This window comes from Sparus aurata, chromosome 9 (assembly GCF_900880675.1).
Source record: "Sparus aurata chromosome 9, fSpaAur1.1, whole genome shotgun sequence".
Classification (NCBI taxonomy): Eukaryota; Metazoa; Chordata; class Actinopteri; order Spariformes; family Sparidae; genus Sparus; species Sparus aurata.
The window spans coordinates 25,463,586-25,535,010 of record NC_044195.1 but is presented as its reverse complement, the minus strand read 5'-3'; the positions used below and the strand labels follow the sequence as shown (position 1 = coordinate 25,535,010).

Genomic DNA, 71,425 nt, shown 5'->3' with positions numbered 1-71,425 from the left:
TATACGCAAATCCCGCTTGTCGCTCTCCTGTCCTAGTGTCTGAATAATGAATGAAGCCTGTCTTCTTTGGTTGAGTGGTGCTATAAATCAGCACTAAAAGGAAAACTGCTACAGGCGACAGGTTTTACGCACGGAGCCTCCCTGGAAAGGTTAAAAATGTTTGGCTTTGTTGGATAATGTGATACTGGGAGGTGATAATTAGGTGTTGTGTTTATTTAACAGAATAATATGAGATTCTCTTCCCACGTCTGCTCCCGAAAGGGTCTCTGGTATCATAGCACGGTTTCACAAAAATATAGTCCATGTTATTCAGCCCCATGTTCTTCCCAGCCGCCAGAATAAAATGTTATATTACATTGGTACCTTTCATATTTATCATATCAACATTTCTCCAATACCTTTCATATCAACTTCAGATTGCATGTGCATTGGCGAGAGACCACTATTTCGGTACACCCTGTCAACATTTCAAAGTTTGAAACCGCTGGAGACCATTTGAAAAATGTGCAGCATTTCAAAACTTGCTAGGGTGGAACCACTGGATGACTTTGACGAGACGCCAGGACAATTTGTGGCAAGGCAAGGTGGCTGACAAACGAGAGACCACTGCTCTAGAAAGCATTTCAGCCCTTGTAAGCATGAAACCACTGGATATCTTTAACGAGAGACCACTGATCGAGTTACCGTTTAAACACTTGCAAGTGTGAAACCACTGGATATATTTAAAAAGACATCACAACAATTTGTAGCTACGCGAGTCAGCTGCAAAGCAAGAGACCACTGTTTGAGAAAACACTTGAAAAGGGTGAAACCAGTGGATAGTTTTAAGGAAAGACCCCCGCTCAAGACAACATTTTTACACTTGTGAGTGTGAAACCGATGGATGTCTTTAACAAGACGTTGAGACAATGTGCAGTTAGGCGAGATGGCTGCAAAATGAGAGACCACTGTTTGGGAAACCATCCAATGGATATCTTTAAGAAGACAAGACTTCAGCCGTGTTTGTATATTATGCCAAAATAGGAGCTTTTCCTAACCCTTACCAGAAGTTTTTGTGCCTCAAGCTAACCAGACCACCAGCTCTGTGTTGACACTACATGAAATAGAGAAATAAACATAAAGAAATACAAAGTTGCAACGTAAAGAATCCATAAGTTTCAACGTATCCATGGTTTGCAGGAATGTACATTGCCAACACATATTCTGGCAGTCGGGCTCCACATATCATAACAAAATGGATCCTTTGCAGATTGAAATGCAACCAGTCGATCGAACATGTGCTTGATTTCAAATAATGTCTATGATGATCAATACAGCTGTAAATAAAGCAGCATTGGTGCCAGTGTTTATTGGAAAAACTGCGCTGACATGTAATTCAAAAAGACAGAGGACTTCAAGACTCCTGACGGTGGAAGTAATGAGGCAGTCTGGCTCGGCAGCAGGTTTATTCCCTCCGTCCCTCCCCTGGTCACTTGACTCTGGAAAGCTTATCTGCTGTCATCTGGCCCATTGTCCCCCTGTTATCTGGGGTGATCAGGGCTGAGCTGAGCCTCTGTTCGCATTCAAGTCCCCTCCACCGTCCACATGGGACAGATGGAGGACCTCCACCTGCAGAGAGCCTGAAAGAACGCTCACTGTGATCTGTCGTATACAAATGCAGCGGAGTGTTCTCCCAGTGTCTCCAGGAAAGAGTGAGAGGACCTCACTCAGAATGGGGCTGAAATACTACGACAGATCTCTGATCTACTGAGGCGCTGACAGAAAAGTTGAAAGGAACCGGTTCTCGAGTGATCACTATCATCCCTAATGCAAATAAATACATTCAAATAATCTTTAGCAGACACTTTGCATCAATTGTGTTTAAACTACAGCCATGACAGATAAACCTCCATATTATAGCAGACCGTTTTATGCCAGTGTCTAAGTACTGTTGCAAGGCAAAACCACAGTGGAGACGTTGGTGAAAAAGGAAAGGGAACCCCGGTTGCATTTATCATGGACTCATAGCAAACACCCTTCCTATGCAACAGCAGGCCACATTTCTCAACCGGCCTGGTGGCTGGCTTTGGATCGGTGCCACATGTGGACATATATTTCTCCCCTAACTGCTCCAGGGCAGTGTCACCCATTTCAGCTTTTATTGGTTCATGCCCGCTCGTATAATTCTGCAGAAGCTTCCATGTCAGGACAGGCAGCAGCAGGATTCAGGCTAATCAGCGTGAAAATGTGCTGCAGTACAAAAAAAAAAAAAAAAACTCTCCACTCTTCCACTCTGTGCCCACCAACGTTGTCAGACGGATGGCTGAGGAGTCAGCCTGCTGGTGTGCCAGTGAGAGAAAAAACAAAAATAAATCACTTATGTGGTGCTGTCCTGCTGTGATCCTGAAATAAACTTTAACACTGCAGTATGTCAGAATGATGAATATTGGACCCTCAGAAACACATATTTACTCTATAATCTTTATTTGATTGAGTGGCAAGCGTTCAAATGGGTAGTCGGTGTCGGTACTTGAGTAAAAGTGAACATAGTGTGTTAAAATATTACTCTGTTATAAGTGGAAGTCACACACACGAGTAGTACTTGAGTAAAAGTCTCTGATATTAAATGTGCTGAAGCATTAAAAGTATATTGGTAAAAGTAAATGATACATACAGTATATTTACATGCCTGCATATACTGTATAATTTGGGTCGACTGCCTTTTGGCTCAGATGTTCGGCACTTTCTGATCCGCAGCTTTGGCTCTGATGCAGCAACTTCCAAAGTAAAAAGTAGCTGAAGTTATCAGATACATTTAGTAAAAAGTGCTACATTTGCCCCATGTACCTCTAAATTAACATTTTAGTAGTTGATAAAATGTAATGCCACATTCCATCACTGAGTTTAGCTGTCATTCTTCAGTACAATGGCTCTCAAAGTGAGGTCTAGGGACCCCCTTGGGTCTCTGAGGGGCTTTCAGGGCCCAACATTTTATTAATTTCTTAAGGAATAAATGAATATTGTTGCAAAGAATGAGGCGTATTAAGTGGGCAGACTGGAGGTACGAATTCTACTGATTGTCAATCTAGTTCTAGTAATATTGTTCATACACTAGAAATAAAACATATTCAAGCAACCCCTTTTCTTGACATGGAAAAGTCAAGAGAGCCACTGCTGTAGTGCACACATCAGTTGGTAAGACCCTTTGTTTTGTTTGCTGTGACAGGTTGGGACTTTTCAAAGACAAAATCACAAGTCAAATCCTCTTCATCATGCCTCCATCCACCTTCCAAATAAAGCCGTGAACCTGTTTTGGAAATCTTGATGATTGCTGCTTCAGACTTTACTGAAAGCAAATTAAGAAAGTTGTCGGTCATTTTTTGCATTCCATATTGGATTCCCTGGGGTGGTGTGACCTCGATCTAGGTCAGGGAAAAAGAGTTTTTAAAAAGGGCGAACAACACATGCAGCAGCACAGCCAAGTAGGAAGTTTAAGAGGGTGCCGTCCAAAGATAAGGGTGCAGGCTTTGTCTTTAAAGTGGCTCTATTGTTCGAATCCAAGCTCTTTCTCCAAACACAAACATTTAAGCAAGCAGGCGGATGCTTTTGCAAACATTTTTTTTTCTTCTTCTTCTCTGCGTGGAAATATAATCATTAATGTTTGCCTTGCGCCAACAAAAGTTTTCCACTCGCACCGACAGACCCCACGCGAAGACACCATGGGAGATGCTGGCCGCTTCTCCGCAACCCTCTACATTTAAGTCTGGTGATAAGTGTCGCGTAGCATCTCGCCTTGACAGAAGACAAAACCCAGACAAAGGAATAGGAGAGAACGAAGGATGAATCTTGGCTGAGGACTGCCGACGACCCCCCCCCCCCACCACCACCACCACCACCACCACCACCACCACCACCACTACCACCAACAGCACAGACTTCACACTCCAACACACATGCAGAGATGGAAAAAACACAAACACCCTGACGGAGCCTTGACTGATAGATAGATAAAGAAGTTATGCGTTCCAGTGTGAATAATGAACATAGCCCGACGCACAAAAGAAAAACATGCAGGGACATTCAGATCATCTGAAGTCATTTCGAAAACAACAAAATCAACACTTCAGACCCCCTCTTCTCACATTCCACAGATTGCCATAGCTCGTCATGAAGATGCAAAAACGCACTTCATGCGCCGCAAAAATAAATTCAATACTCACTACGGATTGTTTTTGTGACTCTCACAGCGTGAATTATGGCGTGTGGGCTGTAATGTGAGACCGAACAGCACTTTAATAAGTAGAGGATGTTTTTGGTGCACTAAATCAGACTGCCAGTGAAGAGGGAGCACTACAAATATCGCAACCACGCACACACAAAAAGACACAACTCTCGTCTCCCACAAGTATGTGAGTCTACATGCACCGGCAAGCATGTGCACACTTCTCGGACACGTGCACGTACGGAGTTGAAATACATGAGCCACTTTTCAGGGCTCAGACGAGAGATTAAAGGTATTTGAGTTACCCAAAAACCTTTGGTGCATTTATGGGCGACACCCAGAGTCGGCCTTCGACAACAAAGGCTGGATGTTGTTTTCAATGTGGTGATTTTAGAAGGAAAAAAAAAGAGAGAGAGAGAGAGAGAAGGTGATATTTGAACACAGGTATCATTATGAAAAATGATCCCGTGTCGACTTGCTTAAAGGGGGGAGCCGGGATGAGTTGGAACTGGAGGGCTGGTGTTGACTGAACAGCGCTGCTCATTCTTCTCTTTATCTCACTGGCATTCTTCTGCCTCATTTCAATAGGCATTCTTCACTGAAGAGCCCCCTTCGCTGCCGTTCACACTTCTTGTGATTTGTATTCTAAGTAGCTCACAGATCTTTTGTATTCCGGGCCGATAGCGATCTGAATCCTCTCGCTGACAGTGGAGGCTGCAGATATCCCGCTGAAGGCCCCCCCCCCTCTGAAAAAAAAAAAATAGTCTTATTTATTATGAGGAGTGAAATCTCTTTTGTTTGGAATGCTGCGAAATGATAAGCTGCATGTACACACAGACTCCACAGACGGTGAAAGGTAAATCGCTAAAGGAGATTGATTGCCGCGCACTGATTATGCCTGAAAAGCTACGAGGCGAGGCCACAAATGTTGCGCTGAACTGTTGAGAATGATGTTCTCCTTTTCCTTTTTTTTCAATTGAAATGAATTAAATTATGAAAGATCACCCGGTTTAATGGCAAGAAAAGGAGATTAATCCTTAACTTTTAGCATCCAGTCATCACAATGTCTGTGCCGAAGTTACATTAGTTCACAGAATCTAGGATTTCTATTAAGATTCCACCTAAACGACCCATTTTACTTCATCCTGTCAGCGTTTTCTTAGCGTTTCCAAACATGCACTGAGAATTGTTCCACGCACTCGCAGGACCCTCTTCTTTGTGGGACTGTGTAGGCTTTGGAGAACAATGTTAATCAGAAGAGAAAGCTCTTCATCTAAACAAACGTAATAAACAAACTCTCTTCCTTTTCATGACTCAATAAACTGAGTAAACAAACTGACCTTAACAGACAAAACAATTTCATACTGTTTTACTTTGTTTATGTGTGGCGGACCCTGCCACCTTTCTAGCCACAAGCAGTGTTCTGGGGACCTTATTTTCCTCAGAGAGCAGCTTGTTTATCCAGTTAAGGAAAAGATAAATACACTTGAGTTGGTATTTTAATCTCGTTAATATTGTAGAAATCAAAACTGTGAGTTTGAATTTCGTCTACAAAACTACGTGCTGCCCCTTTAAGAACTGGGACTAACCGCTCCATTGTTGCTGGGGATCGCGTTTGACTGAATTCTGTTGAAATTTCATGAAACATTTTGCACACAGATGGATCTTTCATGTGAAAGCACGGGCAAAGTGATCCAATACCACACAACCGGATCTCTTCAAAAGACCCCCACAATTCAAAACAGAGAGAACGTTACATTCAGAAACCCGCCGCTGTGGAAATTTAAGCAAAATGTTGCCGCTATTAAAAAACACATATGAGCAGCGCTTCAGACGGAAAAAAAACTTTAAATCATCAAAATAACTACAGTGGAACTCCCCACTGTAGTGAAAGTGAATTTGGGGCATGTTAGAGAGAAAAAATTAAATACTCGATGTTATTCAGCACGCAGATGAAATCCTTGAGTTCCTCCTGCAGACAGATAAAAGAGCAACCGTCTGCGTCTGAATGACTTTGATAAGGGCATCATACCAATACAGTGGCCTCTCTCCGAGCTGCAGATTCCCCCCTGTTCCTCCCCTCAGGAGTCCAAACTTGCAGGATTAGTCTACAGCCACTTTGATAAGCCCCCAACATTTGCTTATTCCTTTTCATTCAAACCCAGGGAGTTGTTATTATTTTGTGTGTGTGTGTGAAGGTGGAATTTATTGCTGATTTGGTATCATATTAAAGCGACAGACGCTAAGCTACCATAAGCTACTGTTTGTTTTCCCACATTTCTCAACAGATTACTTGCAAATCAAACTGTCTTTTTTAGTTGTTTTCTGCAGATGCTTTTATTTGCTTATGATTCTTATTCCAAAAGAAATTGGGGGGGAAGAAAAAAAAAAAAAAAGTACAAGATACCAGGAATCCTTCATGAAGTGTCCGCAGTCTCAGACTCTTTCAGAGTCATTGGAGGTTACACGCGATCGTGTAGCACAGACACAACACAAACGGCAGTTGTCTCGATCACATCTTTTAATAGAAGCAGGCTTTTTATGCTCCGGCTGTGACGGTGATCCTTTACGCAAGTTCCTCATTTATATACGCACGCGATTGTGTTAATTTATCCCTGTTGAGCTCGGCTGTGGTGAGTTTTGGGGGGTTTTCAGGCCGAGGTTTTGAAAACGAGCTCAACCTCGATCAGAGCGGTTTGAGTTGCTAGACCTCACTCTTACCTCGACTAACCCTCTGATATTGTAAGACTAGCTGTGTTTGCCTGGCTGCTGCCTCTCGAATCATGGCTTCTGCAGTTTTTGTTTCCCTGAAAATGTGCGTGATGATGCTGATGCTTTCCAAATGTTACGTTGTCATGGAGCTCTTAAAAAAATCCCTCCCTAACTCAAGGGGGGGGAAGGGGAGACATCAATAGAATCAATGATGCAGACTGACTCACTGAATCGATCACTGCTCTCATATATCAAAGACATGAAGCAGTATTTGCATGCCACATGGAGGATATTCGGTTTCAGACAGCGGCCCCCGTCTGAGAAGAAGGGCGGGGAGTTTCGCGTGGCATGAACCTGTCGTCACCGAAATCAGAGAGGTTTGAGAGAACCAGCATTCGAAAACACTGAAGGGCTCGACCGCCGTTTGATCGAAATCCAACATTATAGGGCGTGTGGTTCTTTTTTTTTTTTTTTCGGATCTGCTGGGGGTCATTTAGCAGCAGCGCAGACATAACAGCAGTTGAGGATGTGACAGGGTGTGTAAAGGTGAGGGCAGATTCAGAACTCGGCTGATGGAAACTGTCATCAGAGGCAGTTATAAAGTGATTTGCGGGGAGAAATATGAGGTTGGGAGAAGACGCTGAACGGCCAATTTAAATGTCAGAGCGCCGCCGCTTCATGCAGAGTGAGGAGGGGAAGTGCAAGTGCACTGATGATATGTTGGCTGAGAAGCTTGTGTAATCCAAAGGAGAAGCTCTAATTTTCCAATAACTTTCCTTGACAGACACCTGCCAGGACTCAGTGACTGTAGAGAACTTATTGGACTTCACAGAAACATTGCGACATTCATTTTTTTTTTAGGTTTTTAACCTAACACACTGTAGAATTCATTGAGGACGTTTAAAGGTGCGAAACGATAAGAGTTTGCATGGAAAACACTTAAACATGGGGATAATTATCATTAATAAAGCTATCTATCTATCTATCTATCTATCTATCTATCTGTCTGTCTGTCTGTCTGTCTGTCTGTTGCATGAATTTGACAGGAGGCCAATTCTTACATATTGCACCTTTTAATTCGTCATTGTAATGAATTAAGATTCTGTTTAAATCTCCCTATTTAAGGGTTTGTCGTCATTTGAAACACTGTAGAATTAATGAAGAACGTTTATCACATCTTTCATCCTGAGATGGTGTTTTTAAGCCCTATATTTAAATATGTATATTTCTATCTGTATAAAATAAACACATATGGTCTCTGTTTATCAGTTTTATGATAGAAAGTTGAGTAAGAATAAGATAAGCCTGATTTGATCGCTAGAAGAGGAAAAAAAAACACCAGCGATCACTTTTATCATAATGAATGATGATGAAAAATAAGCCTTATGTAACTAAGTTCAGAGTCAAAGTGGTCAACTGAAGATGACACACTTTCTCCCTAAAGACTGTTTTTATTTGTTCAGCCCTGCCTCTTGTAACAGACGCGGTTGTTTCTTTGGTTGTTTTGGGGCACAACTGTTGAGCTGTCCGTTGGTCTTATAGGCAGGCCGTTTTTGGAGTCGAGCGCGTCCTGCTGCTCCTCCGCCCCCCCGGGGGGAGGGGTCAGGAGCGCCGCCGTACTTATGCCTTGTCTCTTGGCTTCTCGTTCAGAGAGAGAAGCATCTGTGGTCGCGCTGCTCCACACGCAAACGCACACTTACACACCGCGTCCTGACCTTACATAACCGACGAGCGTTCATCATGGCGGTGAGTTTGTTTCAGAGCGCTTTTTTTTTTCTTAACTCGTGTGTGACACTTTGCTGTGCTTTTGCCTGACGCTGCTGAAGGGCAATTACTGGAGATCAGTTTTTTTTGTTTTCCACCTAGTTGTTCAACTCACTGCAGTCTTACTTGTTTTTCTACCTACAATGCATTCCACTGTAAACATGAGCAACTTGGGAGAAAAGTGGCATTTTAAAACTTTAACAGTTCAAGTCAGTAATAGAACTTGCACCTTTTTTAAGGAGAAATTCATATAGATCAACTTTTTTCTAACTTTTCGTCCCTCTTTTCTTGCAGTTTGATATTTCCTTCGACATGTATGACATGAACGGCACTGAGCACTTCTCAGAGGAGTCCGGAGACTTCGATATAGACGTGGAGGAGCCATGTGGCAGCGCGCTCAGCAACAACTTCAACAAGATCTTCCTCCCGACCGTTTACGGAATAATATTTGTCCTGGGGATCATTGGCAATGGATTAGTCATCGCTGTCATGGGCTACCAGAAGAAAGTCAAAACCATGACGGACAAGTACCGGCTCCATCTCTCCGTGGCCGACCTCCTGTTCGTCCTCACGCTGCCCTTCTGGGCCGTGGATGCGGCCAGCAGCTGGTACGTCGGAAATTTCCTCTGTGTGTCTGTGCACATGATCTACACCCTCAACCTTTACAGCAGCGTGTTGATCCTCGCCTTCATCAGCCTGGACAGGTACTTGGCAGTCGTGCATGCCACCAACAGCCAGGCCAAGAGGAAGCTCCTTGCGAGCAGGGTGATCTATCTGGGCGTGTGGCTGCCTGCTGCTGTGCTGACCGTGCCGGACTTGGTGTTTGCCAGGGTGCACAACACGGGCTCCTCGAACCTCAACCTCTTCACAGACGAATCCACTGAGATCGCGGACCCCAAGACCATCTGCCAGCGCATCTACCCGCAGGAAACCAGTCTCATATGGACGGTCGTTTTCCGCTTCCAGCACATCCTGGTGGGCTTCATCCTACCCGGTTTGGTGATCCTCATCTGCTACTGCATCATCATCGCCAGGCTGTCGCAGGGCTCCAAGGGCCAGGCGCTGAAGAAGAAAGCTCTGAAGACCACTGTCATCCTCATCCTCTGTTTCTTCTCCTGCTGGCTGCCCTACTGCATCGGCATCTTTCTGGACACCCTCATGATGCTGAACGTGGTCCCGTCCTCTTGCGCGCTGCAGCAGGCGGTGGAAAAGTGGATTTCCGTCACAGAGGCTCTGGCTTATTTCCACTGCTGCCTGAACCCCATCCTCTACGCCTTCCTGGGAGTTAAGTTCAAGAAGTCAGCCAGGAGTGCACTGACAGTCACCAGCAGGTCGAGTCAGAAGTCGTCTCTCGTGGCGAAAAAGCGAGGGCCGATTTCATCCGTGTCGACCGAGTCCGAATCCTCAAGCGTTTTGTCAAGTTAACGAACAGTCGAACTCAACCCGTGACTTGAAACTCTCAGGACAGAAGACTAAGCTTTAATTCCAAAAGAACTACATTTTGTACAAATGTAAAAAACAAAAAAAGAAAAAACAAAGAGAAAGAGTGTTTATACAGTTTGATTTGTTGGCCTTGTTTACTGCAATTGTGTGTCTTGTAAGCTTTTTTTTTTACTGCGATTTTTCTATGCAAGTTTTATGTTCCTCAAACCGGATTGTGTCCTCAGGCAGTGCCTCATTTCCATTCATTCAGCTGTGCAAACAAAATCCCTTCTTCCCTGTTTTCATCTTTACAATTTGCGATGCTGTATCAAAGCTCAGGCGAACAATGCCCCTCTTTATTCTCTTTCTTTCTATTATCAGGGACGGTAGCTGCTCTTGGAAAACCTGTACATAGTTTGTAGCATTTTTTTTGTGTGTGTTTCGCACTTAAGTCGTGTGATTATCTGAAAGCTGTTATTTATTGTCGTCACTCACACTGGAAGTTTTGTAAAAAAAAAAAAAAAGAAAGAAAGAAACTGCATGCTGCTTTTTTTACCTTCTTTTTTTAAACGTGTGTGTGTGTTGTTTTAATGTAAAAATAAAAAAAAAACTTCAATGCCTCTCATGATGACTGTGTGGTGTGCATTTTCACCTAACAAACAGCTCCTCCTTGCCTCGGGGGGTGGGGGATGAGGTGTGTGTGTGTGTGTGTGTGTGTGTGTGTGTGGGTGTGTGTGTGTTTTAAAGGGGGGGGGGGGTCCGAACACAAATGTCTCCACCTGATCTGGCTCAAAAGCAGAAGGGGGACCGAGCAGGTCGGCCCTGTAATTGCAAGAACATCTGTGCACTTTTTTTTTACATCTTGAGCAGCCATGACACAAAAGCTCCCACCTTTGGTTTATAATTAGCGCCCATATGGCTCCTTAACAAAGAAAATAGCATGTTAACCTCTCCTTTGACTTTTCTTCTCTTTTCTTTTCGGTTTTGTAAGATATACTGCCTCCATTGTGCTCGGCTTGTAAACAAGTGCTAACTTGGTTCTTTTCAACAAAGGCGGTCACCGGGTCAACTCTGCTATCGCCCGACTCACAGAACAATACAAAAAATAATAATGATGGCATTCAGAACGCAGGTTATATATTCTGAAGATGCAAATAGGGAGCCTTTGTTGAGCACTCATGCAATACATCACCGGCAACATATATCTCCCAGAAATATGTGACGGGATGAGACATGAAAATGACAATTGAACACACATACGCATCAATCTTTTTTTTTTGGGAGGGGGGCTCTTACGTACGAGAGATCTAATCTGGGTGGACTGGTGACAGAGTGATGTTCAAGTTGGAGACCAAAGGAAGCCGGCAAACAATAGACGTCAAGAAGAATGAGGTCGTCAGATGGCCCCTGCGCCATGCAGCGCCGGCATCCATTCAAGGCTCCAGTGGGACAGCATTTCCATTTCTTTACATGTAAAAAAAAAAAGAAAGGTGTAAAGTGCCCTCACCAAGGCACAGGGTTAATGGAGATTTCTTTGGGGGGGGGGGGGGGGGGGGGGGCACTGGTCTCTCGCAGTGCAACAGGATAAAACAAAAGGTGCTTTTTCAGTTGGAAATGCTCCCAGATGATTCGGGATTAGCATACGAGCTCCACTGCGTCAGCCCCGCGCAGGGATCCATCCACGATTAACACTTCAATGTGCTCGGATAAATCTGCCTCACCTGCTTCTTACACCGTCGGGAAGTTGTTGTTGTTATTGTTGTTCTCATATCAACCACCACGCGTGCAGAGTTGACCTTGGATAATACTGACCTAAATCACATGTCAGTTATCTTCAATGTAGCTTTTACATTCAGAGTGATCACACTTAAACACTTAAACAATGGCTGTGAGAACAAACTGGTTGGTTACACAACGTGATGAACATGCTTGTTGTCCCACGTGACAGCTCCTGAGATTTCATCACGCTTTAATGTCATTTCTTTCATCGATTTACTGATTATCTTTTTCCCGTGGGTTGCCCTTTATATTATTGTATAAATATTTGATCGCCATAAGAACCATTAATGGACAGCGCATTTGTGCAGATTTCCCACTTGAGTGCACAAAAAGTTCTCATGGCCCCTTCGAGAATTAAGCCTTGGGTGCAAGCAGGAGCCTCTCCGTTAATAATTAAAGCTTTTTCTTCTCTTTGTGTTTTGAGAAAATATTCACGGCTCAACAAAAACACTTCATATACGGCCCGTTCTGTAACATCAACATCAGGAAGTGCTTATTTTTGAAAAGATTTCACCTCCCTAATATGATAATAATCTCGTGATAGTGTAGCCATCCTCACTTGCAAAACATCCATATCATCTTTCCTGTGCAGAGTTGCAAAAGTCCAACCTTTTCTGACATCTAATATATTAGTGAAAACAAACTCATGTGTGCACTAGTGGAGCGTCGCATGTTTAGTTTTATGGGTTAAAGGCCAAAGCTGTTGAAATGGACAGGAAATAGTCTCTACTGGTGATTCATTACCAGCGTGCATACAAGCGTCACACCACATCTCGAGACCATTGTAGGGACTCGTTTAAGGTTCACCGCTGAGATGCATTAAACTTATAAATGCCAGTATGAGTGCAGAGACTATTTTACAAGACTATTGCAAAGTGAGGATGAAAGGAGCACAAATACCACAGGTTAGTTTCGGGCAGTGACCTGCTCCACTAATGGCTGCATTGTTTTGGTTGGAAAGTGAGCAGCAGGAAGGCTGTTTCCTGCTCCAGGAGCTCCTGTGGCCAACAGCCTGAGAAAAGCTTTGATGACCCCCCACTGTATTCAAACTACCATTACTCACTGTGCATGGCCATTCCTGCAAAGGTCACCAAATACCTGGCTGCACTAAGTGCACTCGACCACAGGCGTGAAAGCAATTTCATGGACAGTCACTTTAAGTGTTCGTGTGGATGCGTTAAAGAAAAAGGCCCACACATGGTGGTCATGTTGTTGTACCGGTGTTATTACCATGTGTTTGTGTGCATTGTATAAACACAGTCACAGTATATTTTCAGGTGTACAGCACAAGAGCTTCAGGGTTATTCAGCATTTAGACTTCTAGCTGCACGACATGGTTGTGTACAAATTATTCTCTATTCTTTTTGCCATGCATCTCTGTGTTTTGTTGTCAGAGAAACAGAAACACCCACAAAATACTGTACTCAATTACTGTCATTACAGTTTTCTACTGTTATTATATTCACACGCAGACCGGAGACAAATGATTTTCTATTTTCTGGAAGCTAAGTACATTTTTTCATGTTGTTAGAACTTCCCTTGCCAAAGTCATCATCTTAATTCCAGAGTTTATGTCAAAATCAATTTTTTAGCAGGGAGGTATTGTAACAAGGTGCATTTACTCAAATACTGGACCTCCAGCTACAGTTTTCAGGTACTTGTACATTGTAATTCCATAACTCTAGTTATCAGTTACTTATTTATATATATATGTATATGTATATATATATATATATATATATATATATATATATATATATATATATATATATAGAGTTGTGTATTATAGTTGTGTATTTTATCAGTAATCAGATAAAAACAACAACAACAAAAATATAACATGATACAATGCTGAATATCAGATCCGATAATTGGCTAGACCAATAATCACTTGACCCATACTATACAGTAACCTATATACACTCAAGCAATAAAAAAAAAAAAAGATTCAGATAATCAGAAAAATGCTTGCCAGTCCGATAATCGGTAAACCCACTGTATACAGTATTTTCATAAATGTTAATGTATGCATATTTACTTTTACTTTTATTGCCTGAGTTATACTTTTGAGACTTAAGTACATTTAATATCAGATACTTTAAGACTTTTGCTCACATAGCATACTGTTTGTATGGCTAACTTTCACTTAGCAAAGTCATATTTGACTTTTATTCAAGTACTTTTGGGTACTTTATACAACACTACTCATATACAGTATATACATGTGGGCCTAAATATGTGTAGTTGACTTTAACTTGTTCTTCTGACACCGACGCCCATATGAACATTTAATGTTTAATTTTTACTCAAGTAATATAGGTATGGGTGACTTTCATGTTTACAATAGTTATAGACTATTACTTGCGTTACTGTATTTTACTCTATGACTTTTGGATACTTCTTACTGAGTTCTAGTGCGTTTACATGCAACTTATTCATACACATGATCAAGTTAACCCTGAAAGTTATTTCCCACGTTGTGTTTACATTATTTTGTCTACCCTGTGTACAATCCTGGACTAAATAAGTCCGTCGGAACTGCGTTTCATCCACTCGTTTCTAGCCGGAACCCCAAAGCATCCGGTATTGTGTGTTCCGTCAAAACAGGTCCTTCCTTCCCGTGCACGTCCATGCAGTGAACAGCTGATGTGGTGTTTCTCTCTGACAGACAGCCCGTGAAACGTGTTTTACTCCTCGTTCTCCCAAGAATATAGCTCGACATGACTAAAGAGGAAGTCCAGGGGTAAGAGCGCTGTGAATGTCGTGCGGGTCGTAACTCTCGTCTCTCAGCAGCACTTTCAACTAGCTAGTGTGCTAGCAGCCAGTGCGGCTAGCAACCAGCTAGCATTACCTGAACATGCAGCAGATTGCATCAGCTGACAGTTCAAGTAGAGACACCATAAAGTTTTGCCCATATGAAGAAAATGTTTAAACAGCAGCGATGTAAAGCGGAATATTAGCACTCATGCTAGCTGACTTGTGTGCAGGCGAGATTTTGGTGGTCTTTCAACACCAGACTACGTTAAAGAATTGCTCAATTTATGATGGCCTTGCATAAGTTAATAAGAGATGTGCAGAGATGTAAATACGAGGCAGGATGTTAAGCTTTGTAGGTTTTTGGTAAACACAACTTGGTTGCTATGAAAACATGTCTGCCTCTGTGCTGTACAGTTCTGTGTGGCAGACTCAAATCTGGCATGTGAATGAAATGGTGCCAAAGTGTGTTTTGCATGCATTCAGAGTGGAAGTCTGGCCCCCCTTATGATTCAGACAACATCTTGTATCATATCCTCTACATATGTTCTGGTTTTACTACATGTAAATCCACCCATAATCTTTAGTTTTATGTTTTGCAAACCTCAACCTGTCAGGTCATGCGCCTGCACGTTCCTCTTCTTCTTGACTCCTGTCAGTTGTGCCTCCGGGCCAAAAGGTGTTCACCTGCATTTTAGGGTTGGAGTTTAAAACCGGAAGAAATGTTCAGGGGTCAAACGAATTAGTCAAAGTAATTAAACTCACTGTGGAAATATACACTCCCAAGTATACAGAAATAATGTATGATGTTATGCAATGCAATACACTGGCCTTGAAATGAGGGATGCATGATATGTTTTCGACCGATTTTATATAATTTGGTATTTAACAGTATCTGTGAAATCCTAGTCTGTGATATGAAGCTAAATTGCTTTCTTCAACTTAGAAAGCACAACATTTAAAACCTCTGACGCAGTAGGTGGCTGTTTGCGATCTACAAATAAACTCAAATCGTCAATTTCGTCTTACTGCATCGTGGCCTTTCTTACCCTCAGGTGTTCGTAAACCGCAGGTTAGGAACTTCTTTTGAAAATACAAATATGTGGAGTTATTTATTATCTTATTGGCATCGGCCTAAGAAGTAGGTAACCATCAGTTATTGTATGGGCTGATAAATCCTTATGTTATTTGGGTGCTCACTCAGTGTTGTGGTACTAAACTGCAGTATAATAAAACGCATTCAAACACAAATTGGGAGGAAGAAAATTATTGGAAACTACTTTACAATATAATCCAAACTAATGCAACAACACCACAAATAGTAGCGTAACCTATTGCCAGTTATTGAATCAAACCCCGTCAACACCACTTAAAACGTATTTGTTCCACTAATGTGATATTTTACTGCGACATCATACTGAATTGTAGTTTTATGAGCTTTCAGTTGTGCCGTTGTACTTCGGATGACTCACACAGGAAGGGCTGATAACGTTTTTTTTTATGTGAAACTGCTTTTTCAATTTATTGCCTTTTTATGAATCCGCCTGTCGGACGTGATTCATCAGGACATCTGTTGTTCGGTAAAGTTGGTTTACTGATAAGCTGTTCGTGTTTAACTGTGCAAATAATAATCATTTGTCTGCGATTAATAACATTTGCAGTGTAACGGATGAACAACCGCAAAGTTTGTTTGCACAGCAATTTGACAGCAGATTGTAGATGTTTTTTGGACAGCTGCTCCAGACAGTCGAACTGATCTCACCTCCCTGAGGGTAAAACACATGGCTGATCCAGTTCAACAAGTAGTACATCTTCATTAATCTACTTCACACTCTGGTACAGAGGAATTCAGGCTCATAACAAGGATGTAAGACAAGTTGTAGTTTTTGTTTCCAGGTGTCTGCTTTTTCCAAAGATGCTATGTGAAGATATTTTAACTGCCGGTTGTCGAAACAATGTTAGCCTTATATTTGGTTGTACAGGAAGTATAAAAACCTTGTCTGAAGTCTTCCCTCGGAAGAAACAACATTATCTGTTGTGATTTTAGTTTCTTGTTTAGGCTTTATTGCTATTTAAAGTCGGCCTTTGGTCCTTGTTATTTCCTGTGACTGAACAGAAACGGCTCCCATGTTGCTCATGGGCTTCCTTTAGGTCTAGACACCTGGTCACTGGTCAAACCAAACAGCACTCACTCGTTCACCTTCACCTTTTATAACAGTGGCTGGAAGTCTGATTTGGAGAAGTGCAAAGTTCAGACTGTTTGTCTGTGATCGGGCGCTTTATTGCAGCGTTATCTTTTACAGCCGTTTGTCTTTGACCTAGAATATTGGCACGTCACTTTCTCCATAAGCCCCAGATGCTGCCCTGATTTTGCAATTATTGTTCCGGTTGTGAGGTTTTATTTTATTTTCAGTTTTACAATGTATCGTCTTGTTTTTTGAGGATAAATCGAAACTCAACATTCTAGCACAGTGTCTGAATGTTCTTTTTTCCCCCTATGTATTGCATTTTCACCATTTAAACAGAAAAAAAAATGACAACTACATACAAATGATTAAACCCCACATAAAAGAAAAATAGAGCAAAAACCTAGAAAAGACAAACACCACAAAGGCCAGATTGGATGAAGATAATAACGTAAAACACATGGCGAAGAGCGGCACACCTGGATATCACATAGCAGGGATTCTAGCTAAGAAACGGCAGAATTAAGGTGTGTAATTTGGCCGCAGATATCCTCAAGTTTTTCATAAAAACCTATGTGTGTTGCTTCGGAGCCTCTCAAGATGTAATTCTGAGACCAGTCTTCTAACCCGTCCAGAAGAACAAGGAGTGCTGCGCTGGCAGCCTTTCATTCCTTTAGATTTATTCTCTTTGCCACAAACATACCAAAGCCGTCTGAACATTCTTAGAAATTAAAATTCATTCATTCTTTTTATGAAAGTTTGCGGTTTCTGCTCGGCTTCATTCCTCTTCATCGCCGCTGTCCTGTATATACGAGACCTAATTTTTTCACCTAGATAAGAGCGTCCTGTTGTGTTTAGTCTGCTGTCGCTGCTCCAAACAAACTTGACTTTAAAGGGCCAAATGTCACATTCTTATCAGCTCAGTCATTGTGCTGTGCTGTGTAGTTTGGCCGTAACATTTGGCAAATAAAGACACCTTTACTTTCAGATAAGGTTAAATGTTATCATAATCGGATAATCTGTATTCTTCACGAATTCTGTAACGGATTAGAAAACACTGCTGTGACTACTGTCCTCTTTCTTTAAAGCCTTTGTGTTTATCAGGCGAATCTTACTTTCTGACATCTCTGCTCTCCAAACTCCCACCTCTCCGTTTAAGCAGGCTGCCGCTGTTTTGTCTGAAATAACAATGGGGATTAAAGGTAGGGGGGACTTAAAAAGCTGGAGGTGGCGATGGCTCAGAATTAATTTTCCCAGGCGGTCAACAACTTCCTTTCTGGATGAAGGAGAAATAGAAGGTGGAAGTGGACTTAAATGTTTATGTTGTGTGCCTCTTCCTGTTTCAGGGCGACGGAGGAGGGGCAGCAGGGTCCGTCAAAGAAAGGCCTGAAGAAACAGCAGAAGGAAGCGGAGAAAGCTGCAAAGAAGGCTGAGAAACAGGCCAAGCTGGTCAGTGGCAGTTTTTTTTTTTTTTTTTTTTTCTGTTTTGTTGTTTGACATCCGTCTCCCCCTCTTACAGCTGTTAAGGCCGTGACGTGCGGTTATGCTGGGCATTGAGGCGACCAGGAGGGTTGGTTAGCCACAGGGGGGTCAAGAGTGTCCATTGTTTAAGTATTCCTGTCATTTTGGTTTTGTTTATGTCCACCCAAACAAAGTGCTATTTTCTTCTACACTGACTGCACGACATGGTGTGCACTTGCGAGAGCTGTATGCGAAGAGAGACGTTAAACATCACACAGTGAGGCTCAGGCTCACTACAGTGTTCTCGCACATCAGAAAGTCTGGTGGACAGTTGTGTCTGATACTTGTCCTCTCTTTGGCAACAATGTTTTCTTCCTCTGACCTTTTTATTGGGTCAATTTTTTTGACAGATTTCACACATTAAAGGTCCTTAAAAAATTCCTCTATGACCTCATCTCAGCAGACTTAACAAAGCCACCAACCGCTAAGAGTGTTTGCAAACTGAGGACAATATGCGTCTTCATATCCAACAAAGCATGTGGATCAGTGCCAAAAACTGCCACAGTACAAAGAAGTGCCACATTTTTAAGTGACGGCAGAGCTGGCATCTGCGTTTCACCGCCACAGATGCCACTGGTTTTGGATGTTTTTGAGCTTTTATACATTTTGGGATGAACATCTGACTTCCTCGGTCCTGACACTGATGCCAAAGCCCAAACTCTGCGTATCTTGTGTAACCAAGCCTCAAACTGATACCGGTGGGCTGTTTCTCTAAAATAGGTGCAACTTTTTCCCTTGGCACAACAATCATTGGGATCATTCTCATGGGTGCTGTGAAACAAAACATCTGAACATCTATTGTGCTTATGCATATAAATATTGTTCTGGATATCAACTCCCAACAATGATCTTTCTGTACAATTATTCTTTGTGCTGTGGGATAACGGTAGACTGACTTTCTATGGTAAACCGTTATCAGATCAGATGCTGTGTATGCTATACTGAGGGGAGAAGGTTTCATCTTAAAGGGAGAATTTGCTACGTTTTATGTGACTGTCCAATCATTGTTGATGGCAACTGTCGTCAATTAAAGCAAGAAAACTGATCTCTCCTCCTCCATCATTTGAAGCGTACTGTGATGTGGTTGGTGTTAAGGAAGAACTACACTCTAATTTAGCTTTGATTTCTAGCCATATAACCTCAATGAGGAATTTATTGCTTTGATTGACTACATTTACCTTTAACACTGATTGGACATCCACATAAAATGTTTCAACTTTGCTTTTAGTACACATTTCTACAGCTCGTCTGACCTCTTTTCTCCCTTTTCCCTCACAAACCACCAGCAACCTGCTAGCGTAATGGTAATCAGCCTCCCCATTTAACATCTGCCCTGTATTTGTCATGTGTAAATAATAAATTCCTTTGTTATGTTCTTGGTGAATATTTTAAAGAAACAAACACTTCCTGACAAAAAGGATGGAAATTGTCGGCTTACTGCGATGACATAGTCAACACATCCGGTTACACAGTAATGGTATACTACTAGGGGTGGTTAATCGGCCCAATTTCCCGATTCGATTCGATTCCGATTATTGAAGTCTTGATTCGATTACAAATCGATTTTCAATTATTAACGATTATTGATTCGATTTTCAATTATTAATGATTCAGGGTTCTCCCCAGAAATTTTGAGTGCAGCGCCGCTGTTCCACCGTCTGGGGAGAACCCTGCGATTATTGATCTTCCATTTAACATCAGTCAGCTGCTGAATTATTTTACTTATCTTTTGAGTAACACCTCACAGCACCTTCAATATTGTATAGTGTAACTGTAATATCAAAATTATTATGTTTATTTGTTTTAAATGTAGTGTTTCACTGTTAAAAGAAAGCTGCCAAGCTCAGCAGCCGGACTCATGTTAGAAGCATTGTTGGTGACAAGAACCAGGGCGTGTTTCTCTATTCCCCACTCGTCTGCCATTGCTTTGAGAAAGTCACACATATTTGCGCTTGTGTGGCTATCATCCATAGCTTTCGTCTGAAGTACGTAGGACATTAGCTTCCATTAACTGCTGATATGATGAGCTGTAATGGTCACATATGAGACTGTAGCTCTGGATGTCCAGGCATCGCAGGTTATTGCTACCCTGTGAGCAGAGTTGAGGGACTCTTGCACGGAAAGGTTTGTCTCCTTGTAAAGATTTGGAATCGATTTAAGTGTAAAAAAAAAAAGCTCCAGGATGGAATAACATATCTTGGCTCCAGACTGTGGACCATGTAGCAGAAGCCAGTAAGAGGAGGACTCCAGTTTGTATTACTATTTCAAAAAAAAAAAAAAAATAATAATTTTTAATCGATTTTTTGGTAATGTAATAATCGAATCATAATCGTCAGTATTATAATCGCGATTAATCAAGAATCAATTTTTTTCACCACCCCTACGTACTACTGCTTTCACATTAAAATATATTATTTTTGCAGCCCAATTACTAATGTTTCCATGATCGTCAGTGCTGGAATTAGAATCTGTGCATTCATAAATTCTTTCTCAGGCTGTCGCTTCATGGAATATCTGCAGGATAAGAGTTAGGAAATTCGTCTCTATTGTAAGATTCATAGTCATTTAGCCCTGCACTGGCTTATCCAAGACAAAAAGGCACCAGGTGCTTCAGTGTACCGTGATTCATGTGGCTTTCATGGGCGAGGGCAGCAAAGTTCTTCTTCCAGTCAGCATTTTTCATAGAAGAAGCAGATGTGTCAGTGTTTAATATGCCGGCTATTGCTGCCGATATCCGGATGATGTAGAAAGCATCGCCTCAGGGAAGACCTTAAAGCCGAGTTGAATGTTTATTGAGCGTGTGTTAGCCGTGTTATTTGCCGTTGTGCACTTTTTGTGCTGACACTTGTCACTTTAGTGGCTCCGGTGCGGCCCGTCGGCTTCATGGCAATAGAAGGTCTATATTCAGTTGATCATGAAGTGCAATATCATCCATCATGTGACTGGATTATCATACCGCGGATGGGCGATCCAAATTCACTCCGCCGCCACCAGCCATTTCCACACACCAATATCAATTTGCATAGAAAATGGAATTGTGACTTTGCCAAGACTCGATCTCATCGCACTCTGGGAGTCATTTGCCTGGAAGTCAGCGCAGAGATAAAGAATCTGTCCACTTACGCCGTTTCTATTACAAAGCAATATCTCCTGCTGCCATTACTCATTGTCTATGATGTGTTTGAGCAATGTGTAGAAGAGCTCTGCATTCCAGGGATCTGAGGCTCGTCTCCGTGGCTGAGATATGATTTATTAATTTTATTCAAATCCCTGATAGCACAAGATGAAAACACAATTTACATGACTGCTGTAGCAAAAACGTTTTAAGTTGCTCCATTTGAAGTTGAATGGTTCTGAATTTTTTGTGTGCGTCTGTGTTTGAATTTAATAGACAGTCCTGTTGTTGTTATTGTGTTGTTATTTCCTGGGAATTTGCGATGGCCTTTAAACCCTCGTCGCCTCTGTGTGTTTCAGGCTGCCGAGCATCAAAGCACGGAGGAAGATGTAAGTATCCCCTCCAGATCACAGCACTCATCCTCCAGTACCCCTGCCTTCCTGTCTTGACTTTGATTCTACCTCAGTTTTTTTTTTTTTTTTTTTCACACCTTTGCAACAGTTTGTATGCAAATACCTGCACACATCGAACTCTGTTTCATGTTCAGCAGTTTCCTCCTTAGATGGTGATAAGCATCATTATCTGTTCTGTCTGTCTGTTATCTCAAGACGTAGTAGACAGCCTGACGCTTATGAAGTCAAAATGGTAGAGTTGAGAACAATGGAGACTGAATGTACATACTACTAAAAGCATTGTGATGTTTTATTTGGCTGTTTGACGAAATGACTAAGATTCCATGTTTTTATCTTCCAGGACTTTGCCAAGGACAGATATGGTGTGCCAGCTATGGTCCAGTCCCAACAAAAACTGGGTGTGTGTGAAAGCTGCTTCCCTTCCTCATTAGTCAACCAAACAGCTGCTTTTGCTAAAAAAATACAGAAAATGATAGATAATTGTGATTAAAGATTTGCAGTGGACCAAATTACAAAGTGATAAAGCCTTTACCGTGCCTTTACTTTGATGTGACTATAGGTGAATATAAAGAGCCTCTTCATTGTCACATGAGGAAATATTTGGTATTTTAAAAGTAATTATATATAGTTTGATTAGGTAGAATTAACATCTAACCCTGTCCTCATCTCTCCACATTGGACTGATAAATCCTCCAGAGGTTTTAAAAAAAAAAAAAAGTATATATCATCATGTGCCAATGTCAGCGTAGTGAAAGAATGATATGCACTTCAGAAGTATTTCTGTCTTTTGCAAAGTGTGAAAAAAAAAAAATGAGAGATGAGACGATGCAGTATATGCTCGAAAGACTTCCTTTGGTTTAAAGCGAACACCTTGTTTTGATCTCATTTCCAGGTACCAGTGTCGAGTTCTTTCTCTTCCTTTTCTTTTTAAATCTGTGCACTGTGTTATTCACAATTTCCTGTCAGTCACTTACAGATTACCAGAAGAGGTAGTTGCCCCCCTGGAAAACAATGTCTTTCGTTTCTATGTATTTGACTTTCTTTTCTCTGAGATTGTAGTCAGTTTTACAGTCGACATCAGGGTCAGCTGACCTGCACTCTCTAATCTTTTAGTTTAAGATTAGCTCTTTTTACACAGAGATTCTACACAACTACTGCAACGTATACTCGATGTTACACTGGCTTTGCTTTTTTTTTTTTTTTAACACCAAACCAAGCAAGCGCAGCATAAGATATAGATAGAGATGCCCATAGAGGCATTATGGGTAAACACAGCAGTGCCTCTAACAGAGTTTGTCCTGTCTCGTCTTCTTACTCTTTTGACACAGACATCAATTCAGTTCTGTCACTACCGCTACTTTGGGCTTAATGTCGGAACAATGTACTATGAAAATATCGAAATGCAAATGAGCACAGGACATCTCAGGTAACCTTTAGTCTGGCTGTCAAACGTTACAGACGATGAGACTTAGAAATGATAAACATCACGAAGAAATTGTTTTTTTTTTTGGTCTCCTCTGTCGTCACGATCTCGGCAGCGATAATAGCTGTAACTAATAGTGTGTGATAACTCCCAGATGAACAAGGCAGCAGGCGGACCTGTCGAGGTCGTCCATCTGTCTGGATGCTCTTTCAGCTCCAGTGGCAGCAAACAAAGTGGGGCCTCCCTCACCTGCATGCCAAGCCCAGCCATTGGGACGGGAGGCGGGGGGGTTGGAGGGTTGGAGGGTTGGAGGGTTAGGGCTTTCATGTGGGTTGACGCAAAGCTCTGAGCCAAAAGGGCGGCTCTGTTTTCCCTGGCGTAGCCTGGATGTCTCCTCCGTGTGCTCGCTGATAATAAGGCCAAAGCATGCCTCTGAGTGACACAGGTGAAACTAGAGTCAATTTGTCATATAGCCCACAGAGAATGGCTGAGTTAGACAGCTTTTCAGCAGGCCTCCTAGTGTGTCTTATTTATTAGGCATGTCTGTAATTTGAGCATTTTATTGTGTGTACGTCTTTACACGCACATGCATGCTTATTCACATTTCTTTCTGCCCTTGGGAGTGTGCAGGGGGGAGACGTGAGGAAAGAGAAGCATTAAAATCCTTTGAAGTAATATTTTTTTGTGTGCGTCTGTCTTTCTCTGTGTGTGTGTGTGTGTGTGTGTGTGTGTGTGTGTGTGTATGAGCCAGACAGGGCGTTGGTTCGGGTCCAAGACCTCACTCCTGACAAAGCTGACCAGCTGATCTGGCTCCGCGCCCGAGTCCACACCAGCAGAGCAAAAGGTGAGATCACCTCACGCCCCCGTCTTTGTTCACCTTTTTCTGCTTCTTTTGTGCGAAAGACACAAACGGCCGAGATAAGATGACCTCGGCGCTAATCCCTGGTGTGCTGTAGTGAAATGTCGAAAAAAACGTCTGCCCTTGGGCCAGTTCTCCACGTCACTCCTTTCTCTTCAAGTCCAAATCAAAGCAACACCAGTTCTTTTTGACTTTCTTTTAGATTTCCCATGACCTTAATGACTGACATCTGATCAACACTGAAAAGCTTAAGCTACAAAACGAAAACAGACAGCTTATATTGTGAAAATACATACATGCGTACATGCATACATACATACCAAACTGTAGCCTTGTATAAACTGACTACATTATACTCCTCTGTGGGATTGCAAAGCAGTTTTTTTCCCCCTCCATTCCTTCCATGTTAAGCAGAGTTTGACAACCTGAGGGTGTTTTTTGATATCATTGTCAGACGAGCATGTCACTGCCAAGTGGAAGCTCAGATAACCTGTGTTTGTTGGGTTCGAGCTACTGGCAGCAGTGGAGTCCCTCTGTTTGAACACAATGAACCCACACAGCTCTGCCAGGTTATTACATCTCCGCGTGAAACATCAAGACTTTTTTTGCTAGTTTGTGATTACACATCAGATGAGGTCTGGATGATTTATTTTTTTCGCCGTTTCCCTTCGAGATGACTTCCAGAGTCGAGGGTTGCTTCCCCTCCGCTCTTGTCTTCATTCTCTCCGCTCGCTGTAAGGATGTCCGTGTGAGCAGAATAACATCCTGATTTGCTCTGGGATGAGGTGCATCTGTTGGTGGGATTTTGGCGTTGCTGTTATCTCCACCACCCACCCACCCACCCCCCCATCCACCCACCCCCTAACCCACCCATCCACCCACCCCCTCCTTCTCACAGGCAACAAACATCAAAGTACCTGGGTGGTCCGACTGTCTACTGCCCTGGGTATTTTTTGTTGGCTAACATGTTTACACTCTTCCTAGGTGTGTGTGTTTGTTAGGAAGGTAGCAATCAGCCTTTCTCCACACAGTGCTCTTCAAAGAGAAGGCTCCGTTCACAAATGTTTGACACTTTACCTGTAGATGACGAGAGTCACACACTCACACACACCGAGCGTACGCCGCCTCAGAAAGAGCGTCTGAGCCTTTCATATGTCATGCGTGTTAAGCTTGGATAACAAGATGTAAACCGCCCCTTCATGATGTATTGTTGATGTTTTGTTTTCAGGGAAGCAATGCTTCTTGGTCCTGCGTCAACAGCAGTTCAACGTGCAGGCTCTCGTCGCAGTGGGAGATCGTGCCAGCAAGCAGATGGTCAAGTTTGCCGCAAAGTGAGTACCGAGACTGCTCTTCCTGTCAGAGAGGGCGCGAAACAATGGTGGGAAAATCCTGGGCCCTAATAGTCCGCCGAACCATTTTCACACATTCCGAGTGAGGTGGAGGGGCGGGGGAATCAATCATTTTTTCACTCGACAACAAAAGCTGGCTGTTAACGGGGTGGAATACAGCGGTGTTTTAATGGAGCAGTTCCTGTCGAGATGGCAGATACAGCAGCCTGGATCAGAGGAGGAAGAAATACTTAAGTGCCAAGCATCATTAGTCATGTTAGCAGCCAAGTTTTAGCTCACTTCTGGTCGTCTATGAATGAACACGACTCTTGGCGGATGTGCACCTTATTAAAAGGGTAACGGGGGCGGGGGGGGAAATGATAATACTTCCACTTTTGATGTTAACGAGGGGGCTCGTAAGTATTCTCACATCAGAAACATTTCTGACTCATGTCGTCATCATGTAATTTAACTAAAACTTAGAGATCATTTATATGACACAGATGTTTGGAAGCATCTTTTTTCAAGCACTGCCCTTGTTTGATGAACTAAACGTATTTGTAAATGTGGAAGAACTTAATTACCACGTGTTACTTAATGGGCACCTCCTTGGATGTTGCTAAATTAGCAAAGCGTAACACCCACAGCTGTAATCTACCAGACTGAAATGGCAGATGTGACATTGTATAATAAATTTACTAAGAACCTTTAGCAATGCGGAGATTGCAGCCGAGTCTAAAACGAGCCTCCCATTAAGTTGCAGCTATCATATCATCATCTCATGGAAGACGACACAACAAGTGTAGACTGTTTCGTAGAAGCAGAGCATCTGGGGGAAAAAAATGAAAGAAGTCAGTTTGGTTAAAACTGTTAACTAAACGGCACATCTCTGAAATAACGGTGCCAGAAGTCATTGGGATGTTTGTTAATGACAGTGACCTCATACCCATCATTGAGGCCACTGTGGGTTGACCATTAAGGCCCTGACACACCAAACTGACATCAAAGAACAAGCTGCGACAAAGGCGGACTGTTGCATCACCTCATGGCCTCTGTCTCCCGGCCTGAAAGCTGCACTTAAACACTCCGCAAAGACTGCAGCAGATGGCCAACTAGCTCCTACATTCTGCACCTGCGTGAAAGGGGATATACAAACTGTTGATATGATTAAGCGGCATTTTTTGACACCACTGTTACTAATTTAGACGCTTATAATCGAGAATATTTCTGATAAATAGTTGCAAATGTCTCTGGGGATTAAGGAGAAACCACGCTAAATGAGTGAAATTATAGATGCAACAGCAGTGGGCTCAAGGGGCTTTCCCTGTCTTTTGTCGTGCACTGACTGACTCACTCACTGACCACCCCGATTATGCACGACAGCCCGATGTGTCCGGGCCTTCAGCTTTGTTTCATACAGATGTGCTGGATTGATTTGATTTGATTTGATTTGACTTGGTTTGATTTGCACCTCTGCACAACCACTGCTGATTGGCTGTAGCGCTGTTTACCCTTGCTCTGTGCAACGGTTGTTGGTAGCCAACTACATATCATCCTGGATCTTTAGGCTGTCACAATTACGCTTGGCAGCGTCCACTTACTGTTTAAAATGGATCTAGAAGAGATGGAAGAAGCTACTATTAGTCTTATGAATAATGATGAAGCCTTGCTGACATGACCACAACGCCAGAGACGGTCAATCTCCAATCTAACATAAATAGGCACGTTGAAAGTGGTAATGGAAACGCAATTCAACAAGGCATGGTTTGGCTTGGCGTGGCCAAGGAGCCAATGGAAAAGCCATTCTTCTCTTGTTATTTGCCGCAATCAGTTAAGATTCAGCAGCAAAACAGTCTTTTTTTTCCAGGATAAAAAAAAAAAAGAATGTCAGATGGCATCTACAGCAAGTGACACAATAAACATTTCTATGATTCATGCCTGCATACAAACGGCACTTCCAGACTTAATGAACATAAATAATGAATGATGGAGTTTATGTACACACCTGCCTGAGTTATATGTAAACAAGTCGGAGCTGCTAAATGTTTGATGAACGCCCAAGTGTGCATAAATTACCATTTTACACACATTCATTATACTCATGTTTCATAAATGAGACCCGAGGAGCCTCTTGGTGGGTTGTGGCAGTGTGCTGGGTTGTTTACGGGAAACTAAATCCAGACTAACAACTATATTTTCTAATGAGGGCGAGGTCACCGCTGCTCAGACCCGAGCTTTGACCTCCTCTGAACACACTGACCCCGACTTTGTTAGCGATGTCAGGATGCTCTGACCGGGCCATAGTTCCTCCAAGTCACTCAGCTGAGCTGTTCCCAGTCATCATTGAGATTCAGCTTTAGTATCTGTTCTCCTGCAGTGCTTTGTAGCTGCAGAAAGGGCACTCAACAACAGGGATAGAAGGAATCAGTGATCTCAAACTGCACGTTGTCTAATATCGAAGAAAGGTTTGCTGTGTGCCACAGGATATTGTGTTTAGGACATCGCTCACATTTCATTATATTTTTTGTAACTGTTGGATGGTGCCGCAATGCTGTGGTTGGGCAGTTGGATCGTTTTGCAATACCCTACAACCTGACAGCAGAGCAAGTGAAAGTAATGACACGGTTGCTAAGAAAACATCGTCTTTACATCAAAACGCCTTGCAGCAGTGAAACAAATAAATTAATTTCTGTGCATTTCCTCCTCGGATCAGAATGTGTTTTTCATATTTCTATTTTGAGGAACAGGTGGCACTATTGCTTCCTGTGGTTTTTCTGGCCCACGTCTAGTTTCACACTCTTTGGTGTGATGATTGACAAGCCGAGTAAGACCCTGGATTACAACTAAATCCCCTCATAATCATGCCGAGGGCAGTGATGACATTGCCGGGGAAGTCTCCTTTCACACATTGTATGTCCAAGTCATCCTCCTCTCACTCACACAATTTAATTAAGTGATATTCAGGCTCTACAGCTCAAGTACTCCACGAGTACCACGTGGAAAGCGGAATGGAAGTCTGAACTCGGCTGATGTAATGGCTTGGTACTGGAAAGACAATGTTGGATCATTGTGTGCTGTGAAGTTCGTGGGTTTAATTCGAGACTATATCACCTGATTCAGTCTGGGCCTTTTTAAAGAATCGCTGATTTGGATGACACATGTTGGAAATAATAACAGCATGGCCTTAACTGTGTTTGAGCGTATGCCTTTTCAGTAAGAGCAGCAGCTCTACCACAGCATAAGGGACGAGCTATAAGTAGTTTAACGGGTTTACTGACCCATATTTTTCACTTCCCTCTACTGTAATGTCACTGAGATTTCTGGCTCCCCTCAGACACAGTGGAGGTGAATGATTGATGACTCATGACTGCTGCTCCGTTCATTTAGAAATTATGTGTTTTTTTTAAAAAGACTGCAGCAGCATTTCTTTTCAGTAACACTTTCTGTCGTTGCACATGTTGTCAAAGTGTAGCAGGCGTCCTACATGAGATAAGGAAACTATTATTTGAGGATAATGCGAGTTTTAGTGAGATCTCATGTTATGAAGACAATGTTTGACACTGTCTAGATTGTTGGGGCCGGTGAAAATTCCGATATAAGGAAATGAAAATTCAAGTTCTGATACATCGATGTGCAGAGAGAAACATTTTTTGCAATGATCCCTCAAATTACGTTATGAAACACTTGTGACAAGGACATGTGGGAGGCAAGAGGAGGATGTGGAAGTCTAACAATACAATGTATTGTCTAAAGTGATGTCAATGCTCCATAACAGTAAGCCTAACTAGGAATGTTATAATCATAAATGATCCTAAGCATCCTTTCCGGTGGTGCACTATTGGTTCATATTGGCCAACATAAACACTGGCACCAATATGTCTGAAAAGTCAATGTCATCATATATTGGTCAAGCTCTATTTGACACTAGTAGGTAATAGGATGGGTAAAAACATCCGCTATGTGAAGGATCTTTCACTGTTTGAATTTGGAAAACCTTATCTAGTCATTTCTGCTTGCCTGTTACATTATTTAATTATGCATTAGCTGCTGACATAATGGCCATATGTGTCATTCATGGCCAGAGTATGAGTTTAGAATTGTTTCTGTTTTGGTTCAGATAACAGAAGTTAGTCTAGTATCTCTAGAAATAGTGCTACTGGGTATTCCCAGTGGTCTTTAACCCAGGTTAAACCCAATTTGCAGTAAGGGCCATGGCTGGTCAGCGTGTTGACCCATAAATTCCAGGGCCAAACTTTGCTTTCACGCAGAACCAGCCTAGTAGCACAGGCCCTCTTATCTTTTCTTTCCAAGTCTTATTTTTCATCTCCATGTGATATTGTCAACTCTAGGTCTGGAGTTAATCAATCTGTTTCCCTCAGTGTGCGCTGTCTGCATTGCCGCAAGCCTCCGAGCCATGCAGCGGAGGTTATTAATGCAGGGATTTATTTATCCAACTGATCTCCTACTAGAAGGGAAGGACTATGGCGGCAGCTGTCATGGGGCTGAAGGGACAGCAGTACCCCAGTGTTCAGTCCCTCATTACTGCTTTTTAATGAGGAGGAGTGAAGGATTGCAGCAGGTTTCCCATCTGGCCACACGCTGCACGACAGTCGGTGTTGTTCCTCATATCTCTGATGATACTATGGGTTTCAGTGGAAGATGGTGCATTGTTTTGAAAACCTGTGGTGACACAATTAAAAATGGGTTCCCCTCGCATACCGTAGTTTGCTTTCGGTTGAGTGCAGAATAGGGGAATTCTTGCCCCCGCTCTCAATATAACCGTTTTTGTAGTAGAAGTGGGTACTTCCCAGAGCTCATAAAATGATGCAAGTTGCAGCCCTGTTTTCTCAAGACTCTACAACAACAATGAAGACTCTTTAACTCACTGGCTTCTTTATTTACTTCTCCTCCTTCGTGACTGTTTTAAAATGGGAATTCAAACTATGTGATGGTGCACATTAATCTGCCTTGAGGTCAGTAAACCAGCAGGGTCAAGGTAAGCCTTAATATCTCTGAAACAGTTAAGTGCCACCAGACACAGATCTTTATAAAAGCAAAAAGTTAAATTAGTTAATAATATTATATAGTTAATAATATGACTGGAATCATTTTAGGGTCCCACGCAATGACTGTATAAAAGATGACGTAGCTTCACAAACTGAAAAGGGAAGTCAGTGCGAAAGTGCCTCAATCCTGCATTCTTTCTTATATCCAGCAGGTGGTGTATCCATTGGTTTCACAACATCCAACTGTATAGATGTCTATGAGAAAATGTGGCCAGTTCTCACTTGATTAATTGCCTCAGTAAACAGTTTCCTCAGGATTTTATGGTCCCGATTGCTAGATTAAAGTCTTCTTCAATCAGAATAGACATGCAGCAATACTACCTGTCAGATTCAACCCCTCGTACAAATAAGGGCTGTATTGCAATCGCATACTTTTTCATTATATGTGCTATGCAGCGGCAGAATTGCGTACTGTTGTATGCGGTATACAGTTGAGTAGGGTGGGGTATTGTTAAAAAGATTTCAGTACCGATACCTTGACTTTGAAATGGTTTCTTAACAATACTTTTTTCAATTCCAGTTTTAAGAAATCCATTTTAACAAAAGATTACCTTTCACCTGAGCCCCATCTCTGAGCATAACCTAGTATTTTTCCTGCATGCCTCGAGATACTCAGCAGCACTATTAAATATTGGCACAACAAGCATACTGGGTCACTGACACTGATGAGATTGACTCATTAGGTGTTAAAACTTGTTATCGAATGGTGAGACATTTTTCAATACTCAGCAGCACAGAGGCACTTCTGTCAGTGCCATAACACTGAAGTGTGATACCCAGCCCTACAGTTGGGACATACTACTTCTTCATAACATTGTTTCGTGAACTTTGACCCTGTACATTTGTCACATTTTGTTGCACGAAACGGGAAGTAAAAAGAAAAGGTATGCCGCCAATGCGCTGTCATCTGTCTGTGCTCTCACAGCAGCTTAGTCAGCATGATGTATCCTCTGCTTCTCAGAGGATTATGGGTCAGAATAGGCAGATGATTTTGCTGGCATGCGTATTATAAAACACGACCATATGGCAAGCTATGATATAATACGTACTGGGTCATACTAAACACTTACCTTGCATTCACAATAGTATGCTAGCACTGGTCTTGGGAAGTAGTCTTGTCACTTCTGGCTCCAAACAAAACAAGATGGTGATGACTGAAATGCCAAACTCGAGACTTCAAAATAGTTTTTTCCACAAACCAATAGAAAGTGGCGACATCTGCTCCTTATATAGTCTGAGATCTCAAGTGATAAACATTTGTGGTGTGATGATGCATTTTTTTTGTGCCATTACATAACAGACCACCAAATTAGTTAAAAGTAAGCTGTCTGGAACCCTTTTCTACCCTGCTGCAACGTGTTAATCTGAGTGTAGTGAAAGTTGACATGTGTGTTAAACCGAGAAACGGTTTTGTTAGGGATGCCACGAGCCTGTGTGGTCTCTCCACTTGGCCTTAACACCCCCAGTAAGTAAAAGTGGCTGCAGCAGCTGTATTTTTAAGGATGTGGTGCAATATGAAGAAGTAAGAAGCTTCTTGCTGTCACCCCAGCCCACAAACCCCAATCACCCACCTATATCCCCCCCCCCCCCCCCCCCCCCCCCCCCCGGCTTCACACCATGAAAAATGAAAGCGCTCGCCTGTGAGCATCAGTCACACTTTAATGGAAATATTGTTCTCACGCAGTAGGCCGCCCACACAGATGAGTTTGTTTTCTAAGTGTGATGTGTTTACGCTCCACCCTCCCAACTGTCTCCCCCAGCATCACCAAGGAGAGCATCGTAGACGTGGAGGCGTCGGTGAGGAAAGTGGAGCAAAAGATCGAGAGCTGTTCCCAGCAGGACGTGGAGCTGCACATCGAGAGGGTGGGTATACTTTCTCTGCAGTCGTCAAACAGGCACACACACACACACAGGAATGAAAACGCACATGCGCATATCAAGATAAAACACACACATATGTACATTTTTCCTTCAAACACATATACGCTCAGCTGAAGGATAATCCACGATTCACATCATTCAAGCAGGTGAGAACACATCTTCTCATCTAGCAACTACACAGGTGTCATGAAAGTATGTAAACACCCACGCACAGTAATGCGCTCTCAGCTTTTAACTCTTCACTCAACACAGCACATAATCATTAGTTGCCCCAAAACATCATGATTATGGTCCTGTTTCTGCCCGGCATTATCGACTCCTTAGGTGATCTGATCACAAGAAGACAAGTCTAGGTATGTCAGTTCACATTGGAATGCGTCCCCACACGGGTCTTGAGTGACAACTTGTCACCAGATGTCACTTCTCCACACCATATGAAAATAAACATGTTCAATATTTCTGTTTACAAACAACAGATTGATGTTTTAACCTGGATTTGATGAATTTACTGTTAATCAGACTACAAATGAGACATGGGTATGGTTGGAAAAACCGTAGACACAGGTGGATTCGATTATTTCATGGGACTGTGCCTCACTGATTAAAGTTTTTTTGTTTTTTTTTGGGGGGGGGGGTTTTAAGACAGGTTTATGACTTTATTCACTGGTTTGGACATTGGATCATGTTATTGACAGACTTTGCCCTCTGATGTCCTCTGGCTGCTCTGCTTCAAGTTTCCTAATGTACAGATAGCTTTACTTGTTACATAAACGTCTACATTTTAAGAAAGGTGTTATTGATTCTTATTCCAAACTAGTCAGACATGGACACTTTGGGATTGTAGGTCGGCCGCCGTCATCACCCTAAAAGCATCAGTATTGTCCACATTGGAAATGAGACTCAAAAAACTCCTTAAGAAATTGCTTACTTCTGCTAACTGTAGCTGCCGTAAATTTGTTAGCTCAGTTAGCCATGCAGCTAGCTCTCCTCTTAGCTTCGAGCTTAAATAAATTAAGTATGACAAACACCCACTCTTTGTTCATAGAAAGAACTTGACTGATAGACTGAAAAACTGTGGAAGAGTCAGAGGACGAGTTTCATGCGTACTCATCCATGAGAATCTTCTTGTTGTTTCACACTTGCATATGTCGCGGTTGGCATGTAAATGAGTACGCGCATCAAATTACGCACAACTCCTCGGATGGTCTCTCTTAAAAAGAAGACACAAACCCAACAACATGTTGGTGATTGTTTGTAGCACATCAGCCCACTCGTTTTAGCCTGTTAGTAGCAGCAGTTAGTCATTCACTGTCTTTCACTTTGACTTCTTCATTTTGTGTGTGGCCTTTTGGTACTTTCCATCGTCTGAACATCTGATGGAAACGTTGGTGGTTTGTCACCCTCTGAATTTTAATGCTCTCTGTTTCTTCCCCCTCTCAGATTTTTGTCGTCAGCCAGGCAGAGCCTCGTCTTCCCCTGCAGCTGGAGGATGCCGTCAGGCCTGATGGTGAAGGGGAAGAGGTGAGGAATAGACAGATGTAGGTATGGATGAGAGGGCATGGACAGTGGATCCTCTCCTATGCTATTTCCTCCTGCTAATGTGAAGTGTTGGCTGACACCCGGAGGCTGATCTTATCCAGTCTTTTCAGTGAAACAATGAACTGCAGTTCACACCCATTGTAGGGCCATTTAGTGCCATTAGGTGTGTGATTAAGTCCCTATTAAGGATCTATTATGTGTTGTGTTTTGACTGAAAGAGAAAATCAAAGCACCAACAATCTAAGGAACTTGGAATAGGATGACACACTGTGTTGGTACATTGTTAAGGTGAAACCTTTTACTGTCTGGTCTAAAGAGCTGGCATGTAATATCTATCACATCTCTCTGTCTCAGCCAGATAAAAAAAAAAAAAAAAAAAAAAAGACTTTAGACTCTGCTTTAATTGAAAAGTTCTGACTGCAACTTTCAGTGTGAGAAACAGGAACTGAGTCTCAGTGTGTGGGAGAGAGAAAGTCCACTGTCAAAGACTCGTGACATTCATGGGCAGGTTTGATCGATACAATATACAGTGACAATGACATGATAAACAGTTAAGCCTTAATTTATCTGTATAGTTTGTATTAAAGGCTAAGCAGGAGCATATCCCTGCATGAACTCATTCTGTCCTTCATGGAGTGAAAATGTCATTAGGGAGAGAAGAGATTTGTGTTTTTGGCAGACTGGAGGATTGGGTAATTAAACCAGGTTGAATTAAACAAGTTCAAGAGCAGAATGGCTCCCACTGATCAACATCACATTCACTGAATAACATCACCGCATCTGCCTCGGCCCTCTCCGTGCAATCTGTGATTTCATCACACGCCGTTTATAAGAGCCGGCAGCCGGGGTTTAGGGAGCCTCCTGAATTCCAATTAAGGAGATTTGTGCATCGATGCTGAATCATTTGAGAGAATCGTGATTCATTTAAGAAGTCATTATTTTTCCCACCCACAGTTTAGGTGGTTATTAATGGTTATTAAACTTTGAGCCTTCTGTTTTTGGGTGTGAATTGCTGGCTGAGCAGCAAGTCGGTTTGATACATGAGTGACTGGTTGGTGATTCAATTCAAGACAGAATATTGTTTTTGGGTTTTGAAATTCACCGTAAATTTGGAAACTGTGTGTAGTATCGAAACTTGTACAGTCATTTAAGATCGGGTGTTTAGGTGGCATGTAGAGGTGAGGCTGCAGAGGCCAAAAAAATAAACACTGCTAAAACACACACACACACACACAAAAAATGCCACAGTCATTGTTTGGTTTGTCCATTCTTGGCTATTGTGGAAACATGGCGGTGCAACACAGTGGAAGAAGACTTGCTCCATCTATAGATATAAAAAATGATAACTTATTAGGTAACACCAACACAACCATTTTTTGTTTCAGGTGATTATGCACAAGTGAAAACATAATTATGAACATTATATTCCATTTCTGCCCCTAAATCCCCCTGAATCCTACAGACTGGACCTTTAAATAACTATAGATCTGTGCAAACAGGCTCTGCAGTGTTTAGGAGTTTAGCAGGACTTTAGCAGAAGCTCTAGCTGCAACGTCTGAAGTTGCCAGCATAAATGCTGGGTTGTATGTTTAAGTCGTCTTCCTTGAAGCACTTAAATGCAGCTTTATGATGGATACATACGGCACAGGTTGCATCAAACACCTTTGTTCCTTGGGAAGCATAATGTTGCTATAATTCTAAGTTGTAGTTGTAGTAACATCGAAAATGTGAGTTCGCTCATTTTTGCTGGCAGGCTTGTTTGGGAAATGCTGAAATCTGTAACTTAAGATTATGGTATTTTGTTCTTGAGGGGAAAAAAAAACCTGATGACAGAGTTATTGGGGTGTTTTCTTTTAAAGAATCTCCATCTGCTAAATTCAACCCTTTTGAAACCTTTTTATTAACAGATTTAAGCCACTGAGTCAATGTAAACAGTAATGGGTGGTAGTGAATGAGTTGTCACACCTCAACAACTGTCGATATCCATATCAAAAGTCACACTAACATCTCTTTCTACATGAGTGCTAAGAAAATCAATATCTGGGTCCCACCATACCAGAGACAGCTGACAGCTCGTCCGTGTTTATCCAGTAAGCCAATCTCTGCAGCTGCAGCAGCAGCAGCTTCCCAGGTGTTTTCTGCTGGGATTTAACATGTCAGTCACACACTTGTCGCAGCACCTGCTCTCCCAGGAGACGCGGGCCGTAACAGTCCCATCTATCTGACTGTCTGCCCGTCTAACCTTTTGTCCCTCTGCATGGGGCTATTTGGAGCAGGATGTGGCTTTGCAGGCTATTAGCTCAAACCCCAGCGGATCCTGCGAGGAAGCCTGACATCCATGACCCTGGAAGCAGTGGTTCCTTTTACGATGAAACATTTATTCTCTCATTTTGTTTTTTAATTTTCTCTGTTACCTCATATTGCAGATGTGTATTGTTGCAGTTGACCCTGCAGTAGTTGCACCAAGGAACAACGCATCTGTCCTTTTGTTTTTTTTTATCTGTTGCTGTTACAGCTGTAGGATCACGGTAGTCATGCAGCTCTCGGATTATACACATAAAAGGAATAGTAGTGCATGTTTCCTTTTATTTTCTTCTTTCTGAGGTTCAAAATGGTTCTAAACAAGCATTTACACATCACTGACTTCAGACTCGCACCATGAAAAGAACAGAACGGGATCCATTGTTGTATATTTCATAGTTGGAGGGTTTTGTTTGATGTGATCATGTTTTTTTTGTTTGCCCTCAGGAAGGCAGAGCCACAGTCAACCAGGACACCAAGCTGGACAACAGGGTGATTGATCTCAGGGTAAGTGAATTAGTCTCAATATATCTATTCTTGCAAGTGTTCACATTTGAGTCTTGTGCAGTCTTTCCCTTTTTGTTAATCTAATCTCTTCTTCTTACATTTTATCTCGGAATACGGAAACTGAAAACCGTTAGAGGAGAAATGTAGATCAATTCCGTCCATTCAAGAAAAAAGCGGGCAACCTTTAAGCCGCTGTGATTATTTTGAAGTGCAACACAAACCGCTGCACCCCTAAAATGAAAAAGACACCGTCTGTGATTTAGCGGGCTGATTCTATATGTCTTTTGTGGTGTGGGAGATGTGCTAAACCTATGCGAGCAGCAGTGGAGGCCGAGCCACAAAGCGTCTCATTGTTTTGATCTGCGTCTCCCACGTGTGTGATGCGGCAGGCAGGAAGGCACTCGCACCACAGCACAGAGCCATGTAGCTCACATGCCTCACAACAACACCTGTTTCTGTAACACTGTGCTTTTTGGGCTCATGGTCGGAGGTCTGTCATCAGCTTTGCACTTAAGAGCCCAGTGAAGCTATAAAGTGGTTCCCACACTGACAGACAGACGCTCCAAAAGGGAACCATAAACCACCTCCAATAATAAGTTGGTTCCTAAGGAAGTCCCTTTGTAACATGAGGTGCTCCACACTGAACACAAAGTGGAAAAGATTACTTGTATGCATTTTAATTTAGATCGCCTTGAGCCAACTATTCAGTCAGACATGACTAGTTAGTTAGTTGATGTCGAGTCGAGACAAGGCGTGTTTCCCGACAACTATTTTATCCGGAGGTTTAAACTTAAAGGGCCACTCCACCAACTTTACATGTGATGGTGTCTTTAAAAGTCTTTTCTGGCTCCAAAGGAAGCAGCTTGTAATCTGATTATGTAGGCGCCAGGTTTTGAAAAGCAGGCCGCTGACATAGCACCTCCTCTTTAACACTGGTTGACTTATGATAGACAAACAAATGATAAAAATCGACAAAGCAGAACCAGAGATATCAACTTTTATCGAGCTTCCTCTGGAGCCACAAAGCCTCTGTACTTCTTCCCCACATATGCAGTAATCCTCCCCAAGACCTGTGAACTCACGTTAATGTGTAAAATTTGCCGGAGTTCCCCTTTAAGTTTAAACTTGGTCTAAATGAATAATCTACAAGTGAAAAAAAACAAAGAGTCAAAATTAAGCACAATTTATTCTTTAAGGTTAAACATTTTCCAAAAGAAAAGTCAGTCTAAGCAACAATTGATGGAAAAAAATGTGTACATGAATAATATAAGAACTAGAATGGCACACAGTTAAATTGATACCTCTGCCAAGGCCCAACCTTCCCCTTTAATTCAATCCAGCCTAAGATGATATCAAATGAAACATATTTAAACCCGCTAGATCCCGATGTAAAAGGGGGAAAATTATTCTGGATCTGTCCTTTTATCCGGATGCTCCAAAACTGATGGGGTCTATTCTGGGCTTTTTTTTTTGTTAGCCTGCTGACAAACCAACCGACAAACGGACACGGGTGAAACATAACCTCCTTGGCACCTCAGTTTTGTAGACTTATCGATACTGCTCATAACTGCCGGCCCAGGCTCAAGTGTACCACATGTTTTGCTCTTTGAATAGGCTGTTTTTCCACCATCTCTGTTATTTTTTTTGACTAATTTGTATGCCTCAAAGTAGTGTAAATAAGGCTAAAAATGTGTTTTTGCATAAAAACATTCAAGCAAGAAAAAGAATAATATAAGAACATATCAAATAAATGATTCAGTGTGTATACTTCATCTTATAACCTTTCAAACTAGCCCCAAACCATGCCTGTACTCGACATGGTTCAACAACAGTTTTAAGTTGACTTAGGGCTGGACTGGAATAGGAATAAGAAAGGGGTTACGCTCACGTGAGATTAAAAAGGCAATAAATCATCACCTTTAAGGAGCTGGAGCAAGTTCTCCCATAACACCGCTAATTACCTGTTTTACTGATGTTTAGTAATTCAGACAAAGGCGGAGAGGCTTGACACGCAACACTCAAATAACAGTGTGCAACACGTCTACAACAGAGAATCCACTTGTTCATGCCTTTAAAGAAATATCAGCTGTGACTGATTTACTAATAAAACTAATGAAGGAGTGAACTTTTTGGCTTCGAAATTTGCCTGCGGTGGATCATGGCACCACAGGCAGGTTTCACGCCACTGAGAGGTACTTAAAGTTCAGATCTATTTCATAATGGCTCCACCAAAGGAAGTGCCAGTTTGAGAAGCAACTTAGTGCTACCCACCCACCCACCCACTTTGACACCTACTCACTGGAGAAGTTCTGCAAACAGGAGAGGGAGGGGCTTTTGAAGGTTTGAATGCGGTCTTGCAGGTTTTTGGTTGGTTTCCCAGCTTTACCATGGGGCACAACCCAACGTGTGACACGCGACACAAATGAGTCACTTTTACGGTCGGCATAGTTAATTTGGTTCACTGCTTTTTAAAAAGATTTTTTTATTTTGTATCAAAGCAGGAAGATTTGACATTTCTCTCCACTTCCTCTTTTTTTTGGCAAACCATTCAGATTGGAGCTGATGGAAAAAAAGTTTCAGCCAGACAGCCCTGAAGCATTGTCTGTAGATTAATGAGCCTGACGGTGTTCAAACAATATCACGTTCCCATTCTGCCAACTATTAGTCAGAGGAGGCCCCGTCAGGACCGGGCAGGCACTGGAGAGGGGGAGAAAAAAGGGGCGAAATGAACCTTTTAATTAACCTGTGCATTGAAAGGACCAGAGCCTGTCGTCATGCAAATGTGTAATAACTGGAGCTGAAAGCCAGTAAAGCTCAATTGATGAAATCTCGTGGTCACCTGAGATGAGTCATGCGACGGAGCATGTGAAAGCCTCAGAGAACACTCCCTAAAAATCGACCAACTGTTGCAGTTTTGGGGGGGTTTTGGGGGGTTTTACAGTAATCTCTTGATTTAGCTAGAGCAGTTTTCCTCCCCGCCTTGGTTTCAGTATTTACATTTATAATTATAGGTTCACAGCTCCTGGGGCTGTTTGCTGGGTTTGAATGCTCGTCTTCCCCCTGCCAGCAAATAAATGTTTCACCCTTCGTGTCAGGAGAGGCATGAACAGAAATTGGCAGTCTTGCTTTCACACATCTGTTCTGATTGTGTAACAAATTACATGAATCACGCTAAGTGTGGTAATGCCTCTCTGTGTGGTTTTGTGTGCGTGTGTGTGTGTGTGTGTGTCCCCGCTCACAGACGACCACCAGCCAGGCCATCTTTCGCCTGCAGTCGGGAGTGTGCCAGCTCTTCAGGGACACCCTCACCAAAAAGGGCTTTGTGGAGATCCAGACCCCGAAAATCATATCAGGTACAAACACACTCGGCGTGAGATCTCAAGTGGGGCAGGATCAACGTGACACATACACGCGTTTAATCGCTTTTGATTAGACATTTCAGTAGCTTGTTTCCATGTCACCGCCCACAGGTGTCCTGTGAGTCATCAAGCGACAGTTTGTAGGGTTGACTTCCTGTATGCGCTGTCCATGTCCAGGCTCAGTTGTTTCCCACACAAACGGTGTCACAGAGTAACTGAGAGTTTCTGAACCCAGACACAGTCGAGCACGTCTGACAAGAAGATGTTGGAAATAGTTTTATTGTTTTCCACCCATGAGGATTTTAATCCAGCCCGTTGGGAATTCCGATGCATTTGCCGACTCTCACATCAGCTCCTCTACTCTTACAATTTCACACAACGCCTTCTCTAATTTGACAGGGGAGGACTCCCTTAAGCTTCCACCCTGAAGACCTCATCCCACTTCACCGAAAGAAGGGGAAACTCGAACAGAAATCTTCTCACCGAAATTCAGAGGACACCATTGTTTTGAGCTTGTCTCTCTTATCCTGGATATTAATTCTCAACATCAGGCGAAGAGAGGTTATTTGGTGTTCCACATCTACACAGTTTACATTGTGAAAACCTTTCTAGCTCTTAAAGCCTTGAGAAAATGCTTGGTCAACTGCATATATAGCAAGTGGTGGGAACATGACTTAATCTGATACCATCCAACTACAGTTGTTTTGAATTAGCATAGATGAGTGGATTCTTTGTTTTTCTCACGACACAGTCTTATACATGTACGTCCACAGCCTCCCACGTGCCTCTCGGATTTGAACTGTGGCGAAAGCTGTAACACTCTCACTTCCTCTTTTCTTGAAGAGCCAATGATATCCACTCAGCCTGGCATGATCTAAATTCAAAACTGCCGCTCTTTTTTATTTTGGCGGCACCTGCAAATCAACACTGCGCTTTTTTGCAGAAACCGCATCTTCCTGTCTGCCAACACCCATGTAGCACGTACAGTGCACAAAATGTACCGTGTGAACACCCGCCCTACTTTTGACGGCATGAGAATATCAGATAAATACCCTCTTACGTCTGTGCCGAATAGGGAACCGCAGATGAGTTATGTAACGCTGACCTATCTTATATAATTCTGTTTTTGTTTTGTTTTGGAAAAACATGCCAGGCAACTATGTGTACTGTTTTTTTTATTGGAGAACTGTTTCAAATCAATTACTTTTATTGACTTTTGTCAGCAGTCTAAAAGTCTGTGCGACACTTCCTCTGGCCCGAAGCTATCCAAGAAATATTCTTCTGCTCTTTAAGGATTAGGGAGCACATATTTACCTTTAACTAGCTGCTGATAAGAATGTATATAAGCAGCATGTTTGCTCTTTATTAGAGATGCACCGATCAGGATTTTTGGGGCCGATCACCGATCACCAAAAGCAGTATCTGCCGATCCCGATATTGCCGATCACCGATCACAGCGTCAAATCCATACATTTTTCTATATTGTCTTGTGTAACTTTCATATATTTAATTAATGATTCTTCTTACACAACATTGACATTGTATTATTAAGTATAAAAAGATGAGAAAGTATCATGAATTGACCACTGTTTTATTGCAGGCTGAGGCAATGTGCAGTATTTCACACTCTAGAGACTCTCTTAGAGACAACTTGGACTCAGCTTACATAGAGTAACTGTAGCTTACTAGTGAGAATGCGTGCAGTCAGGGTGGGAATTTTGTCATTTTAGGGGCAAGTCCATTTGGCCTTCAGTTTTTTTTTAGGGGCACCAAGGCCACATGACAGGGCACAAAGGCCACTGAGTAAAATGTGTTGATTTACCTTTCAGACTGATACCATAACATCCTAATTTATAATTAGACATGGATTGTGTATTAAAAAAAATTTTAATACCAAAATCAAGTTAAAGTTACATTAGAAAGTAGTTTTTGTTAAGTAGGGTTAGGGTGAGGTGGGTTTTGTGACACCACACTGAATATTAGTGTTATTGAATATTTCTCCAAATAGAAATTCCCCAAAATTATGGCAAAGCACATTTTTTCCAAACAAAAAATTGTAGAATAACCAGCAGGAGACCACTGATGTGTGGAGTGATTTTGGTGACACTACACTCTGAATAAAAGTGAAGTTATTGAATTTTTTGTAGTTTCTCTTTTCGGTGTTGCACTTTGTAGACGGTCCCTGCGCCCTCGTCTCACAGCTGGCTGACCATACAGACCAGAGTTAATGTCCAGACGCTCGTTTTGATGAAAATACGGTTCTAGCTCGTTGTCTATCGTAGTACGTTAGGAAAGAGCCGTCGTTTGTGTTTTAACAAGGTTGCACTTATGAGTTATTGATCCGGGAAGTTCGAATCTGTGAATATATTTCCAACTTTACCGGACTAAATCCTACCACATAAGTCAGTTACGTATCATGTCAAAACCGGCTGCGCTCGCTCGCTGTGCTGTAAGTTTCGTTCTTCTGTTTTGAGACGCTGCTGCTGTGTGAGAGGCTTTCACGTGAGATCATCGTGATGATGAGGCTCCACCTGCGCGAACAGCGGACTCACTGAAGTTACTGTGAGTGACTACTGTGCACTCAGGTGGCTGTAATTCAGGGCAAGCTCGCTACGCTGACCGGGCCAGGGGCACAGAGGCCACTGTGGCGCGGGGCAACGGCGGCCATGAAATTCCCTCCCTGCATGCAGTTAATGCATTGTCTTTATACTTAAACGTCATCTGATCGGCCTGATGTGATCTATTTTGAGAACTCCGATCAAAACCGGTAGGGGCATTATCGGCCGATTGCGATCGGTTGCCGATAGATCGGTGCATCTCTACTTATCAGTCATCATTAAAACACATAAAAATGTCATATTGTCCACGACCATATTCTACAGCCCACTAGGCCATTAGCTGAGAGATTTGCCTCAATAAATTCCTACTTACTGCTTATTGATAGTAAATGAGGAAGTTGTTGTACATGACTTACAGTATCATGTGTTTATAGTGTCCTTATAGCTCTAAATGTCGTGTCACCAGTAGTTTGACTCTTATTAACCACACACTCGTTAAATAGTCATGAAAAAGATCTCAATTTAGAATGGAGGACACATTCTGTGTTTTGAGTCAACACTACAGTGTTGTGTTACTTAAAGTGGCAATAGTTTAGTTTTTCTGCTTCAGCAAATCACAAAGTAAATGTTGTTGGCACAGTGTAGTGGATATAGAATAATGAAACCATCAGCATGTGGATTGGTTCCATATAAACCTCGCCATCATTATGCAATTTAATCTCCCGGGAAAAATGAAGGTTAACTGGCGATCGAGTCAGGTTGGCAGCCCGGCAACATGTCTGTCTGCTTCCACATTTCTATTATAGGCTAGATAATTTAAATAACCAAGTTTTGTCCTGTGTTATGGTTTCGCGACTGAGGAAAAATGGAGACGATCCAGTTGTCTTCGCAAGAGCGGGACCAACAATAATGCCACTTGGAAACGCTAGCGGGGGGACAGTTGTCCGTTGCCACTTAAGAACAGACCAGATTTATGAAGTGTTATTAAGGAAGAATAACTATTCCTCTGAAACTACCCCTTTCTGAGGACCGTCCTGAGCGAAGCATATTAAGATTGTAATTCATGTGCAGCAACGTCTGTACTTGCTAGCACTAAAATTGGGGAGTATTTAAGGGAAAAATCTTAGTTAATGGCCGAGAATCCATTCCTGCAGAATAAGGCATTAAATAATTAAAGCCAGTATGCTCCAATTAGAGGCTTTATGTAAAGATTTGTAGCAATTTACGTGTTTTAATCGCTTTTTATTGGCCATATGCGGGTGGATTGTGACGTGACATGAAATGAATGAGACCTTCCGCGTCTCTCGGTTGCCTGTCGACTCTTTTGTTTTTATTTTAAGTGCGTGCTACAGTTGCCCTCACAAAGTGAATCCAGTAATTTGCAGCATGCATACAATTGGGACATACTACTTCATCATGACAGTGCGCCTTAAAGTTTGACCCTCTTGCTTCTATATCCGTCTCAGTCTTAGCACCAAATTTTGTCAGATAAAGAACATAGTACTTACATTTAAATGTGCTTTCATCTTTCAATGCCGTGTCTGTCATTCTGTCAAATGTTTACGCTCCCACGGTTATGTTTTATATTTGCGTGGATTAATATTTCTCCCCGCATCCTTTTTTTTAAAACCTCACTTCCACATGTGCTAAGATATTTGTGATTGGTTACGAAACAAATGCACAACATCATATGTCATTATACTTTCACACACTTGAAAGCACTACTTCACAGGGAACCTAACTCCTGCAGAGTCACGGGACACGTGCAAACACTTGCAAACCCTACTTCGCTATTTTCGTCTCTGCGATTAAGAAATGTGTATCAGCCAGCTTCCCAGGCTCTGCACAGCAACATGACTGATTCCCACCATGCTCATGTTGCTTTCTGAACACTAGTGCAGTGCCCGTAAGAAAAGTGTATTCCTATAGAAAAGTGGGAGGTTAAGTAACTTTTTCATGGATGGCCAAATGAGGCTGTGTTTGAAGGTGGGACGTCAGGGATATTTAGGTTTGTTGTGAAATCCGATATTCCAGGGTATAATTGGCCGTTTTTGACTATTTTTGATTTTGCCATTATATTTCACCTTAAAAACTATTTACTTGGTGTCATTATTTTCAGCACAACCTCACATGTGTGACTGTACAGTTATTTTTTTTATTTTGACATACTGTATCAACACAATGGACCTAAAATCACAAAAAAAATCCGAGTAGAAAAAGTTAGATTTTTTTACTGTGAAAACCACAAATATGTTTAACAAACCATTTTTACTTGTAATGCAAATATAAATTGTTGTTTGCTAAATTTATGCATACATTTTAAACATTTACGAAGTTATATGTAACTATTTACATTTAAATGCAGGCAATGCTCAGGTCTGCCTGAGCTCCTTCCAGCTGAATTAAGAGCTGCACTGCCTGCTCCACATTCAGCTTCTCCTCATTGTTCTGACTCATTAAACAAAAAACAGACTCCACTACACACTAAACACACTACACCAAACACTACATAACACACTAACTACACACTCCAAACACGCTAAATGTCACAAATCTCTCAACTCTCAATATCGCTGTCTCTACACTGACCATCGTTCAGCCTGTCAATCATCCGCCTAGGTCCCTCCCACAACTTCCTGTTCCTCAACAACCAAACTTGCTGCTTGACACTTTTGTGACAAAAGCCCGTTTTTACCGTTTCTTCTGCACCAGACACAAAGCAAACGTGACGGCAATGTTCGCGAAAAAGCTAGGTGGGAACATGACTTAATCTGATACCATCCAACTACAGTTGTTTTGAATTAGAATAGATGAGTGGATTCTTTGTTTTTCTCACGACACAGTCTTATACATGTACGTCCACAGCCTCTCCCTTGACTAAGGGAGTCCTACCCTGTCAAATTAGAAAAGGCGTTGTGTGAAATTGTAAGAGTAGAGGAGCTGATGTGAGAGTCGGCATTCCCAACGGGCTGGATTAAAATCCTCATGGGTGGAAAACAATAAAACTATTTCCAACATCTTCTTGTCAGGCGTGCTCGACTGTGTCTGGGTTCAGAAACTCTCAGTTACTCTGTGACACCTAGGTCCGGTTTTGGACGTGCCGATGCGTCCGGTCCGTCGCCTCGGGGTGTGGGCCGTGTAGCTAGCGGCTAGCAGCTAGCTGCATCCACAGATTCCGATTCCACTTTGTTGTCCGCGCGTCTCCGGATATCCTCAGACCCGAACAGACTCGGTCCGGACTCGTTTAATCTCATTAATCCACAACAGTCAGTTTAGATGCACAGAACAGAACGGGAACGAACAGCTGGCAAAATCCCGGTCCAGCTTGCGCCGCTGCAGGTATAAATCCGCTTGTTTCTTCAGGTATGTCGTGGGCCTGAGCTCTGCAGTGATTGGCTCTGGTGCGCCGTGGCCACGGTGTGCAGTGATTGGCTCTGGTGCGCACGTGACTGTGGTGGGTCCGGTGGACAATGCTCGGCGGAATTTGTAAAGCATTTATGAAATAATTTAGTCACGGTATCATTGCAGTCCAAGCAAATGCTTAGATGCACATCACAGAACCACGCAGCAGCCATGTTGAAAGTCTCAGGTCAGTGTAATCCTGATCCACTGAGATATTTGACTAACAGAAACACGCACACGCACACGCACACGCACACACACACACACACACACAGACAGACAGAGATTCCGTGCTTTTATAGAGAGATAATACAACAGTGTTTCTCTTAGAGGCATCTTGGTTATGCAGAAAAACATGGTTGCGTTCAAGGATTAAACTTATCCGGTCCATATTCTTAACGGTTAGTGTAAACTGGCCATTTGAAGTTCTAGTTGAAACATTTACTGAGGTTGTATCATTATCAGGTCAGGGTGGGGAGTCCTCCATACAAAGTGGACTCAGGTGTATTTGTCAGAACCTTATCAGCCCCAGCAGTGAATGGTCATTTTGTGCCGCGGGCAGTAAGCACCTCATTTTGTGTCTAAATGTTGTCCCTGTTCACTTCCAGCTGCCAGTGAAGGTGGAGCAAACGTCTTCACGGTGTCCTACTTCAAAACCAGCGCCTACCTGGCCCAGTCCCCCCAGCTCTACAAGCAGATGTGCATCTGTGCTGATTTTGACAAGGTCTTCTGTGTGGGTCCAGGTAAGCCTGCCTCCCATCTGTCCCCTCGCACAATTCATTCACTTACGGGAAACGGCAAAATGAGCGACAAGTGTCTCGTGGAAACTCTGGACCCCAAAAATGGCGCCAAGTGCATTTAGACTGTTACATTTTCACAGACCTCCCTCTGTTGCTTTCAGCGTGGTCAGAGCAGCTGTACAGCTTAGTGTGTTAGTGACACAAAGGGGCTTGTAAAGGACTTTATGGTGCTGTGCTCGGTTTACGAGAACCTGCAGCTCTTTAGGTAAGCAAACACTGCCACCGTCTGATTTGAAGATACAGTATATAGTATGACACAAAACAACATGCAGAAATACAAAACTTTCTTTTCAATTTGCTCCTTGTATCTGATTTAAGGTGGAACACGATCTTTCACCGAGATAGAAATAAAACATCTGGGAGAAGAAAGCACATTCGGTATTCAACTGACCAGGCCGAGGTCTTTGTTTGCTTCACTGTAGCTCCACCGGAGAAATCAAAGGGCTTAAGGTCATCACTGCTTCCAAAGCAACAATGTATTCTCCGCCGTTGCCTTAGTTACGGTCGTGCCCATTCAGCAAGTGAGGAGAATAACCTCTCCTCGAAATTTCAGGGGGCCAGAAGCGCTGTGTTAAAGTGCTGCCGCTACAGCTGTGGTGCCACCCGTCTGAAATCAGCTGAAGAGGTCTGCTAGGGAACAACCAGGTGCAAACACGAGGCTGGTGTTGGACACAGGAGGAGCAGATGCTGTGTTCCTTATGTTTGGAGTTGTTTTCTTTTGCACTCTATGCACGGGGTCAGATGTCTAAAACTGTGTAGGCTCCAGTCTAAACTTCTGTGTGCATACAAACAAAAGCACAAATATGCGTGTCTGGATTTATAAACCCGTAAACATGTTCATGGTTGCGTTATACAAATCTCCGTCATTGTGAAATTGGGTGCATGTCCACGTGCCTGATTTCCATTCCATTCAGTTGTATTTGAATGTGGACACACCTTAAATCAGCTGTTTGCATGCATGTGGAAAGACCGCTCCACCTGTCTGAAGACCTGTCGACTTAAAAAGAAAAAAAAAAGAAGAGGAAAGAAAGAAGACGCCCAATTTCACATTAGTAAGGCCAAGAGCAGTCACTCTTATATGCAACCACAATGCACACCTCAGGATAATTATAATGATTACCTAATTATGTTGATTACCTTCGCCAAGAAGGTTATGTATTTCACCCCCTGTGTCCGTCGGTTGGTTTGTCAGCAGGATTACACAAAAACTACAAAAAACTCTCCTGGTGATTAAACACCTTATCGCAAAGCACAAAGCTGCCGATCAACAAATATCTTTTAAGGAAACGGTATACTCTGAATGAAATTTCAATGATATACTCGGAAATGATCAACTAAAGTTATGTGACGCCCTCTCATCGAACATTTTGAAAAGACAACCAATACAGTCTGATGTTACTCCCAAATTCTTTGTAATAATTGTTCATGTACATTTAATGACTGAGAGGTTAAAGTCAAAGAATGATAACAAGTAGAACAGTCTGGTTGGTTAAGAAAATGACATCACTTTACTGTAATGTAGCTTTTAAAACCAGGAAAGGACGACACAAGACGATATACAGTCTCATATCATGATAACAATGTGATAACGATATTTCGCCCAGCCCTAAATAACTGATTGAAAGGCCACTTTTCCTCTACATCCATTTTCTTCATTAAGACATCGATATCAAATCTGCATCATTTCAGTTTTCAGGGCTGAGGACTCCAACACCCACCGTCACCTGACCGAGTTTGTTGGTCTGGATATTGAGATGGCCTTCAGCTACCATTACCACGAAGTGATCGAGTCCATCACCGACACCATGGTGCAGATCTTCAAGGGCCTGAGAGACAAGTGAGATTAACATTCATCCAGTCAAGCTTTTTTGGGACTTATCTTGATATTTGTTACGCTCAAACTTTCTGTGAGGTAAAGGTGGCCAAAAGTTGACTCATACCACAGAGGCTCAAGTTCTGTTTTCCTGCATCTCTCAAGCAGTGAATTTTGACAGGATCAATTTTAGGGTAGAAAAATTCAGCGCAGGGCAGAAAGTTAAAATATAGTATTTACAAGCAAAGCCATTTCTGCTGTTTTCAGCCGTGAATATTAAGCACCGTCAGCCGCTGCTGTGGGCGCTGTTGAAAGTCAGTGACTTCCACTCACTCTGCCTGCAAGAAAATGTTCTGATGTGGCTTTATTGCCTCTTAGTGGTGTGAATCAGCACTGCAGGTGAATAGAGCTGTTGCAGCAGAATGATTGGATAGAAGTCGGCAGTGGTTAACGCTCTTTACAAGCATGGAAAGCTCATTTTTTCTGGCTACAGCAGTAGTTTTTGGCATTCACAGCTTGATATAGATGTATTTTTCTCACCAGTGTGAGCTCAGCTCTCATACAGGCTGCATAAATGATAGATCTTAAAACTAGTAATTGTCTTCACAGCTTGTTTACTGACCTCAAGCAGTACAGGCCGAACTGCGTGCGAAACAGTCCAAGGTTGTAAAAGCCCCAATTTCATCATTAATTCTGATTATTATGACACAGAAGTCTACTTCCTATTATACTCAGCGCCAGTCTACTTACGTAAACCAAAGAGAATTGGCAAAGGTGAGCTTCTGTGCTCTAATGGAACTAATTCTTTTCTTTTTTTTTTAAGCAGTTGTTGTGATGAAAAAGGGAAATTTAGGGAGACTTGGGTGATGAGGTGATGAGCATTTATTAAGAAGGGTAGAAGGGGCTTTTTATGGGACAGACTGTGTCATGTAAAAAAAACCCTAACACAAGACAAGACACACAAGACAATAAACTAAATGTCTTGGAGAGGCACTGTTCCAAAGAAGGGTCATATTAGGTTTCATGCCAGACTAGGCGCAGTTGACTGGTTTTACACTTACACTGTAAATGTCAGTGGTCACAAGTTGAAAACAAACAACACCAAGTTCCTCTTTCTCACTGCGGTTTGACTGATGGGCATTTGTTCTCATGACTTTCCAGACTGTCCTCCCATTACGTCAATCATTTAGCATGTGCGTTTGAGTTCACTTCAGGCAAAGATGACTTTGCTTTTTGTGGATATCTGTTTGTTCTCACCACATGTTCAACAATTTATCTTTCTTCTTTGCACACAGCTGTTTTCAGGGGATGTGTGAGATAATGTATCTGTTTGTGGTTATGTAATATTAATAACCGTTAATTGACGATGTTGAAAGAGAAAACTTTTGTTTTTCTTGCCGTTCCCAGCGCTCGGTTAGCCTCCAGCTAACATATTTGGATGTGTTAAAGTTAGTAATTTTGTTGAGAAAGCTGGTATTATTAGCATGCCCTATTACGTTATGATATTGTTGGGCATCAAGTAAAATTACATAGATATAGATATAGCCAATCTTCTGATGGGCTTGTTTGCTTATGTAGGTCAAATAGAGTCATCAGTATTAAATTGGACTGTTTCATAAACAGCTGACCGGTCTTTGAAAAGATAAAACCTGATACTGTACTACACAGTTATCAATAAATTCTTCCATTAGGTGTTTTTCACCCCGTTTTCTCGCCCTGCTTTGTTCTATTTATAAGAACAGAGCATGTGAGCCAGAAGAGACGATGTCTGAAATTCAAATACGGTACAAAACTGTAAGAAACTGTTTGAATACTAAAATGTTCTCCTGCAGTTACTGACCAGTGTGTGGCTTTGACCCTGGTCAGGTTAACTACTAAAGGCACAATTATCTGGTACTTGACTCGGTGTGGGTAGGAATCCTGAACCCTGCCTAGTTGGTTTTAATGTGTGTGTTTGTGTTTGTGTGTGTGTGTGTGCATGTGTGCGCGTCAGCTTCCAGACAGAGATCCAGACGGTGAACAAGCAGTTCCCCAGCGAGCCTTTCAAATTCCTGGAGCCCACTCTGAGGCTGGAGTACACCGAGGGCGTGGCCATGCTGCGCGAGGCGGGGGTGGAGATGGGTGACGAGGACGACCTCAGGTCAGAGCACCTCGCACGCACTGTGTCTCACACCCCACTCATTCTGTCAGCATTTATTTCTGCTTTTATCAAACGAAATCATCTGATGTGTGTTCAGAGAGAGGAAGTGAAACATCGGCAGACTTTTGATGGTCACATAACACTTTTGTTTGTACTGTTCCTTTTAACTATATACAGTAGAGTTTAGAAATGCAAAGAAGTAGTTTTTGGTCAGGCTGTTTGTCATATTGTGTAAAACCACTCAAAGAGAATTAGATATCTAATGATATAAACAAACAATGTGACAGTAATATAAAGTTATAAGTCTTAAAGCGAATACCTCTTTGTTTTTTTCTGTAGCACCCCCAATGAAAAACTGCTTGGCCGTCTTGTCAAGGAAAAGGTACGTTCAACTGTGTTTCATTAATTCAAAGCTCCGATAGATTTAGGGGAATCTATCGACAGAACTGAAGTCAGGGTTTCGTAAAGATGCTGGAAATCCTTGATGAGGCTTGAATATAAGTGTGTGTTTTTTTGTTAGGCGACGAAAAGGGCTTTGATGTTGAAATTCTAACGGCATTACTGTCGTGGTAAATTGCTATCTGACGAAAAAGTTTGCTTCTGTGGAAAAGATTTGAATCATCGAGTTTGCCAAACATGTGTTTATAACACAGTATACCACAAGACTTCTTTCATGCTTAGGACCTGGAAAACTTGTTGAAATGTTGAAGTAGAAGTGCTGGAGGTGGGCCAGGTGTGGGAACCTCGTTAAATAAAATAAAGATAATAAGGATTTCGTTAGTTTATTATCACCTTGAACTAAGAATCTGTGATAACGATGCATAAGAATGAGCCTTTTTAAGTGACTATTAAAAATTGTCACATGCAAATTTTAAAGTAATTAAACAGCACGATGGGCTGCAGCATTTGAATCGGCACTTATCAGCTGTCAGCCTTCATCAGAGTGCTCCAAAAATTCAAAGTCAAAGATAACACCTGAGCCACAGTGAGCACCTTCAGATTTTTACACTTGGCGCGTCTCTAAGTGTAGTTAAAATGATAAAGCTGACGGTTCATTTACAACTTCTCAGAGCCTTCGTTATCACTGCATATAATAAAAACTTCTGAGCAGTGTTGCCAAAGCTAGAAACGTCATTAGTCTCTTTTTTTTTTAAAAAAGACGATTGACTGTTTTGCATCTACTTTTGTTTTGTTCCTCAGTATGACACTGACTTCTATGTGCTGGATAAGTACCCACTGGCTGTTAGACCCTTCTACACCATGCCGGATCCAAACGACCTCGTAAGTCTCTCTCATTAACTCATACACGCACGCTACATAGTAATAAATGAGCAGTAACAAATGTTCTGTAAATGTTTGCAAATGAGTTTTGTGGTTGACCTCTGGTTAAACCTGCGCTGAGGCCAGAGAGCAGCTGTCCATGAGCCAAGGACTCTTCAGCCTTCTGTCCTTTGCCGGATTGACTGGCTGATAAACGCCACAGAGGATTTTGTTGGGCTAGTGAAGCTCCCTGCAGTGTGGTCATGATGAATTTAGAAAGTATTAGTAACATTTTTATAGCATCATTACCAGGGTCCCAGAAAAGCCACCATGCTGCTAATTTGTGTGTTTTTTCTAGTTGAGAATCTTGCCTGCATGACAAACCCATTATTTGGATTTGGATCAGTTCAGCTGTTAAATACGTTTGCCATGCCATACCATGATTTGGGTTGTATCTTGAGTTTTTGCAGTCCTGCTTTGATCCAGACTGTAGCACTGTCAACTTGTAGTCCTTCTTTTAACTTTCATAACTCTATCTTTCTGTCTTTAGGATTTGTCAGCAGGATTCTTGACCTCACAAGTGACATTTCTTTTTTTTTCTCCCTATCATCTAGAAATACTCCAACTCATACGACATGTTCATGAGGGGTGAGGAGATCCTGTCTGGAGCTCAGAGAATCCACGACGCTCAGCTGCTGACCGAGCGGGCCACCCATCACCAGATCGGTAAGAGTATAGAGTGAACACACAGTAAGCTGTGTTAAATTGGTATTGGTATCAGACATTTAATGATTTCTGTCTCCCTCTGTTGGTGACTAGTTTGAATTACAACACAAGGAAATATGTTCAGGTGGTCTGTTTATGTTGCTGAAAGGAAGCATAAAGGCATCACAAGTTTTTCACAGCTGAACATATTTGTTTGTTATTCTTCAGATCTGGAGAAGATCAAGTCGTACATCGACTCCTTCCGGTATGGAGCTCCCCCACACGGCGGTGGAGGCATTGGTAAGGAACCCACAGCAGACTTGTTTTCTTTTACTGACCAGAGTAAACTGTTTTAAAAGGGTAGCATCCCACAACAATGTATGTGAAAGGGTAAGTACAGGGGCTGGAAATCCTCAAAAAGTTTAATCTGGTGTTTTCAAGGTGCTTGGATTTTGGATAAACGACATAAATTCTAACTGCATTTCTTTCATGGTAATTGTTTTATATTGACTCAGCCGTGTAAAATAGGATGCCAAGTCTACAAACAGACATATAACAGATTTTGTAAAATGAAACGTTTTTGTTTCTTCCACCCATCTGTAGAATGTTGGGATGTTAATGATTAATCAGGAATCGATTAATCTATGTTAAGAATTTAACAGAGAGTCAGAGATGGCCAGAAATGACAAAAAACATCTCGTTAGAAATTACAAATACTTATGAATATATCAAAATACTGGTATGAGAACACGCATTTATTTAGAATACAAGTAGTTTTTTGAAAAATACAAAAAGACTTTCTACACAAACTGATATTATTAGATTTTAGCCATTTAATAGGCTCAATGTTGGTTGGATTTGTCAGGTTTTGTTTAATAATGACAGACAGAAGCTCCGTACTTAGTCATTCTTTTGCTTTATTCAGTTGATCATTCAAGTTACTTGGTGTTTACTTCTAAACACTATCAGTTAATTTAACTCATCATGTAGCTAAAAAATCATATTATCATCATAGTAATGATATTTTCGACTCCTACTGCAGCCTGCTCTGACTTTGCATCAAACATGGATCATGTCTAACCCTAATTATTAACCAATAATTGAGTGTTAAGGCAGCCAACTATTAAAAATGTATGCATAAAGTTCCCGTGTAAAATGCTATTATGACACATGCTATCGGGTGTTTATAGCACAGTAACAACTGATTTAATGTGATGAAGTGAACTTATCATTTTGATCATTTACCACAGGTGTAAGTAGCTGGAAAAGCTTTAAACATGCCTGGTGTGAAATGTTTCCAGGTGTTTTAAAGGTTTTTAATTGCAAACATTAAGATCCGTTCATTGACTTTGATTTATTGTCCCTCCCAGGCCTGGAGAGAGTCTGCATGCTGTACCTGGGCCTCCATAACGTGCGTCAGACCTCCATGTTCCCACGCGACCCCAAGCGCCTGACACCTTGAACCTTCAACCTACACGGACGAACCCAGTCATCACTGGATTAACACACACATTTTGGTGATGGGGAACAATACTAATCCACAATCCAGAGGAAGGGAGAAGGGTAGAGGAACTAGTGCCACCCTGTGACTCTTAACGTGCCACTTTGATTAACCAATAAGACAAGAGAATGCAAGGTAGTAGGGTGTACTTTATTGATTGGTGTACGTAGTTGTCTTACAGCAACAAATAACAAACGCATAAAAGAGAAAGAGAAGTTGGCCAGCGGTGTAAGGAAGTTGCTGTAAAACTGCAGAGACTTAATCCATCATTTAATTGACGAGTCAGTGTTTGTCTAAGTTCTTTTCTATGGAGATGTTATAAAACTACCTTAATACAGTTCTGAGTCGCTCCTTTATACCAGCACTGACTAAGGACTAATGGTTGCTGTCTATAACTGTAACTCCAGGTGTTTTGTATGTCATTAGGGAACTAAAGACAAAAAATAAACATTCAAAAACAATTAACTTGGTCCCCATGTTTGAATGATTTGTGTGTCTCTTACTAATAAGGTTTGATAGAAGTAATCATTCACAGCGTTCTAACCCTCTAATGGATACGTAAAGCATGCATGAGTTACTAAAATATTACTTGCTGAAACAAAAGACAAAATATGAAACAACTTTACAAAGGGCAACGCTTTAGTTTCTGTCATCATTCACAGTTGTTCTAACTTTATTCACTGCCCTTCCTCTACCTAGTGCAAGAATAAATCAAAGTGCTCAAGTGTTACTGGTGTAAAAAATAAACTTATATATGGTTAAATGAACCATCAGGTTGTTCCATCACCAGCTAGCAATGTTGGAATTGACACACGTGTGCATGTAGCATTATCTTTCATGTAACAAAAATACAATATCATGAAAGTACAAACTTGTAGCTGTGCTTTAACCAGGGAGCTTATTCATTAGCAGCTCCACTGATTTGAAGGATGAAGAGGAAGATGTGAACAATGTCTATGTAGAGAGAGAGTGCTCCGTAGACGTACTCCTCCGGGCTGATGGCCAACTCCCGATTGCCAATAAGAAGCTGGGTGTTGTATACTAAAAACTAAAACACAGAGCAAAGTTCGGTCGTCAGAAACAGAAAAAACATTGTCTGCTTTTATCGCCTTTGACTGGAGATCACAACATCTGGACCAAATATAATTGCCTATTAGCACACTAGCATTTGCTTATCAGCATGGGACAGTACAGACTGATCGACACAATCACCAGAGATGTTACGAATCATTTTGAGGTCCCGAATTCCTTGGCAACACACCAAATACTTGTTGAGATATTTCACACAAACCCAAAGAAAATGTAAACCTCCAGGGTGAACTGACAAAAAGGAACAGTTCACCCAGAAATGAAAATTAATTTGTTATTTTGTCCCTAGTGTGGAAGGGAAGTCAGGTGAAGTTTCATAGTCCACAAAACATTTTTGGAGCTTCACAGAAAAACAACGTTGTGGCATTCTCCTAAACAACTGAAGTAGATGGGACTTTTTTTAAAGGTGCTCTGGTTTTAGGAAAGAAAAGCAAGAACTTTTTTTATGCCTGGCCACCAAATAAACAAACTTTCTTTGTTTTGTGAGATGTTTTGTCTACTTGAATACCTGACACATGAGAATATAATGACTACACTTTCATTTCTTGGTGGACTTATCTTTTAGTTCCAGTAATATTTTACTGGATAAGTTAGAATAGTGGCCTACTAGTGTTGCCAGTCTGAGGATCACCAAAGTTAGTTGGGATGCATCCTCTGGGAACAATGAATATCTACAAAATGTCACAGCAGTCAAACAGATGGTTTGATGATAACTGGTCCAAATACTTGTACACAGTGACATTGCCATTCCTAGAGCTGTGCACAAATATCATAATTTAATGGCGAAACTGCAGTGAAATGTATTAATCATGTTCAATATCCCTAGAGAATGAACCCTCTCCACGTTGAACACTCTGGATACATTTATCAGTAGATTACTGAGCAACTTCATGGTCTCAGGGGTGGTTTGCACCAACATCAAAGCTGATGGATTTTAAAGCTTCAGAATTGGCTAATTGTCAGCGTGTTATTAGGTCTTGTGAACAACTGTTGTGTATTTCGGGAAGTAAGGATCTTTATGCACATGGTTATTCAACAACCTTGTAATACCAAGCTCAAATGCACTCCTCTTATCCAGGTTAGTAGACTCACCAGAGTGTAAACGATGGCTCCAATTGCGGCGTAGAGCATATGCAGCCAGGGGACCTGTTGATTGATAAAAGAGAGGCCTCTGAGTGTGAACTCAGTCGAACAGATACAACCTACCGAGCTGCTACTCCTCGCACAGAGAAACGCCAGCAGAGGGAATAAATTAAAGAATTTGAGCAAGCTGTCCTCACGTATTGGAAGGAGAGCACGATGGCCGTAACAATCCCAACGATCATGAGTAAAACAGCGGCAATACAGAGAAATCCCCCGCAGGAGGTGAAGTCCACCTGTGATGAGAAACAAGTCATTAACAGGATGAAAGTGAAGTCGGTATGCTTTAAGCCACATGAAAGAGCAGTGGAGATCATTTGAAAGGGGATCAGAATTAGGTTAAAATAAAAAAATAAACTGAGGATGGATGTGACCAAAAAAATGTAACCGATTCATCTCGAGTTGCATCAGACAGACACGTTGGATTCACGTCTTATCCCAAAATGTCATAAATATTTAAAGGAACTCAGTGCCCCATTGTAATGTGAGACAAAGGCGTTCTTTTACACACTGACAACAAAGACATCCTCTGACAAGCCACGGGCTGCTGAGCTACAGAGAGACACACTCTACGTCTCCATCCATCTACCTTGGTTTGGAAGCAGAAGACTGTGACAGCTACACACACTACCCCTGTTATTCCCATGGCGATGAAGATTGCTTTTGTTTCATAATAGCTGTGAAAGAGACGGACATGGTGATTAAGACCACAAAAAACACATAAACTACCACAGGGTGTAATACACCATTAGTGTTGTGTTTGTGTGATGTCAGGGCCGTCACAATATCAAATCTTCACTACGCGACTGTCGTGGTCTCAAGACTTCAAGACAACGATATTATCACGAAATAAGACAACTATAATGCAATCGGTCAAAATTATCTTTAAAGGGGCATTATGTAGTTTTAGAGAAGAAATGTCAACTTAGAAATGTAATATCTACAATATCAATGAGGTAATGACACAAACTCAGAAATATTTATTTTTTCCATAACTGAATAAACCAAAAAAAGACAAGGTCCCCAGAACACTGTCGGAAGCTAGAAATGTGGCAGGGTCCGCCACATATAAACGTAAGTAGTAAAACAGAAAGAAGTTGTGTTGTCCTTTAAGGTCAGTTTGTTTATTTAGTTAATGGAGGCATGAAAACAAAGAGAGTTTGTTTATTTACTGGAGTAAGAAACAGTAAATGAAGACCTTCACCTTTAAAGTCAAGCTACTTAATCTACTTTTGGGGTAGTGTAATCTAGAAGATCATCACATGATTACATTTCCTCTGAGAACAGCTAGTTTATTCAGTTATGGAAAAAAATGTATATTTCTGAGTTTGTATTATTACCCCATCCAAGATTATGACTACATAGTGATCCTTTAACACAATGTCAGTATTTCATTTTTAAATATCACGACAATATTTTGTATATCGCGACGCCCCTTATATATGTGGTGTGTTGCCAAAACCTGAGCCAAAAAAAACAAACCTCGAAATCGTTCCACACATGTAAGACAAGGCGAGAGTCTGCAAGATAGCAAAAAAAAATTTGTCATAAATAAGTGTCCAAATACAATGTTCTTAATTATGCCATATGGATCTGGTGCTCCATTAACGACATTGGCTTCCTGCCCAGCAATAACAATACTTACAAATACTCCCAGCAGCACGAGATTCCATGGGAAGCGCCTCCTGAACACAAATTGTGATGAATATTTAAAATGTAAACAGACAGCTCATGAATATTTAAATGACACATAACATTAAATGTGGTGAAACTTTTCTCTAACTTAGTCACATGGGCCGAGGGGCCATGCTCACCTTGGCTCTTTGCAGCAGACGAGAATGCAGTAAACCACAAAATAAACCACCCTATGGAGAGATAAGTCACTAATAATCGTTACTGTATATAACATAGCTATTATCCTTATAGCTGATTATGCAGATTTGCTCTTTACATGTTCTTTTTATTAATCTAATTGCAATACAAATATGCTATTGTTTCTAGAGTGTGACTCACAACGATGCCCAGTAGATGCCAGGGTATCTGATGACAAACAGCCTCACTGGGTCACTATGAAAGCACAGACACAAGGGATCACTTCAGGAGTGGATGGTGTCTCGCCCTTGATTGGGTACACCAAGCGGCGGGATGAAATATTAGACTGGAATGATGAACTTACACAAATGTAAAGACGGCAACAACTGAAAAGGTGACGGCAAGCTGCGCAGCTAAAATTAAGTAAACCTGCCCACAAACACAAAAGCGAGAAAAAGAAAACAGATTTCAGTGGCTGTAGATGGTATTCACAGTCATTAGCACTCTGAGCAGGAAAAACACACACAATAGGAAGCCTAACCTTTCTAATGAAGGCATGCCGGATGGATGTGCTCTCCCACTGGGTGCTCAGAAAATCCTCCATCTCTCCTGCAGAAATGAGAACAGCAAAGTGGTCATTTACTCTTATCTAACCAAAATATAATTCAGGATATGGTGCAATGAATCCCTGTATGTTTCCTCAGAACCTGGGTTGGTTGCAGGCACTCCGGCAGACAGAGTTGGTATTGTGGTCGGCAGCCCTGTCGGAGAGAAGCCAGGGGCTGCCCACATCCCAGCACGCGGGTAGACACCCTCCTGGCCCCAGTAGCCAGGCGGGCCGGGGCACATGCCAGGACTCGGGGTGTAAGATGGAGGTGGCGGAAGAGGGGAGCCATGTTGTGGCTGGTGGGGCCAATTCCCATACTTAGGATGGTGCAGAGCTTCCTCATACGGTGGAGGATTATCAATTTTAGACGTCATGCTCTTGCCGGACCACCTTGAAGAGAAGATATGTGGTGAGCCGCTAAATTAGACTTGTACATGTAGTGGTGTGACACATGTAGTGTAACTCATATATTGTACTTTGTGCTCACTACATATATTTTACTACTTTAGTTAGTTTAGTTCATCAGAGCCAAAGAGTGCATTATGAATAATATTTGTATACATAATTTGTATTATTATTATGATTATTTATGATTATTTATTTTGACAATCAGACTTCAAAGAAAAAAAAATATTCTGATAATCAAGCAAATGCTGTATACAGTATTTACATACATATAAATATATGTATAAATTAGTTTCACTACTTAACTTCAATACTTAATAGCAGATACTTTTACACAAGGACTAGTTGTATGGGTGACTTTCATTTTTACCAAGGTAGCCTACTATTTTAACATGATATCTTTACTTATTTTAATTATTTATTTAAGGTCAAGCCAAAAAGAGACAAGACTGAGAAGTTGAAACAAGAAGACAAAAAACAAATGCAAGACACAAAATGTCACCATGAATAAATTCAAAAAAGAAATTGAAAGTAATTTTTAAAAAGTCTACTTGACATAAAAGCAGTTAAATAAAAATGTAAAATAGCACTAAAAAGAATACATCACATGAGAGGAATTACATACAGATAAAATGGAATGATAGAAAGAATAAAAGGGTAGAAAGGCTAAAAAGTGTGAACACATATTACATAACCGCCAACTATGTCTGGTCAGTATGTTACAAACAGTTATGTGACTCATTAGTATGTGTCTTACATACCTTATATATCTTTTCATTGTCTCAATATGAATAAATAAAATGTTGTTAATATATTTTGGAACAAAAACTATAACACAATTAAAAACCACCAGGTAACAAAGGTGACAATATCAAGTTATGTCTTCACTGTCTGCTGCAAGTAATTATGTCCATGTACTTGTGGCAAATAAGACACTGTATAAAATAACCTCATCATACTAGAAACTTCTATGAGAACAATTGCACAAATAAGACCCTGGATGCTCATTATAGTCTTAACTGAAAATATTACTTTCAACAACAACAACACAAAAAAACACGATCAAGAAAACAAAAGAAGAAATGTCACTTACCTGGTGGCTTTAGCCTAAGATGGGAGCCCTGTGTCCTTCAGTCCTTTCTCTCCTTGGGGGTTTGCGGACTTGCACCAGGGGAGGATGTCATCTCTGTAACAGGATATGTTCAGTGAAACTCACACTGGCACTGTCTTAGAGAGCGGGGAGACTCCACTTCTTTAAGCTCATATTTAAAATGATATAAATAAGATTTTTTTAAAAACAAAACAAAACAAAAAAACAGGCTTGTGTGAACATTTGTCCTACAAACATGAATTAGCTAGTAGGTTAACACTACTTCCAAGATAAGTTATTTTCTTTTTTTGAGTAGCTATCTGATAATGTGTTTTTTTTGTTTTGTTTTGTTTTTCCAAAGGCCTATAATATGTTTCCTTTAAGGTGACCCACAGCCTTCTGTGTGTTGTCTCATTTTGAGCCTCAGTCTAATATTATTCAATGTCCCACCAGGAACGCTGGGCGTCGCTAAATTATTCAGAAGTCGACTGAAGGCAGGCTCGAATCCAATATTGACGCCATATACAAATAATTAATTGAGGCGGGATTCATTTGTATGGATAGAGTGGGTATTATTGGACTAGATCCTCGAAAATATAACTTTTAAATACGAATGGTGTTTCGCAGCCTTGAAATTAATTTGAATGGGAATAAATTCGATCTTAGATTAATGTCTCAAACCGCACGAAGTAACAATAAGCACATAAAAAAAACGTCATTTTTTTTTTTCGTTAAAGTTTCTGGTACAGGTAGACTTCTTTTTAACACATAAATGATACGTTTCTTTAAGCACAATATCAATTTTCACAAACAAGCATGTCTTAACAATTAATACCACCTTTTTTAAATAATATATTTAAACCATATAATTATTCATTAACATACATGATAAAAAATAAAATTAGTAAAAAAAAAACAAAACATTTTTATATCCCTCCTCTCCTCGCTTCCGGGTTTGACGTGAGATTTAACACGTCATTACGTTCTGCTCAGAGAGGCTATGGCGCTTCCTGACTGGATGTTAACGCTTGTTGCCACCGCATCCTTCTTGTCTTTCGTGTATTTATGTGTTCGCTACAGACGGACAGGACAAGCGTTTTGGGGCAGATTCCTGAGTAAAATAATGGCCCGCACGGAGAAGCCGTTGTTCCGAATCGCGTGAGTATAAAATGGCCTCCCGTTATCAAAAACAAGATGTTGTGGTCAGCGCGGTGATTCTTGTTAGCGTAGCTTAGCAACAGCTAGCCAGTGCGGCCGTCCTCACCAAACTGCCTTCAAATATGTTATAAATTGCAGTTGTTTTGCCAGTCTCCAAACGGACTTCCCCCGAAGCTGTAGTCATGAACATTTCCCGGACTTATAAAAGCCACTGCTCTATTCGGCGTACATGCAAACTAGAAATGTCAGCTCATTTGTTTGTTTTAGGAGACGTTGTTGTGACATGTAAAGCAACCAATTGTAACGTTAGATGTTGAAACTGTTCGATAATTAGTTCTGCATGGTGGAACATTTTTGCCGAATCTAAAAATGGCTCCACACTCTCTATTTTAACTAATGTTGCCACTAAGTATTTATTATATTTCACTTGAGTAGGCGTGACCCGCCAGTACTATGAAAGATGGTGACTACAGTGTGGGTTTAGCACTATCAGACCAGTGTGTCCTATCCGTTTGAACTATTTTCTAGGTACACACTGTACACAAGGACCAGGCTCGGCTACATGTACTACAAGAGGCAGATGAGGAAAGCCCGGGAACATTACCCTGCTGGACACTCCACAGCTCAGCCCATGGAGATCAATGGTACGTCTGGGTTTTTACAGTTGACTGTCTGTAAACAGTGGTGCAACATGTAATTTGGTTATTGTGGTAAGTACTGAGTGCCATCCACAAAAACAAAAAGGCCCTGTTGGTAGGGCTGAACAGTGCATGCTGTTGCAGGTTCTGCAGGATGTGCAAATGCTATAATTTTAAGACATCAGGTTCAGGTTACAGTAATTGAAGCCATGGATGGTTTGCATTTGAAGACAAGACATCCATCTCAACGCTGCCAATAGAAAAACACGATACAACTTGATAAAAGTACCCCTGGCTCCATCAATCAATACCTAACAAAGAAAACACAATTTCAAAAAACAAAGAATTAAAGTGAACAGCCACAAGAGTAAATAAAGATCGCTTTTTGGTTGCTATCAGACAACCTTTGAAGATCTGTTGATCGTAATCCACTGACAGCCGTCTTTGTTTAAATTAAAGTGTCTGATCTCGTGGTAACCAGATTCCCATCTTGCCGTCAGACCGATATTATTAGATTGGAAGCAAACACCAGCCCCAACTTGTTCTGCCCTCGTGAAAAACGTTAGGCACCACCAGCATTGGGGGGGAAAAAAATGAAATCCTGATTGAGAGATTGTGAAGACACATTTTGTCGAATCTGGTAATCCTTGTCTCAATACACTTAAATGTTGTCTGTATTGGGTCTGAGTTTACAATAATTAATTGTATTACGTAATAGTTTACAATGTAAGACACACACACACCTGTAAAATGATTTCTTAAATAGATTAAATAATACATTATTTTATTTATTTTTTAATATATATTTCTTATTTTATTTAACTTTTTGGCATTTTCAATGTGTATACTATTTTCAGATTAGAGGTGCACTATGTAGTTTTGGGGAAGAAATTTTAGTCAAAAGAGAAAGCCTGAACAAACAAACTAACATTTTCATGACTTAAACAAAGTGATCTTAAAGGACAACGCAGTTTCATACCATTTTTTATGTTGTTTATATATGGCGGACCCTGTCACCTCTCTTGCTTCAAACAGTGTTCTGGGGACTCTATTTTCCTATGAGAACAGCTTGTTTATTCAGTATTCAGTAGTTCTGAATCTGTGTTGTCACCTCATTAGTATAGTAAATATTAAAATTCTGAGTTTTGATTTCTTCTCCAAAACTACACAGACGCCTTCCAAGCACAAGTACTAAACCCCACTAAAAAGAGTTGCAGAAAAAAAAGATTTTCAAACCAAACATATGCATTTAAAAAAGCATTTCTTCTAATGCATCTTTGCAAATGTTGCAATGACTCATTCATCTGAGTTAGCTGCTGGAACAAAGATCTTTTTATACCCGTTTGTGCAACACCATGGGTTTGTAAACATCATTATTATTTGTATATATCAATACTACATGTCTTCTTCTACTATTCTAAATGAAAAGGTTAAAAATTCAGTTACTTATTCATGACTCTTTCTCTGCCCACAGGTATCAAAATAATTCCCATCTCAGTTCTGTCTGACAATTACAGCTACCTTGTAATAGACACAGCCTCCAGTGTTGCAGTTGTTGTAGACCCCGCCGACCCGCAAACAGTTCAGGTAAATGCCTCCTCTGTCAGTTGTGTGTATAATATCTAGAAATCACTGAAAGGCCTTCTTTGTGTTCTGTTCACTACAGCTTAAGCTATTGATTTTCAATAGCTGTGATTGTAGTGAATGAGCTTGTTTTTGTAAATGCATTCTCAGCAGCATCCATTACAAGCACACAAGTAAAATGACTAATGCAGCTCAATGGGCTGTTGAAGAAAATGCTGTTGTGTGTTGTTTTAAATGGTGATGGAGTGTTTTAACAGCACTTGTAATATTTCAGGCGGTCCTTGAGCAAGAGGGAGTGGCGTTAGAGGCAATTCTGTGTACACATAAGCATTGGTGAGTGATGTATTTTTATTTGTTCACATTGTTTCAATGCTTGGTTGGTTTTTTTATGCATAAAGTTCACCATCCAGGCTTAAATTTGAAAGGGGAATATGTAATTTAAAAAAGGCTTAGTCTAGTTTGAAGGCCAAAACAAATGCGCAATTTTCTATCTTGTCCTCAATACTGACCAGCCTCTGCTTTCTGTTCCATTTACAGGGATCACAGTGGGGGCAACAAAGGGTTGAAAAGGCTTCACAGCTCATGCAGAGTTTATGGAAATGCAGCTGATAACATTCCTGGCCTCACACAGTAAGTTCTGCCTCGTACAGTATAGCACACCGCTTCCCACAGAGTCAGTCCAACTGTATTGAGTTCTGTGTTGATCCCTCTGTCAGCACTCGTAGCAGCTGACTTCACAGTAAATTATCATGGTATGTATTACTGCTCTGTTATGGCTGGAGGGCTTGTGGCCCAAGAATCGAGGTCATCCCAAGCTAGACCACATCCAAACTGCAGGAATGGATTGTGTTTTCCAAAATGAAGAAAATGTGTTGTTTACGATTTTCTTTAGGTCTGCAGGTACATTTTAATATCAAATTTAATTTTAAGCTCTAAGTTTAGCACTTGTGAATGTCCCTCTCCCCTTATTAACTGGCTGTTCTGGATTTACTCTTTCTGGTAGGACTGTTACATCAGAGCTGCTACATTGGCCACAAATGTTCAAGTTTCCTTTTTGTTTTGATTGTGTAACACATGCACATCACACAAACGTCAAAAACTATAAATCGTACATTCTCCTAATGGTACTTTCTTTTCTTTGTACACAGCCCACTTTCCCACAAGGACTCGGTAACGGTCGGACGTATGCACTTTAAGGCCCTCTTCACACCCGGACACACAGTCGGCCACATGATCTACCTCCTGGATGGCCGGGCGGTCGACACCCCCTCCAGCCTCTTCTCTGGTGACCTGGTGTTCCTCTCAGGATGTGGTGAGTTAGGGCGGGATCCAGGGAGATAATCACATAAAAATTAAGTTTCGGTCTGAAAGCAAAATTTGCTTTTATGAAAAACACGTAAAATACAAAACGACAGAGATTTCAGCTACATTTGGAGACAATGAATGAACTTTTTGCTTATGCTGAGCTAAATGGGCATCATCATGCCCTCAATATCAACGGTGAAAAGAAACGCCTTAACATTATGCGGAGATTAACTGCAAGGAATTTAATGATATGAAGTCTACAAGTCTCTAAGAAGTCATAAAAATTCAAATGAAAACGTTTTTTCAAATTAAAATTCTATCAAAATATATCTTAAATATGAATACTGGAGTTTTTATTGTTTTGTTCATTATGCAATGCAAGCATGTTTTGTGGTCTTTGGTGTACTGCAGAACAGTTAGTAGCACAATAGCATACAGTGCATAGAGCACATACCACTGCTTTATCAAGTTTCCAAGTGATTTAATGTTTGTAAACTCCTTCATGCTACACAAACATAGAACTTACATACACAGTGATTTATATACGTATGTACCAAACACACAGTGCATTTTTTATTTTTTTTTATTTGAAAATCTGCATCGGGGAAGATCTAAACAGCAGCAACAAGATTGTCGACCAAGATGGTCGGCATCTTCACATTAATAGTTCGACATCTGGGAAACCCTGTCCATCCACCTTGACAGTGTCTGTGTCTGGCCCTCTAAACGCAGAATCAACAACTTCTAAAATGTGATACCCTATTTTGAACTAAGAAATCTATGAGTTGAGTAAAACAGGTTCTTGCTTTTTTCAGGGAGGATGTTTGAAGGCAACTCCACAACAATGCTGTCATCTCTGGACACAGTCGCCTCCTTAAGTGATGATACTCTGTTGTGGCCTGGTAAGAAAGATCTTCTTAAGTGGGGTACACACTACAGGATAATCGGGGCGATTTTTGTCCCGATTTCCCCCTTACGATCAAAGCCAGCAAAGGCCCGATTATCTGATGTGTGCAAAGGACATCGTGTCTGATTTTCCTGTAGTGTGGGGTGTGTTAAGAGTGATTTTGTCCAGTCAGATCCTCTTGGAAGGCGTCGGAAGGAGAGATCGTAAATAATGAACATGTTTAATATTTGCGACTAGAAATCCTGTAGTGTGTGGGGTGTTCCGAGCGGAGCCGAGCACGCACAGCGTGTGATGTCACGTGTACCGTACCAACAGCCAATCAAGACGCGAGCTGCGCCTTTTATTTACCTGTTGCCATGGTTACCCGCAGTACCGGGGGCCAGAGCGCACAGCGCTGCTCTCAAAGCTATCTGTAATACTTGTGACAATTTTTACTCACCTCCAACTCACGCTGTAACGCATACAGCCCACACTCTCGCCGTCTCCATGACTTTTTCAGCCAGTAATAGGCCTAAAACAACCACCACTGCATCTTCCGGTTCGTCCGCCATGGTTGTTTACACTGAAGTCACGTTTGACCACGCAAGATTTGTAATATTGAGCGTGAAGAACCTGATACTCTGCTGAAGAATCGGTTAGTGTGTGGTGTGCACTACGGAGAACACCACACACTATAAGATCAGCAGAGAGAGATCTTGTGCGATCTGTCTTTTGTTATCATCAAGTGTGTGGTCTCTTAATCTGTGAAGGTTTGAAAAATCCTGTAGTGTGTACCCGCCATTAGTCGTCAGAGACGAGTACGTCAGTGTTGGTGTGATGTGGTTTTGTGACTGCACTTTGGCACACATACTGCAGCACAAATGCACTTTCTTATTATTAATTTTTTTTTAACAAACTTTTATAAAGTGTTGTACGGGGACTTCTATGGAGTGTAAGATACAGAGTGCTTTGATGTATGTGTGGGCCTGATTTTTAATTTCGTGTCCACTGGCTATCCCTCAGGTCATGAGTATGCAGAGGACAACCTGCTGTTTGCTGCTGAGGTTGAGCCACGCAACACTGCCAGGGAAAACAAATATCAGTGGGTGCTGCAGCAGCGAGGCCAGAAGCTGTGCACGGTGAGAATGATACATCCCCATTGTTATGCCTCTGTAGCACGCCATCCCAAAAAGGATTCATGTTGTCCAGAATCTGGGAAGAAAGGCTTATCACCCTCCTACAGTGTACGTGTCGCCACTGCTCGCTCTCCTCTCCCAGCCTCGCAAGTCGAGTCACATCCCTAATACAGTTTGCAGAGGAGCAAAGGTCCACTGTTGAGAGAAGTGGCTATCCAGAATTTAGATGAGTTTTTATCTGCCATCTGTACAGCACGGCACTTTCCTACCCAAACTCATTAAATGATCAACTGCATTATTTTGTCTGCGTACGGCTGGTCTGATTCATGACCATGAACACTTCATTTTGGGATAAACTTTTAAGCCGATGTCAGAGGCAGTGTCTTACACATTATTAAATCTTAAGCACCTGACTTAAAATCAAGTCATTCCAGATATGACTGAGTTGTTGTATTTCTAGACTTAAGCTTTACTTGCTGATATTTGATGGCACATATGTGCACTATGACTACTCGGTGACAGGCCTTTTGCGTAAAAGACATTTTGACTTGTAGTATGAAAAAGACGTGTTGTTAATAACAAACAGTGGCTCTGTTCTATTCAATCGCGCCAGTAAGCCATGAGAGTGATTCAGCATGTTCAGTTCCAGGACCCAGAAACGGAAGCAGCTGAATGGAAGTCGGCCATCATTCATTTTATTATTTACACATGTGTCTGCTGTCAAGCAGGGTAGAATCTAGAGAAGTCTTCAGTGATATTTAACTATAGTGGTTCATCTGGCCTGCTGTGATACTACCTCAGCCTTGGCTTTTTTGACAGTTCTACCAATGCTAGATATCCATTAACTACATATTTGAATTTGCCTTATGGGTTGCTCAAAGAGCTGAAATTCCTTCTAACTCTTAAAAGCATTGTTCTAGCTGCTTTTCACCTCTTTAATCCAGGGTTAGTCATCTGGACTGGAAATTACTGTGGATAATGTTCAACTAAATGCATAATGGAAAGGTTTTGCAACAGTTTGTTTGGGGTCAGAGATGCAGAAGTACAAAGCTGTGCTGGGTTAAGTTTTCAGGGAATCTCTTGTACCCTCGACTCTTTTCAGCAAATGAAAGAATGCCATATGAGTCATTGTGGCCGCTAGAGAGAGACTCTTGCACATCAATTTTGAGGAGGGCTGCTTTTTGAAATGCCTTTTTTCTTTTCAGAGTCCCTCCACCATCGGGGAAGAGAGGCAGTATAATCCTTTCCTGCGCAGCAACACTCCAGAGCTCCATCTGGCCCTGGGCCTCCAGCAGTTCCAGGATGAAGACTGGACCCAGTTCAGGGCTCGGGTATTGGAGGAGCTGCGAAAACGCAAAGACCTCTACAACAGGAGATAGTCTTGGAAACAAGAGGAGTTAGCTCATGAACAGTGGTTCAGAAGCAGTGATCTGCAGCAGTGGTACTGTATCAAAGGCTAAATCTTATCATAGAGACCAGTGTTGTCAGTTTAAAGGGGCATTAAGTAATTTTTGACCTTTTATCTACCACTAGAAACATGAGTCACATTGTCATTAATACACGATGCTAATTGATAAGCCCATTACCTCTCCACATACATATGTTATTCTAATGTTGTGTTCGTAGACAGGACCATGCTCATTTTCTTTCCTCTCTAACATAGAGACTTAAACAGTAACATAGGTTTGCATGAGTAGCATTCTGTTTTTATACTGTAGGTAGGTACAAGCAGATTTTGGACTGTCGTGTGTGTGTGAAACACAGGGTGGTAACAGGTTTGCACACGACATGGATAATTTAGCGTGTAAGGTACTGTGTTTTGTACTGCACAGCCTGGTGTGTTTTTCAGGCAACACATTATTTTGATAGCCTTTGAGACTGGCTGTATTTGGTATGCTGGTTCCACTTTTACAGTGCTGCTGAAGAGTAATTAACTTCTCTATGGAAGATGTGATTTTTGGAGTATTTGATATTGTTTGATGTTGTGATATTATTTTCAGCAATAAGGGTACGGTGAATTTAACAAATCACAAACACTATTTGCTGTAGGTACTCTCCTTTTAATTACAGCACAATGTATGAAAAGAAAAATGAGTTTACACGAGACTTCCATGTGAATTTTTGCTGAATCTTGGAGCCAATTTAGTTTTGATTTAAAAGAGACCAATGTGACCGGGCTACTAGCCTGTTTTGTTTTCTAGGGCTGCACAATTGATCGAAATACAGTCGAAATCGCAATATGGCTAAGTGCAATATCTGAAACGCAAGAAGCTGCAATTTCTTTTGATAAAGGTGAGATGTATGACAACACAGCTTTATAACGAAATACTGTAGTGCTGCAAATCCCCAGATGCAAGAAAACATGTTTGTTTGCTACAGATCCCAACGAAGGTTACATCATGATTTTAATTGTTTGTTTTTTTTGTGTGAAAAATTAAAATTATGATGCAAAATATAAATTCATCATTCCAACTAATCATGTATCATATCGTCATAATCACGATATGATTTTGTTTTTTGGATCAAGTCATGCAGCCTTGGTTAGCAACAAGAATTGATTTGAATCCGACAGCCCTTCTTTGTGCCTCTCAGCAAATGATTTTGCTGAGCTCATTGCCCATGTATAGCGTTGTATTGTGTTGCACTTTGTGAACAACAGCATTTGTGAAGGATTTGTTGCATTGTGATGTATGAAACATGACTGAGTGGCTGTTGAAGGGACGTTTTCTTTTGTTTTAGCCTGTAGAATTACTCATAACTGCCAACAGTTATAATGAAGATAATACAGTGTGCAGGGTGATGTTGAATGGAGTAAACTGTAGCCATACACTATGAGTTCTGGCTTCTGTCGGAAATGTGATATTTAAGATGAGTGAGGAATACATTTAAATTTTCTTTCTAATATGAGAACACAGTGTTACCCTGACTGTTGTTCTCGCTTTAAATTTTCAGAGGAAATGTTTTTATAGCCAAATTTGAAATCTATGGAAAGCAAAATTGTGCATATTTTTAATATATTTGAGGATTTGTTATACTGTGACAATACAATGGACGAGAATGATTTCAGTATAATAAACTGTCTTCTTCCCATGCGCATTTGTATATTTCAGTGGTTTTCTTTTGTATGTGTTTTGATAAAGGGTGCGTAATGGCAGCCTCTGTTTAGGTGGAGATGGGCGAGAATGCAAAGAACGAAACCTTTTTAAACTTTAGTGGCGATGTGAACGCTCCTCAGATTCTTCCGCAGCTCCTACAGAGGGGCTCGTACCAAAGCACCTTGTCCCCTGGTGATTGTTGACTAAAATGTTATTCTGTTTGTTTGATGCAGATTTTTCGCGTCTCATTTGCATTTGTTTGAGTTATGAATACCTCCACATGGGAGGCTGTTTTACTTCAGGTTACGTTTTAATGAGGAAAATATGAAAGTAAACTGCTTCATTAGAGCTGTGTATGTGTTATTTGTTGTCTTTATGAGTGTTCAAAACTGACAGCCGAGTTATTTTTCCCCACTGCTTTAAGTTGCCTCAGCTCAAATAAGAGCATAACCTACTTTATGCACATGTAGAAGATTCACTATAAAAGGAAAAGGGTGAGCGGAACTTTCCGTCGACAAAACGTTGCAACAGCAACAAGCTGTAGGATTATATATTATAGGATGGGGACGCTACACTGTAGGTCTGTTTTTCTATAAATCACAGGAACACTAGTGGAAGTAGAGTCAGTAATTTGTTTCATATGATACAAAATAACCTTTGATGCACTTAATAAAGTCAGAAGCATTCTAACATTAGCTCAAACGCTAACTCACAGGCTCACAAATTCTCTTATCAAATAAAAAAAACAACCAAAAAACTCAATCCAAGTACACATTGCAGTCCTCCAGTCCCTAGGTATCATTTTCCCATTTTGTTTCATTAACATATAAACATTCAGGCCTCGCCACCAAAGACATTTTGTGCATGTCACATTAGTAAAAGCACAACTGTAAGTCATAAGTCTAATTATGGCATGGCTGAGGTACATCACGCTGCTTTGGGTCAAACACCTGTGTTCTTCCCCACCAAGTGAAAATGTCTACCCATTAGGCCTACAGATGCATATTTTTTAAATCCAATAATAAAGAATAATTATACGGTGGATGAGATGACTTTCACTTGGAAGACTGAAAATAAAAGCATTACATGCAGTGCACAAGTTATTGTTTCTATGTATTAAAAAAGGCATAAAAACAATGCTAAAGATTGATTATGAAAACTAGTTCACTTG

General features: G+C 41.4%; 4 protein-coding genes across 5 annotated transcripts; 3 read left to right on the top strand and 1 right to left on the bottom strand.

Annotated features, from left to right (window-relative positions):
• Positions 1-8,523: 8,523 nt before the first annotated feature.
• Positions 8,524-10,719, top strand: cxcr4b (chemokine (C-X-C motif), receptor 4b). The gene is made up of 2 exons (XM_030427273.1): positions 8,524-8,659; positions 8,972-10,719. Exons 1-2 carry the CDS (start codon positions 8,654-8,656, stop codon positions 10,100-10,102), a joined length of 1,137 nt encoding a protein of 378 aa, XP_030283133.1. The 5' UTR covers positions 8,524-8,653; the 3' UTR covers positions 10,103-10,719.
• A 3,745-nt stretch (positions 10,720-14,464) lies between these two features.
• Positions 14,465-54,770, top strand: dars1 (aspartyl-tRNA synthetase 1). Its single transcript, XM_030427295.1, has 18 exons — positions 14,465-14,621; positions 18,165-18,267; positions 21,814-21,843; positions 22,208-22,265; positions 24,042-24,134; positions 25,378-25,480; positions 32,304-32,406; positions 33,865-33,945; positions 36,712-36,771; positions 40,013-40,124; positions 46,699-46,833; positions 48,580-48,727; positions 50,697-50,843; positions 51,183-51,225; positions 52,044-52,124; positions 52,718-52,829; positions 53,037-53,108; positions 54,179-54,770. The coding sequence occupies exons 1-18, from the start codon at positions 14,599-14,601 to the stop codon at positions 54,268-54,270; spliced, it is 1,596 nt and encodes a 531-aa protein (XP_030283155.1). The 5' UTR covers positions 14,465-14,598; the 3' UTR covers positions 54,271-54,770.
• On the bottom strand, positions 54,439-60,893 carry LOC115587466 (protein lifeguard 3-like). Of its 2 annotated transcripts, XM_030427298.1 has the most exons (12): positions 60,456-60,893; positions 59,058-59,347; positions 58,892-58,959; positions 58,715-58,779; positions 58,552-58,605; positions 58,353-58,403; positions 58,184-58,223; positions 58,021-58,058; positions 57,128-57,215; positions 56,679-56,774; positions 56,491-56,544; positions 54,439-55,357 (listed from the first exon to the last, which is right to left on the bottom strand). In XM_030427298.1, exons 2-12 carry the CDS (start codon positions 59,329-59,331, stop codon positions 55,208-55,210), a joined length of 978 nt encoding a protein of 325 aa, XP_030283158.1. In that variant the 5' UTR covers positions 59,332-59,347; positions 60,456-60,893; the 3' UTR covers positions 54,439-55,207. The 2 variants fall into 2 exon arrangements, with proteins under 2 accessions (XP_030283158.1, XP_030283159.1); XM_030427299.1 differs by lacking the exon at positions 60,456-60,893 and having other exon boundaries at positions 59,058-59,497.
• A 522-nt stretch (positions 60,894-61,415) lies between these two features.
• Positions 61,416-70,602, top strand: pnkd (PNKD metallo-beta-lactamase domain containing). The gene is made up of 9 exons (XM_030427296.1): positions 61,416-61,610; positions 62,139-62,254; positions 63,723-63,835; positions 64,107-64,165; positions 64,370-64,462; positions 64,981-65,144; positions 65,953-66,039; positions 67,047-67,162; positions 68,365-70,602. The coding sequence occupies exons 1-9, from the start codon at positions 61,453-61,455 to the stop codon at positions 68,536-68,538; spliced, it is 1,080 nt and encodes a 359-aa protein (XP_030283156.1). The 5' UTR covers positions 61,416-61,452; the 3' UTR covers positions 68,539-70,602.
• Positions 70,603-71,425: the final 823 nt, after the last annotated feature.

Bases quoted from the DNA above. Each gene is read 5' to 3' on its own strand.
- dars1 (XM_030427295.1), top strand. From the start codon at position 14,599: ATGACTAAAGAGGAAGTCCAGGG. The intron at 51,226-52,043 runs GTACGTTCAACT...TTTGTTCCTCAG, and splicing joins GCCGTCTTGTCAAGGAAAAG to TATGACACTGACTTCTATGT. The intron at 53,109-54,178 runs GTAAGGAACCCA...TGTCCCTCCCAG, and splicing joins ACACGGCGGTGGAGGCATTG to GCCTGGAGAGAGTCTGCATG.
- LOC115587466 (XM_030427298.1), bottom strand. From the start codon at position 59,331: ATGACGTCTAAAATTGATAATCCTCCACCGTATGAGGAAGCTCTGCAC. The intron at 58,780-58,891 runs GTTAGGCTTCCT...GTTTGTGGGCAG, and splicing joins GGCATGCCTTCATTAGAAAG to GTTTACTTAATTTTAGCTGC. The intron at 58,404-58,551 runs GTGAGTCACACT...ATCTCTCCATAG, and splicing joins GGCATCTACTGGGCATCGTT to GGTGGTTTATTTTGTGGTTT.
- pnkd (XM_030427296.1), top strand. From the start codon at position 61,453: ATGGCGCTTCCTGACTGGATGTTAACGCTTGTTGCCACCGCATCCTTC. The intron at 61,611-62,138 runs GTGAGTATAAAA...ACTATTTTCTAG, and splicing joins AAGCCGTTGTTCCGAATCGC to GTACACACTGTACACAAGGA. The intron at 66,040-67,046 runs GTAAGAAAGATC...GCTATCCCTCAG, and splicing joins TGATACTCTGTTGTGGCCTG to GTCATGAGTATGCAGAGGAC.